Source organism: Microtus pennsylvanicus, chromosome 1 (genome assembly GCF_037038515.1).
Source record: "Microtus pennsylvanicus isolate mMicPen1 chromosome 1, mMicPen1.hap1, whole genome shotgun sequence".
Lineage (NCBI taxonomy): Eukaryota > Metazoa > Chordata > Mammalia > Rodentia > Cricetidae > Microtus > Microtus pennsylvanicus.
Window position 1 is genome coordinate 192,988,211 of NC_134579.1, and position 71,810 is coordinate 193,060,020.

Below are 71,810 nucleotides of genomic sequence, written 5' to 3' on the forward strand. Positions count from 1 at the left end.
TGCATATACCCAAATGATACTCCATCCTACTACAGAAACACTTGCTCAACCAATTTCATTGCTGCCCTATTCATAATAGCCAGACATTAGAAACAACCTAGATGTCCCACAACAGAAAAAAAAGACAAAGAAAATGTTATACACTTATTCAATGCCTTTAAAGTTGTGTATTACTCAGTATTACTGAGTATTACCCATCTGTTAAAAAATGAAATTAACAGATAAATGGATGGAACTAGAAAAAACTCATCCCGAGTGAGGTAATACAGACCCAGAAAGACAAATATGGTATGTACTCACTCATATGGGGATATCAGTTATTAAGTCAATGATAACCAAGCTACAATCCATAGAATCGCAGAGCTTAGGCATAGAGTAAGGGACTAGAGGGTCAGATAGCTCTCCCTAAGAAAGGGAAATAGAATATATAGTTATAGATGGGTGGTAAGGGATAGAACAGGAGGATCAAGTGAGATGGGTGAGAAGAGAGGGGGCAAGGGAAGGAATATAGCAAAAGACAGCTAAAACTAAGGGGCATTTGAGGGGTAGTGTGCAAACCTAGTACAGTAGAAGCTTCTTAAAATATAAACATATATAAGGGTTATCCAATGGAATAGCCAAATAAAGGAGAGATGTATCCCAAACTAGGCATCTCTTGTCACCGAGTGAAACTCTTGATACTGTGACTGGGTTACATCTAATTGAGTTGTTGGCCAAACAGGTCTTATGGGAAACCCCAAATAACTCAGGGTTTTGCCAAGTCTATAGCTTGCTTGTTGCAAGCTAATGGCCAGGCCCCATTGATGAAGACAGTAACTACACAACTCATTGAACATGGAGAAGTCAAGCCTTCACCTGCGTAGAGCCTTCACCCTTACGTGGCAGTGGCTTTGGTACAGGAAGGCACCCTGCACACTACCGAAGGTAAAATACAGACATCAAATCAGCTACAAACCATTTATTCTACAATTGTGTCCTGCATGTAAGATGTACTAAATAGGGCAATAGTGCACAAAACGTGTGGGTGTAACCAGCCAATATTTGATTTCACTTAAGGCCAACTCCATGACATGGAGCCCATACCTGACACTGATTGGGTGACCAAGGAGATTAGATAGCCCAGGGACCTAGGGTAAAGCCAAATGCTACTGTTCAAAAAAAAAAAAAACTCCTAATGGCATTCTTCTATACCCATAGATCAGTGCTTCGCTCAGCCATCATCAGAGAAGCTTCCTCCTGCAGCAGACGAGAGCAAATACAGAAATCCACAGCCAGACATTATATAGAGAGTAAGAGACTTTGGAACACTCATCTCTAAATGGGATCATCATAAAATCCCTCCCCACAGGGCTCAAGGAACCCAGAGGAAGAAGAGGAGAAAAAAATAAGGGCCAGAGGTGATGGAGGATGCCAAGTCAATAAGACCCTTTAAATAAATAGAATCAATACACTTATGAACTCATAGGGACAGAGGTAGTGTGCACAGGACTGCATAGGTCTGCACCAAGCAGAGTCCTAGAGCTGAAAGGAGAAATTGACGCATAGGTCCTATTCCTAATCCAGAATCAATCTTTAGTTGATAACCACATGCAAATGAAAATTCAGTTTTCTCCGAGGGAGTCTCACTGGGAATCAAATTGCTCTTAAGAGTAGGTCCCATGCCCAGCAGTAAATGACCAACAGAAAACGAACTCAACAGCATCTTTGAAGGTTCCTTATCTCACAGTGTCAGGGCTTTTTAAAAATTTTATCTTATTAATTTTTATTTATATATATAATTTATATATACATATACATACATACATACGTATTTTTTCACCCTGTGCCTTCTCTTGGAATATTTTCCTTCTGTTTTGTAAAATTCTGATGTGTTAGTTTTTATCTTATTATATATTAATTATGTATATTATTCCTTAGAAGCCTGTTTATTTTCTAATGAGAGTCAGAAAGGTTGGATCAAAATGGGAGATGAGGTGAGCAGGAACTGGAGGGGGATAGAGGGAGGGGAAACCATAGTCAGGATACATTATGTGAGGAAAAAAATCTATTTTCAATAAATGGGGAAGAAGAAAGTCAGTTGAATATCAAAGATAGTTGAACTTCAATATTGTTACATATATCTAAGCTTCCTATTAAAGGATCAATAATATTTAGATGAATATTCTGCCTATCTACTATCACTCTATGATGTGGGATTCCCATCTGTATGCTGTGAATACAATTGGTTAATGAATAAAGAAACTGGCTTGGCCTGATAGGGTAGAATAGAACTAGGTGGAGAAAACTAAACTGAATGCTGGGAGAAGGAAGGTGGAGTAAGAGAGAAGTCATGTAGCCCCGCTGGAGACAGATGCCAGAACTTTACCAGTAAGCCACAGCCACGTGGTGATACATAGATTAATAGAAATGGTTAAAATTAATATGTAAGAGTTAGCCAATAAGAAACTAGAGCTTGATTTAAATAATATAGTTTCTGAGTGATTATTTCGGGGCTGAGCAGTCAGGAACAAACAAGTGGCCTCCTACTACAACTCTGTAACATGTATTCCTCAGACCTCCTTTCTAATAGCTACTATTTATAATTACTAATAATTTTTTTGAAATAATGATTGCTGTTTATTGTGGAGACACAGAACTGGCTTAGCGTACAGGCTCCTCCTGGGACAGATGAGACGAACCTGGGAAACGGTTGCTTGGCAAACCAAGCATAGATGAAAGCAAACTTTCTCTGCCCATTTCTCAAACGTTCTGTCAGAATCTCTACCCTGGATAAGGAAGTGGCCTTTGAGCTCAGTTCTTCACGCTCTACCGGTTACAAAGCAGTGCTTTGCTTCTGTATACTTTTTGTCTTGTTTCTATGTACTTCTTTTCATCTTTATTACTGTTATTAATTGAGGTATTTTTTCTTGCAAGATGAGGCAAGAGTTTCTCATGATCATGTACGTGAGTAAAGGGGGGTTTCAGAGTTGAGGCGATGCTTTTTAGTCTGTATAAAAAGCCATACAAAATAGAGCTTGTTATGCCGTTGTTCACACTTTGCATCCTCTATGTCCTGATTTGGGCGAGACCCTTACCCAGGGACCCCAACACACTAGACGTTGACAGTTTATCTTGTTTTACATTGCAGTGATGGCATGCTCCCATTCCTGCTGTGGTTTCAGTTTTTAGTTTCTTTCTGATTTTAATTTGGTGAAGCTTTTCCTCCACTGAGGCCTTTGAATGGCTTTAAAAAATTGAAACAGCTTAACTGAGCTGGGTGGTGGTGGTTTCTCCACTTTATTTTTAAGAAGCTTTTGGTACTCTACAGTGTTCCATATCAAATAACTGTAGAGGAAAAACATTCAAATGCATTTTATTTTCCAGCAGAGTTCTGCAGAGAATGTCTCAGTTCTTCTTTTAGGGCCATTTAGTCATTGTTTGGATTTTTTTTTTTTACAAACAATAACATTGATTTAACAGCTGTGAATCAGCACACTTGTTCCTGTCTGAGTGGTTTGTAAAGTCAAATTTGATATGTGTTCCAGAAAGTATTGATATTTAAGCAGATGGTAATAGTTGGTTTAATCCCTAAAGTGTTTCAAAGAATTCCATTCCTGTTGACAGAGTTTGGTCTCATCTTAGGGTAATAAATTCTGACTATCATATATGTGATTGTAGGTAAAGACTGTGCATTCATTTTCCAGCCTCTCAGTCCTGAATAACAACATAGAAACTATATCCATTACAACATTGTTTGGCCTTTTCCGTGGCTGCCGGGGATCTGAACTGAGGTCCTCACACTGTGTGGCAGGCACAGAGAGCCACCCCATCCCTACCCCATCCCTACCCCATCCCCGGTTCTGCACTCTATTTTATTTCCAGACATAGGACAATACATGAGAGAAATGTTTCCCTGAGAGCTGGGTCAAGAGAACAGATGTTCTGAGTATGGTTTGTATGTGTCAACAACTGGATGTAGTACGCAAGATAAGTTCCATATACTTTTAATAATTCATAATTAGGTCAGTAGAATTGGAAATGAGACTAGTGTTATTGAGGCCATGAAGCTCGGAGCAGGGAGCTCACAGACTGAAAAAAATGTTTATGGAACTTTAATATATGAAGAAAACATGTTTTTAGTTGTTATTAATGGTTTAATGTTCAGTTATTAATCATTTTTAGCTTGTTAATCAAATGGCATTTTTAAAAAGGCAACATTTCCCTAAATAATTGCATATTCACACAGGTAATAAAAATCTTATCTTCAAACATTGAACATTTATTAAAATCTAATAAAAAGCCTTTCACAATGTAATTATTATAAAATCATAACTCATTAATTTTCTAAGTCTCACAAAATAAATGTAAAATAAAAAAATATTTTAAAGTCCACGAAACTAATTAAAGTTGTTAGGTCGAAGGATTACAGTAAAGATTAAACATTTCTCTTCATTCTTAGCCTTCACATTCCCAGAGTCACATCTTTTTATGTTAACATTTGCTTAGGTTTTTAGCAACCTTACTAAATCTAAAGGAACATGAACCTCACTTTGGGTGAACAGACTTCCCTGGTTCCTGGCTATAAATGACAGATCTTCAGACTGTGCCAGGAGTTCCAGGACAGCTAGGGCTGTTACACAAAGAAATCTTATTTCAAAATAAATAAATAAATAAATAAATAAATGAAATAAATGTTTTATTAATTCTTTGAGAATTTCATACAATATGTTTTCACTATATTCTTTCCCAGCTCCTCCTCCTCAACTTTGGTTCCTCCTTTTTAATAATTTATCATTTCTGGCTTATGCTAGCCATTGAAGCACGGTCAATTTACCAAGTGCAAAGCTTTAAAGAAAGTTGACTTCCTCTACCTCAGAAGCCATCGTCTCTTGTGTATCTCCTCAGTTAGGTGTTAGGGCTGACATTGAGCCTTGCGCACTGTGCCATACTGTTGACTGGCTTGATCTAGTACTTGTCTCATGCAGGTAACTCAGCTGCTGTGACTTCATGAGTATAGTGGTACTGTTGTGGGCAAAAGATGCTGTTTGACCCTGGCCCTCCCTGACCTCTGACTCTTACACATTCTCCACCCCTTTTTCCTAGGCGGTCCTTGAGCCTTGGGGAGGAGGTGTGATATAGTTGTCCCTCTTGGGGATGAGCTCTCCACAGCAGTCTGTTATCTGCACTTTCATGAATTGTGAGCTTCTGCAGTAACCACCATAAGTTGCACGGGTCTGAGGAGGACTGACAGCTGCTTCTTTACAACACCTTATTCTTAAAACAGTAGAGATGACAGCAAGAGGGGAGATTGTTGGAGGAGAAAGACATGGAGAGACAGACAGACAGAGACACAGAGACAGACAGACAGAGACAGAAATGAAGAGACACAAAGATAGAGACAGAGAGGCAGAGACAACATGCAAGAAACTATTTGACCAAGCCCTGAGGACATTATACATGAGATCCGTAAAAGTTTGTTTGCTAACACTGCCCTGGCCATGTCTCAGGATGCCAAAAATCATTTCTGGTATAAATTTAGAATATTAAGAAATCAACAGACTTGAGTTGGGCTTGTTTTCTTGTGCCTGCAATATCGGTCCTTGGGAGATGGAGGAAAGAGGATCATAAATTTGAGGCCAACCTAGGTTTTTATAGAGCAAGACCTTCTCTCAGTTTAAAAATAAAAGACATTTTGCTCCTGAAGATGATAGTCACAGAGAAAAAGAGAGCTCTTGGTCTTCGGTGTCGTAATTACACAGCCTGTGACCTCTGGAGACCACCACACACCCTGGACTCACTGTTCTAATGAGTGGAAATGAAAATGTGCTTGTATTTAGAGCCAAGAAGACTGAAATTTGAACCAAGTGGTAGAGTGAGCTGAGAATTTGCTGGAAATACAAACCCTTGATTGGAATCATTTCTGGAAAGCTCTGACCAGAATAAACACAAACACTCCTGTAGGGCAATGGACCAAAGATTACTTTGGCAAGTGTAGTACACAGCCTATACCACCTCCTTTGTGTCATCTCATTCATGGATATTGTGATTGAAAAGGACAGAAATTCAAGCCCAGTTAAAGCAGGAAGAAGAAGGAATTTATTTGTCCACTTAGAACCCTAAGTTTTGAAGTAGGGTTGGTTCTCAAATCAGCTGGATTATATTATCAAAGATCCTCTCTCCCCCATCTGCCCTGATGTCCTTGGGAACTTCCTTCTCTTCTGGGCTTTCTCCTTCTGCTGGGACCTTTGCCTTTGGAAGCTTCAGGCTCATCTGATGCCACAGTATGTGATTCCAGTGGTGACAACAGACCCTGTCCTACACTCCCAATATTAATGGCTGGAAAGAACCCTGACTGTCCTACTCAAGACAAGTCCCACCAGGTGATTACCCTGTGTGTATGCTAGGGATGGAAGTGTGGGATGGTCCCTCTGAGAAGATGACAAACAGGGATAGGGAAACAGAGGGAACACGTGAGCTAGACTTTGGGGGTGCCATGCAGGAGTCCTGGGCTTCCTGCTAAGACACAGGATGTGCATGAAAGAAGGGCAAATGTCTAAACCAATCAAATAGTCCATTTCAGGATTATCAGCCTCGGGTACAATATGATTTCAGATGCCGGACAGAAGGCATGTTTGCACCAAATACGTATTTTCATATTTTCAGTTGTACAATAATGATGGCGGGACATGCTCAATGAGTGCCTGAGGCTCACTCACAGGGCTCCTTTGTAGCTGTAGCTCCTGGAAACCCAAGATGACTAAGCAGGATTTCATCACACAGACTAACACCAAATAGCAAGGACGACGTCAATGTGCAAAGTCAGATTTATTGAAGTAATACGGCAATATGTTCTTAACATAATCATGTTATGTGAAAATTGCAATGTTTCTCAAAGCATTTCTCACTTGCATAAGCATAGCTGTGCTCAGGTATGAAGACAATCCCAAAGCAAAGCAAAATCAAAACCAAACTCTATGTTATCTGACAACATCCATGTGCCAACCATTGCTTTTCGTGCTGTGAGGCTCTAGATGACCGAGTTCACAGCCTAAATGCTGCCACCACACTGCACGCGCCTGAGCCCCACTGATGGTGCCCTTCTCAAGTCATCGCCCTTCCCCAGGTACAAAAGCACAAAAAAGGTACTAAGACACGAAGAGAAATAAAAATTGAATAGTTCAAAAATAGGAGTAAAAAAAAAACAATGTTTTCTGATCACACACAACAGCAGGGCCAGTGCTCCAGATGCTGCTTTACACATTTCTCCCACAGTCTGAAGGACCTGTGGCCGTTCATCATGGACAATAATTTTGGGAGTGAGATTCTGGAGCATCTTTCATGAAGATCACAGATGTTTTCTCATGCATGTCTCCTCGCTAGTAGATAACTTAAGTTCAAGGAGCTGCAGAAAGATTTAAACCAGGGGAAGCTGGCCAGTTTCTGAGCCTTAGGGCACCTGATCTTTGCTCAGGAGAGGCAGTAGAGTTTACAGGGGTTTGATTTTCATTATAATCCCTGAAACAATGTAAGCTTCCCCTGTGTGCCTTTAGCTTCAAACCAGGTTTCCTCCATGGACTTCAATTGTCTTCAATCAAGCTGTCATTCTAATAGAAAGAGATCCCTTTGTCTGAATGGCTGAGTTATCAGTGTGGCCTATGTTCTTCTTCTGTCTTTGTTGCTGATAAAGACATGCTTCATTTAGACAATACAGGTAAATTCTAAGGCAATATTAAAAACAAAACCAGAAAGGGTAATCTTACTAAGATTAAGTGTTAAGTGAAGAGAGATTGTATTATGGAGATTTCCTTCAATATTTATATGCTATTGTTGAAAAATCTTAATCTAGAGATTAATTCAGAGCCACGAGAGGCTATTTTGAAAGCATTGGTCACTAAGTAAAAATATCTCGTAAGAAATAAAACTATGAAAATATATTCATGTAAAATAGAAATGTACAGAAACATAGTCATTCATATAAAATACTAAATCAGTGTATCTGTGGTAAAGCAAAAAATTATTGAAGCAGGATTGTCTGTTTATAATGCATTAAAAATTATTACTATATTTTATTAAATGCCTGTTATTTCTTGATTCTTATTTTGCGGTTTTAACAGAAAAAAAGATTATTGTTAGGATTGCTATATTCAGAAATAAACTTCTGTGTTTTATAGAAAATCTTTATCTTACTATCCTATTTTATTGAGGCAGGGTCTCACTATGTAGCCCTGGTTAGCCTGTAACTCTCTAAGGAGACCAGGTTGGCCCCTAGTCAGAGATCTGCCTATCTCTGCCTCTCCTATGCTGGAATTAAAGACACAAGCTATCACGGCTCTCTAATCTCTTTCTCTTCTTTAAATTCTAATCTTTGAATCAGTTCAAATTTACCTTGTAACTAAAACAGAAAAGAAAGTATTGACAAAGAAACCCTTGAAAGGTGTGTGTGGGCATTGCGCTAAGAAAACAGAAACAGAAGTCAGCAAGCTGTTGCAGGCACAAGCCATCCCATCTTCAATACGTGTTTGGTTTCGGCACTGCACAGCGCCTCAGACCAGCTCATGGAATCTGCACACATCTTCGCTCACTTCTCGGGCTTTTTCTGCCTAACATGGGCCGATATATTTCCGCCACTATGCAGTAACCGGAGCGAGGAGTCAGGCCTTCAATTTGAACAGTTCTCTGAGTTCCTTCATAGGCCTTTTGCTCCTACACAGGAGAGAAACCAGAGAGTGAATGGTTTCCAGTGAGGTACCGATTTGCTTCTTCTTTGTTAAAATCAGTGATTTGTCTGTGATCGCTGGAGATCTTCAGGTAAAGCCTCCTTCCCCAAAGCCCTGGGCCATGACTGGAGAAAGCCACTTGTTAAGCGGTCAAGCCGCATGACTTCTCCTTGAAGGCGAAGGATGGTTGGAGCCATGGCCAGAGTCTCATTTTCAAGTATATGAGTTCTGAGTCAGGAAATGGCCTGGACTTGCAGGGGTTACTGCGCAGGCAAACTTGGTCAAAGAGGGGGAGGGAGTGCAGGGGGGAGGGAAGAAGAGAGAGAGAGAGAGAGACAAAGAGGGAATCTGCAGACTCAGCTCCCGTTTTACTTCTCTGATTCTTAGAAAGCCTGGCAGCACCTGTTTCCTGTTTCTGACTGTCATGGATGGCTTCTTGTGTCCTCCTGAACTAGCCCTCTTCTTCTGTAGTTGAATCAGTTTGAGTGTGTTTTTTTCCCCTTCCAACTAAATAAGCCCTGACTTAGATGGATACAAAAAAGGGCATCTGTTCATCATAGAACCTAGATAAAGGTGCTGATGGTGGGCGTTCTATTACAAACCACCACAGCAAGACTGCTAAACAAGGGTGGGGGTGGGGAGGGGAGGGACTGGCAGGAGAAGAGGGAGGAAAACTGTGACTGGGATGTAAAATCAATCAATCAATCAATCAATCAATCGATCGATCAATCAATCAATACCCCCAAAGAGACTACCCAACGAAACTGCAATTCAAAGGCTACTGAAATAAAGAGGGAGTAGAAAGCTAACAAAATAACATTAGCAACAGAAAAATGAATGAAATATTTACATTAACTTTTCGCTATGCAAGGAAGTCTAAGGAGGGAAGCTGACTATCTGAAAGGTTGCATGCACTACACACAGGAAGGCATGCACATAGAAATTCTGATGCGGATAGAGGCACTCACTCAGCTTCTCAGGGAAGATGAAAGAATAAAAAGACAGGGAAAGATCTGGAGACATAACATCAAAAAGACAGGCCGTGGGATAGAGTCAAAATGCTCGTTAAGCAAACGAAAGACCCAGACATCTAGTCATCTGAACTCACCTTTTCTACCAAATTGTCAATTAAGAAAACTCGGTATACCAAGTTATAGTAATTTTCCGTAGATGTATTGTTTCCCTTTCGGTTTCTGTACGGCAGCTCTGGGGCACGGAGGAGCACCAGCAAAGATCCGTTAACTGGGACCGTAGTCACGGCGGGAGGGTCCAGCTTTGCTGGAGAAAAAAAATCAGCAGTGTTGATAAAGCATTCTAAACATCGAACTGCTACAAATTGGCACTATGCACCACGCCAAATCACTGCTGTGTTCTGAAGTGTGTCAAAAATCATTACGAAGATAGTTTTCCTTCCATTTGTAAGAGACTGAATTTCAGTCTCTTTCAATATTGAGAGAATGTCTGCCAATCATTTTGTCAACACTATGATTTCGTCAGAAAACTTAAGTATAAAAGTTATGTAGAGGGGGGGCTTAGAACAAGAAAGATATGTTTATACTTTTTCTCCTAGAATTTTGATTCTGTATCTGCTAAATTTTCTTACTCTGTTTGCCATGCATCTTAGCGTCTTTTATTTTTTTATTTCTTCTTCAAAATAGCTTATTTGACTGTTTTTTTTTCAGACCTGTTTCTAGTCTGTGAGTTTCTTCTTCAGCTGTAGCTGACCTGAGCTTGAATCCACAATTTTTGTCTCAGAAATTTTTATATTTTGTAAGTTGACTGTGTTATCATTTTTTTCTTTTCAAACTTCTAAGTGTTTGGAAGAGCTCAGTTTTTAATATACACCCTCCCACCCTGGCTTCTTAATTTTGGACCAAAAGTAAACTGAGTTTTCAGTCATCTAGAATTTTTATCTGACTGCTTGCAGAGAAAGGAGTTTCCCTGGGTTGACATTTCACCCATCCAAGAGCCACAGGGTTCAGTCTTGCTTGTGCAGTTCATGCTCCGAATCCTCCTGAGCAGAGAGCCCTCAGCATCATGTGCGGATGTGGAGAACAGTCCTGTTTAGTGTCGGGGGACATTATGATAAGTGTTTCACTCTTCCTAGACAAGAATTTAACATTATTATCACGTTTAGCATCTCCAAACACCCTTTCTCTAGTGTGGCTCTGTATTTACAAAATGCTATTGTGCATTTTTTCCTCCCTGGAACATTTATACATGTTTGTCCCTTGAGGCCCAGGTAATATTTACAGAAATAGCCTCATAATCCGGAGCATCCAGGGCCTAGTTTTTTTTTAACATCTCAATTCACCATCTTAGATTCTTATTGTTTAATTCTATTGCTAATTTTAAAGACCAGTGTTCTTAACCTTTTGTGGAAGGGGGTACAGACTTAGAAATTTCTGCTGACTTGATTAAGGTTCTCTGGCAACTCTCCTGTTTTTGTTGTGCAGGGATAGAAAACAGGTACTTCTATGTTCTACATAAGCTAGGTCCCCAGCCCTGACACTCCTGTCCTGGAAACATTGTCTCCCTGTGGTGCTTGTGAACACACCGGATTGTTAATCTCCCTGTCTCATTGGGTATTTGTTACAAATCTTCTAAAATTCTTCCTGCTGGGTCATCTTTTGGTGAAATACCCTAATGTCTAGTCTCACAAAACAGTGCCTGTCTTTCAATAAACTTTTCCTATCCAAATTTATCGATGTCCATTACAGGATATGCAAATGACTCACAGATGTGTGTCTTTCACAGAAGTCATCCTTAGCTTTGAGGACTGGATCTGTGTAGACATTGTGTGGGGGTGGGTCCAGGCATCTTAAATTCAATGTGGTAAAAACTAAACTCATATTCGTGATTACCCAATATGCCACAAAGCTGCTCTTTTCTCATGAAATTGCATCCCAAAATAATCTCTGGTCTATGTTGCTGTACCAGAGATAGACACAGAGGCCATCTTTGATGCGTTCTCCCTCTCCAGTATATCCAACCGCTCACCCTGTTCATCCATCCAATGTTAGACTTTTGACAGTCCTTCTCATGAGCCTAATGCAGGCCACAGCTTGTTTCCTGTAGCCTGTTACCATAACCTAGCCTACCGCTTCCCTTTCCTGCATTCTGTATGTGTTCTTTATGTCTCTCCACCAACATAGTCAAACTGATCTTTACAAAACACAAGCCTGACAACGCGGTCTCCTGGGCAGTCTGATGACGGGATCAAAATTACATCTTGTGAAACTTGGGACCCTGCTTGGTGCTATAGTGCTTGCTTTGCTATTTCCTTTTCTGGAGGAAGCCATAACTCCTTAAAAGAAAAGCTCCCTTGACTTGCTCCCTTTCCACGCTGCCCCTCGGCATGCCTTGCTTCACTGCACCAACCGCTTTTTGGTCCCTAACATTGGTTCTGCTTCCTCCTGTAAGGGGGCTTTTGCAAATGCTGTTCCCTCTGCCTAGGATGCTCTCCCCCTCCTTCTGTTTGTTTAACACCTATTCATCTTGAGATCGGCTCAAGTGTTTTTTCCCAGAACCACTTCTCCAAACACCCCTGGCCAGGTCCCTTCTTGGCTAAGATCTCATAGAGCTCATTTTGTTTCTACAGCATCCATCATGGGTACCATTTTGTGGGTATGCTATTGCGTTCATATGAGTCTTCCCTACCAAACAGAAAACTCCGGGAAAAGACTTGTCTGCTTGCTCTGCTTGCCATATTCCCTCTGGACCAGACAAATGTGCAGTAAGTACCTTGTAGATAGTTGCTGTGTGAAAAGGGAGATGTCAGGTTTAAAGGAAACTCCATTTCCCCAAATATCAAAAGGCAAAAGGAACAAATACTATCTCTGTCGCCTATCAGTATGCCAAGGCTCATGCTGGCCTCAGGCCCCTCGGTATCACAAGTGCCTGTTATCCATTTTGTCATGCATAACTTTGCGTTGTGCCCTTCCTGTCTTCCTCCACCCCCTCTCGGCTCTCATCTCTCTCTCCTCTCCTCTCTGTTCTCTAGTCTCTTCTCTCTTCCTCCTTCCCTCCCTCCCTCCCTTCTTTCCTCCCTCCCCTTCCCTTCTTACCTCCTCCCTTCCTCCCTCCTCTACCTTCCTGCATCTCCCATGGCCAGGTCTAGTTTGCTGGCCATGTTTGGTCCACTACTCTCTCCTCACCTGCTCTGAACTCTTCTAGATGCCTCTGGTTGTTCTTTCTCTCATATCTACAATAAAAGCTTTCCCCTTAACAACATCCTGGAGGAGTTGCATTGTCAGTTTATAGAAGAGGCGAGATGATTTTTCATATGGCTATAGCCTATATCCAAAACATATATATATATATATATATATATATATATATATATATATATATATATATATATAATTCCAAAGAATCGTGGTAACGTGTAATTGAAGTCTTACCTGGCACCGGATGGCACTTAAGGTAACAATTTTCCTTATTAACTGATTTGTTTCTAGACAGACCTCAGGAGTCGGAGCTCCGTGAGCTGTGACAGAATGCTTCTCAGAGCTGGCCTTGGGAGTGCCAATGCATACAGGTGGCTCATTAACTGTCACACCAGGGTCTAGGAACATACTGTCCTCAGATCCTGAAAACCTGTTTTTCAACACAGGATGTTTGAACCGCCTCAGGAGTTGGGGGAGAAGAGGGCTAGGAGAGAGTGAAGAGTCAGAGGAGGAGGTGGGACTCCTCCCAAGGGCTTCAGGTAGCTCAGCTGAACTGTTTTAGATGCTGGGTGTCTCTTCTACTTGGGAAGCTACAAAAGAACCCTCCACACGCAAGGCTTTTTCTCTGTGAGGAGGAGGACTATAGAAATAACCTAAACCCTTGTTAACTAGGTGATACCATCCCTATCTAAGCAGGACAGCCAAAAGTCTCCACTGCTCTGAGCCGGTGTCTTGGGCTGTTCTTATCTGATGGGTCAGACGTTGATAAATACTTGAACTTGATCTGATTTCTAACCTTAAATATAACAAATGACCCACACGTCCCCTAAATGGTGCAAACCAGCTCAATCGTGCAGCTTCCTCCTTTACCTCAGAGAATTATTCATGGACTGACTTGAGTTTCAAGTCGTGCCCAGAAAAGATGCTAAAGAGTACAGGTGGGTTTGTTAATTTCTTTTGTTCATCTCCCAAGTAAAAAGCTCAAGATGATCAATAAATAAATAAATAAAGCAACCTTTCTCCTGAGTTCCATTGCATCTAGCATTTTGAACCTAAGTCACTAAGTTTAAGTCTAAGTGGACATTGTATCACTCAGAGGAGGTAGATAGATGAGTCCCAAGCTCTTCAGTCCAGGGGAGCCAAACCATCACTACAGATGTTAACCAGAAGGAAGTTCAGGTCTTGGGATATGTTCTCACAAATACTGCTAGCATGGTTGGCAAATGTCTTCCCGTCTTACAGTATTTGTACTTAGAACTAAGAACATTTATATGGGGCTGAAGAGATGACTCAGCAGTTAAGAGCACTGGCTGCTCTTCCAAAGGACCAGAGTTCTATTCCCAACAACTGCATGTGGCTCACAACCATCTATAGTGGGATCTGAGGCCCTCTTCTGGCATAAAATTGTACAAGCAGATAGAGCATTTATATGTAAAATAAATCTTTTTTTTTAAATTACAAATGTGGCAGGTGCTGGTGTCACAGGCCTTTAATCCCAGCACTCGAGGGCAGAGGCAGGTGGATCTCTGTGAGTTTGTGACCAGTCTGTTCCCCAGAGCAAGTTCCAGGACAGCCAGGACTGTTTGACAGAGAAACCCTGTGTTTTTACACGGACTGTAAATAAGAGGGACAGGATCTGTGAAGTGAGGAAGCGTTGGGATAAAGAGAGAAATGATTGTTGTTTCTGAGTGTTTGGGGGTTAATAGATGGAAAGGTTTCTGTGTAAGCAGGGTGCTGGAGCTTTGAAACTCTGACCCAGATTTCCAGGGTTATCAAACAGGTTATAAACACAAGTGCCTAGTGTAGGCCTGAGGATTCCATCAGGATGACAGTATGGGTCTCAGCAGAGCACAGGACCTGGCCAAGCACCCAGAGGTTGTTAAAAGGCAGAAAGGAAATGGCAAGCGAAACTCACTTTCCCACCACGGGGTGAAGCGGGGTGTCATGCTCCAGGCAGAGTAGCTCCCAGCCCGGGCTGTCATCACCCTTCCATAGTACGGCTCATACAGGTCTAAGGTTTCATTGGTCAGGTCACAGAAGAGCGCTGTGGTCCCCCAGCAGTCCGTTTTATTCTTCCATTGTCTCTGCCCATACCTACAGAAGGGAAATCACAAACGTGAGTTTCTTCTCTCCCTCCTGAGGATGCCAGTTTTTTCTAGTGTGTTGCTCTTTCTACAGATTGAATTTTTAGGCTATCTTCAAGAATCTATAAAAGTCCTTTCATGTCAGCCAGGGCATTGGCTTGCTGAACGCTAATTTGAACTTTGAAGCCTTCTGTGTTACTAACACAAGGGCTTATTTCCTTTGGTGTGCAGCGGTGTGCTTCTTCTGGTATGTGGACCGGCTTCCGTTTTCAGTACTCCGTCCACATTCTTCCCACTTCTGAAGCCTCAACCACTGCCGCATGCCTTCTCTGGGAATGCTTACCGAATGAACACACATAGCCCAGCTCTTGACAATTGAGTTGCTCTGAGGGTTCCTTAGAAAGCTTTGGACCTGGGAGAAAGAACGCTGCAAAAACAGGGTGAAGCAAAAGGCCAACCTGAGCCCACAGGGCGGCGTGACAACCAAACCTTCCTGCTGCTCACAAGAGAGAGAGGAAGACCACGGAGTGTGGCAAGCAGGAGGCTGAGGAGGAAGGGCTCTGGTTGAAGGACCGACTTTGTCCTTCCATGTAGTGAGCAATATTGCTGCTCCCTATCCTCTACACTCCACATAATTCCAGTAGCTTCATGGTGTCAGGATGAAGACAGAAGCAGCAACACAAACACGGCGCCATTGGATGAGCTTGGATCATCGTTTAGTGACGACCCATTGTCATTGCCACAGGAGCGCATCTGCTGTGACTGAGTTTTCCTGTTTCCTTTATGATAAGATTTTGTGTGTGTTCTATTCAAAATAGTTCGGGTGTGAATTAACTATAAGCCATGCAAACAAATGAAAGTTTTCAAAATTAGACATGTGTCTTGTGCTGTTGAAAATACGATAGGAACAGGAATCACCCCTCCGAGGTCTGAATTTTATGTAAACTTAAAGAATTACAGATTAAAGTTTCGTGGGGCCTCAGGTTGAATCTTAGCTTCATGGTGGAACAGTTTCAAATCCTCTTATTTCTTTGGCTACATTCAGGCTCATTTTGGACCTGTTTGTACTGTGTGCAGGGGACATGTGAATAGAGCACCGGTCCCTATTTCCCACCGACGCAACTACGGCCGCAAACTTCTCTAGCTGGGTCCAAACATTGTTTGGAAACAGAGAAGCTTTTACTGAAAATATTGCTTCATTTTACGGAGGGAAATTAAAAAAACAACCTGGAATATTGTTTTTTAAAATTAATTCAGAGGAAAATCTGAGCAAGGAGCTCTCCTCCCAGGCCACTCCAACTAAAGGGACCTGGATGGATTTATGGATTAAGAGGCATTATTCTGGCTCGTATCTACACCTGATTTCCTGGACTTTTTACTACAGACCATGAAAGCTAAGCTGCAATTGCTCTTGCCTTTTACTTAGCCAAGTTTCCAAACTATTCAGGAGGAGGAGAATCTCAAAACCCCTATGGAATGTGTAGGTTGGATACTTGTCACCCTCCAATCAGGAGCAACTATTTCTCAGCCTTGACAAAGGAAAGGAGTTGATTACATCTGAGTTTTGGCATTGAACCGGCAAAGCAAGCACGAAGATCCGACAAAGAGGAACATGCTGCTGCGTGTCCTAGTGTGTGTGCATGCTCACAGAAATCATTAATACTTACAGAGAATCTGGTAGACCGTAAACCTACCCAAAGACAAATTTACCAATTAATAATATCTTTTACATACTCCCATGTCTGCCTCAAGCTCAACCACCAGTAGCTTTGTCTTAATTGAGTGTTTGCTCTGGGCCGAGCGAGTGGCTGCCAACATCCATTTGACAACTTGAAGAGCCATCATGTGCTGTAAATGCCTGACGCCTAAGGACTCCTATCCCGAGCTCCCTGGAGCTGACTTACCTGTCTTAAAGACTGCACACATTATCATACCTTTGTGTCCCCGAACAACCTTCTGTCCCTACCTCCGCTTCTTCTAAACCCTCCTGTTTGGAACTCCTCAAAAAGCCAAATAAAGCAAAATCCAAAGGTGTTCAGACCCTCACACTCCATTGCAATCTAAAGCGTATCCCCTGGTAGCCCCTGCCAACTGAATCCACTTACATTTTGTATTGCACAAAGTAGACGCTGCCGTTGCTGGTGAGGAAGCTCCCTGGCTGCCATCGCAAAACGTTGTGGAAATTTCTGGACTGAAACTGGACGTTCCGAGGCTTCAGAGATCCATGGGCCGGCTGAGTTTCTAAAGTGACAAGAAGAACAGCGGTGGGCAAGGCTGTGACGACTGCTGCTCTGAGAGGCAGAAGGTTTTCATGAAATCTCTGCATCAGGAGGCCCCGGGGAGTCACTCGAAGGGAAGGCAGTGGTGGCAGGGTCAAAAATCAATATTTTTGACTTCTCAGTATAATGGTGAGAAGCCCCTCCCTTCTCCAGTTCTAGTGCATGAACTCAGGGCAAGTTCTCTGCTCCTGCGCTACACCTTTAGTCTAAGGTAAAATTGCAGAATGATGTCTTTCGTACTAGAAAAAAAGTTAATGATATCACCACCACCACCCTTCAGCACTCCCCAATGGGTAAAGAAAGTAAAACTCATGAAAAGAATAGAGAGCATAAACTCTAGTTTATGCCCAATTAGCAATGGGATGTAATGACTGCGAAAAAACAAACAAAAACCCATTGCCTGTCTACTTGCTATAAGTACCTACGTAGAGTTGTTCGGGTCCACTGGCCCACACTCAAGACCGTGGACTCTGGTGAGGGTGTGAAGTCATAGGCAGGAGAGGGCAAGACTTTGCTTGACAGGATTCTTGCATTTCCTTCTTCAAATCACATGACATGGGTGACCTAGCTTTACCTGCATTTAATCTTACAGAGGCTGGGGATCAATAACAAAATGTATTTCAGGGTTCAAAGTTTCCGACAAAGGAGAAAGGCTGTTTTCCTTGGATATTTCTTCTTACCCACTGAATGCTGTCATGGTGTTGACATTGCCAATTTTTTGTGTATATGTTTTGAAGGTCTCCTGCAATGCATGAATGTTGGTATGGACTTGGAAGATGTCTATTCCCATGCCTTATTTTGTGCGCCCAGATCACTACCTGCCTAATCCTAGTTAGTACATGACAGGCACAATTTCTTGAAGACCCACCCAGAGTTGACTTGCTAACCTGTAGATGGCTGGCTCCTTGCTCTGTCTCTTATGTCTTTGGACTCACCTTGGATTCTTCTAACAACTTCACTGTCCTTGCTGTTCTCAGTGACAGCTCACAGTGCACAAAGCACCAAGGGGCTTTTTCATCATCTGCTCATTGTACTTGCCCAACTCCTCCTTGATAAAGATACCGTCTGAGTCTTCCTCGTCTGGTCTAGAGACCCAGTCTTGGAGAAGTGAAGGGATCTGCCCAGGCTCAGGCGTTAAAGCTGATTTTGTACCCAGGCTGACTCTATAGCCTGCTTCTTACTACTGAAAACTGAAAATAAAGTTCCGGGCAAGAGGAGCTGGTGGTGGAGGCAGAGTAATGCAATAATTATAAGCCTTTGCCTCCTTCAATTCCTTCCTTCTTGACTCTTATTAGTGAACATATAGAAGTATCCATCAGAAGCTGTGATCATTCTTTTCAAAGTATCCACGGACAACTGCATAAGAGATACTATTACTGCTGCCTTAGCAGGTGTGGATACAGGCTCAGCAAAGTTACACATCACGCCATGCCCCGGGTTACAGGTGCGGTACAGTAGGGAAGCAGGGTCATTTTACCAGCCCTTGAATTCCTGCTAAGTGTGTCCTTGCTACCAAGGACAAGAGGAATAGCCTACTCTAGTTCCCTTATTTCTGTCAGATAGGACTGGGGTCGCTTTAATGCAGAGTCATAGAACAACTCCATAATTGTGGACGCTTACCTAAGCCACTTACCTAAGTCCCATCTACCGACTCGGGACTCTGGGGGCCTTTCTGAGAGGTTTGTCTTGATAAAACATTCTTGAAGAATTCTCTGTAGGCACCATTTGTTTGTGGCCTCTGTTCTGTGGGGGAGGCTGCTTTAAATACTCAGCCTTTACACTAACTCTAAGGCTCCCCAGTAACCTATGAATCTTCATTCCACAGACAAGAAAAGCCTCGAATAGGGTGTTAGGTAAAATACCTGTTTTTCTAGGTAACAAATGGCAGGTGAAATCTAGGTTCTGTCTATGTGGTTTAGGGTCTTGGGTCTTGTGCTCTCAATCACTTGATATTAGGATGAAGGGAAGGGGGAAGGGGGGGAGAGAGAAAGAGAGAGAGAGAGAGAGAGAGAGAGAGAGAGAGAGGTTGAGACTATGATCTGTTTTCTACCATGAAAGTGGTCCCTCTGCCATGAACTCAGGTACCCGCTATTCATTCAGGATGCAGAGAGCAACTGTCTCCTGGGACCATTTAGTGACCTTACAGAGTCCAGAAAACCATTCAAGCCATTCCTAAACTTTTCTTGATCAGACTCAAAACCAGCCAGTTAAAAGAAAGTAGTAAAGTACTTACCTATTCCAATGGTCAGGAGGGACTTGATGAGGAAGCCTACAAAGTAAAGCTTCAGCATCATGGTTGCAAGTGTGCCTGTCTGGAGACCAGTGTTCCTTTCAGTGAGGAGACAGCTGAGAAGAGGGAACTGTAAAAATCCACACATGGACCGTCACTTCCGTGGGCTCAACCAATGGCAAATGTTTCCTTAAAAGAAATTTATTTTGTTACATTATTTTTCTTACACTAAAAATTAGGAATCTCTTAACACATATTTACATATATAAGTATACACACACATATGTATCTGTTCTGACTATGTGACTTAGGGTTTTGTGTCTTGTTGCCTATAATCGCTTGATGACACTGAGAGAGAGAGAGAGATTGAATCTCTGAACTGTTCATATATACACACACAGCTGAATGTTTATCTGGCAGTTTGATAGCAAATCCTGAGGACAGGGTGGGACAGGAATTATACAAGGTGAGTTGAATGAATCTTGAGGGAATTTGGCTCTAAGAGGCCGGATGTGTTTGAGGGACCAGGAGGACTTCAAAATAATGTGCTTGGCAATTGTAGCAGCCTCAGTCCCTGGCAGCTGTTCAAAGGGTTGTAGGCAGTGCTTTTTGGATAGCTTCTCTCCCTGATATTTATGCCTAAGGCCCCTTGGCACTCCTAACTCTCCTGAGAGCTCCCTGCTATACTGTTAACTTTTTCTTCTCCAAGGTGGCCTTGAACCCCTTTCAATAGATACCCCTCCTTTCCCAATTCCACCCCACAGTTTCCAGCAATTAATCTCAAGGAAGATCTTCAAAGTTGCCATAGTAAACGATGACGGAAGAGGGTAACTGTGGAGGGCCATCAGTCTGAGCTGCATCAAATCCGGTTCACAGCTCCGTGAAGTCAGATTGAACCAACTCATGGGCTCTTTGTCAGAGCTCCATTACATTGCTTTACCAACAAATTCCCCCTGTGCTTTTGGAGGCACTAAACATTATGCATATAAGCACAGTGAAGTCATGGGGATTTTGTTTCTTTGTTTTGCTTTTTTATGCTTTGAAGAGGCTCTTGAGGTCAAAAGAGGAAACACACTCTGGCTTCTTTTTCATTGTATATGGATGAAAAAAAGAAAGAAATGAGAAGGAAGGAACATGGCTGCTCCTAGCAATGGTGGAAGAGAAATTTAATTATAGACATGTGGGTGAGCTGAGTCAGAGGCAGGGACATCAGGGAGAGTCCAGAGTGGACATGACCCTGAGCCATGTGAGGAGAGGGGAAGGAAAGAAGAGGGGAGAGATGCGAACCAGGTTCAGCAGCCAGGATGCCCAAAGTCACAAAGAGAGAGGGTACTAAAATGGTTGGATTATATGGCAAGGGCAGCCCAGCCTTCGGGGATGGAGAGTTCAGGTAGTGGTGGGGTGTGCCAGCCAGGAGGGCCCTGCAACAGGCTTGGATTGAGGAATGACAGGGAGAACCAGGCAGCCACATTGATGTGTTACATAGGCACCCCAGCCATTTGTCCTGGGTTTGAAACCTAACTGCTTTTGTTGATAATAAGTAAATAAAGGGCAAAGTGCTCTTCTCTATGAGTATTTCCTGCTGACATTGGGGCATTGATGCTGGGGTGGGTAGGGGTGGGGCAGAAAAGCCAGAAGGCTGGCCAAGAGAAGGCTCTTTCACTCTGTGTCCACGCTTTGCGGGACATCCTAAGGCTAGGGACATGCAGGCAGGATTTTGAAGCACTTTGTGGGACTGGACCATCTGGGGAGAGCAAGTTGTTGGAGAATTCTGTAGCTGGTTTAAAATCGGCTGAGTCAGATAGACTAAAGAAAGAGCAAAAGTTAAGGAATTTAGGGAAAATTTTTTTTACCAGGGTGTACATTCGAAACTTTTAGACCCATAGAGCCATAGTTCTGGTAGTTTGGGGAGGCAAGTCTCAAGATCAGGGAAATGGGGGAAAGGCCACCCTCAGGAATAGGCAGTAGGCAGGAAAACTTAGGCTGCTGATTGACAGGAGTTATGTGAAATCTATCTGACATTGAAAGATGGATCCAAGTAGATTCCCTGAAGCTTACAAGAACTGTTTTGTTAAGTTTACAAATAGAGACAAAAGTTTTAGATAGGTTAGCATTACCACTGTTTATAATCTGCATTAAAATCCACATTGTAGAAAGGGCAGTAGACTTTTGAACTGTAGTACAAGCATAGGGACACAAAAATTATTTGGGGTTAAAAATATGAATACTCTTCCCTCTCTCCAGACGGTGTATACAGGCTGAACAGACGATTTTTAGCATGAGAAGCACTTATTCTAAGAAGACAACCAAAGGAAATTTAAAATCTTGAGCTTGTGACTATAATAGTGTTTGCCAGAGCTAGATTAAGAGCTTGTCAGACTTCTGTTGACTAATGCCAAAACTCTGAACTTTTGAAGTCTTAGCTTAACAATAGCATAGCGATGGAAACATTGTTTTTCATTTTTATAGACTTTGAATCACTTTTTTACACTTTTATAATGTGCATAGACTTTAAACATTTTTAGTCCAGTTATTTACCGTGAGACATGGGTGGTTGGTAACTGAGAGCCCGCACTGTAAAGCAAGTTCCTTTAAATAAAGGAACAGTAAAAAGTCACTTGGAAACCTGTTTTGTGAGTTAATCTCTTTTCAGAGTCTGGTAGCAAGATAAACTGTTTGTCTTTCTCAGCTGGGGGCTTAGAAGCTCCAGGTGATTAAGGCCTGATTTTTCTATGTCAGGAGAACTGAGGAGGTAGCTGAAACCTGGGGGGGTGGGGCGGTGGTGGAGTTGGGTACTTGCAGACATTAAATTGACAAAGATACGACAGTTAGTCAATGTCATCAGAGATCCGAGAAGGATAAATTATAGCCGGAAGTATAATCTCAATGGTCTATGTATCAATTAAAACAATCGCGATCCATTACCTAGACAGGTTACCCTAGGCTCCCAGGATTCTTTGGGGGCAGAAGTAGTTGAGCTTTGTAATATGTTTTCTGCCTCCCCCACAAATAAGAGTCTCCACTGATGCAGTAAGATCAAGGTGAATTGAAAAAGTAGAATAACAGGCGTATTTGAGCAGTCCGGTCCATATTGGGTCATGGTCTGAGTGGATGAGGATAGCTCACCAGGTCTCTTCCTCTTAGTGTGGTAGCCTTGAGCCGACCAGCTGGACCTCTTTCCAACCACATACTAAATTCCCCGGGTTTCTAGAGGACATAACTGGTCGTTTCCAGTCTCGTTATCAAGGAGGCAGCTACCACATAAAGGAAGACTGCGGGGAGGAACAACTGGAGAACCGCCACACACGCTGCCCACGCATGCTTAAGAAGCATTGCTGGGGTAGAAACGATGATGATGATGATGATGATGATTGATGATGCTGATGATGTTTGAGCAGAGCAACTCCCAGGCAAATTCTCCAATCCCAGAGATCAAGGCCAGAGAAGTTACACCCCATGCATTGGAGGCAAAGGGTGATGGCATGCCTGCCACAAGCTGGGTTTGTGCCCAAGTGTGGTCGAAAATGGAGCACTAAGGTAGGGACTTGGTCAGCTGGAAACTTCAGGGGAGGGAGCTGCAGTAGCCGTCAGGAATTGGACTTTTGGGGGCTTTCTTCTGTTCAGAGACTCTCTGAACAGGAAGTATTTGGAAAGAGAGAGAGAGAGAGAGAGAGAGAGAGAGAGAGAGAGAGAGAGAGAGAGAGAGAGAGAGAGAAAGAGAGAGAGAGAGAGAGGACTTTTTTGGATCATGCAGGGACTAGCTGGAGGTACCAACGCAACACTCTGGATGTCATACAGGGTAGCAGAGGCCTTTGGTTGTCCAGACCCAGGTCTCAGAAATTTTTCCTGTAAAGGAACTTGGGAATGCTGAACTTTTACTGGACAAAATAGGGCAGACAATAAAAAAAAATTGTCCAGTTTGTGGAGCGTGCTGGTGGCAGGCAGGGCACGAAGAGGTTTCAGGCAGGGTTAGCCTCACCACAATCCAGGTGGAGTCATCATGTCCCATATGTCTTCCTTGGAGACCGTAAGGGTTCCCGCTAGGAGAGGGCAGTATAGCCTTTGGTGGGAAGCTTAAACATTAAAAATGCATGTTCAACAGATCTCTTAAGAGTTTGAGGACCATCTATCTATTAAGCATATCTTTTTTTTAACTTGGAAAACACATAAGAGGCCAAATAAAGATTGTCATTAAGTGAACAGTTTACAAGTTAGTAGATTGACAAAATCGCCAAAGACAAAGGAACTAGACAAATATGACTGTGAACCTAAGTAGACCTTAGGAATTTATAAACCTTATTTATCAAATATACTTTATTTACTAAACATATGTGGTTACTTATCTAAATTTTTTAGCAGCATGGTGTTGAACAGTTAGCAAAGACATAAGTAGTTAGAAATACATTATAAATCAGCTTTTGTTAGTCTGACCTTTATAACCTTAAAATTTTGTCACCACGCAAAAGTCCAGACCAATCCAAAATATTTTAGAGACCTGTTGTTGCTTCCTTAGTCTAAAAGGGGACCCGATGAGAAACTAAGGGCTCAATAGGACTGAGAAGTTCTATCGTTGTTGTTTTAAACCGTGCAGTCATCTTAAGATGGTGGAGTCATAGTGCGTGTATCCTTTAACCTTAGTAAAGATGGCTGCCGGTTATGTGGCTGCTTCCATCTTGATGATTCATCAACCAATATTGAGGAGAGCCACAGGGCCGCTATTTAAAAACACCAATTTTCCTATATAAGAGTCAAATCTAAGTTACCTATATAATAGATTCTAAACCAGAGTTGAATCACATATGTCGTATGTTGCGGCAAATTAGAATTCCGATGCATAGTGTTTAATTATAAGCCTTTTGTGATAAGCTTTAAGGAAAATTTTTTGTGGCAGATTTTACATATTTTAAACCATACCCAATGAATTTATAAATCCTGAGACAGAGTTTATAGCATAGTCTTAAGAGTTTTCTTTTTCCTTAGCAGAGCACAGAAAAATCATAGAGATGATATTTTTAAGAATGAGAAGATGTGGAACCTTAGAGAGAAGAGACTTTGGGGTCGTTTACTTTTGTGGTAGCAGAAGTTGTTACAATCTGTGAGAATTTGAAAATCAACTGTGCCGATTTCAGGCCCTTGTTCTGTACTGAGGCCATTCTGTGATAATAAAGTATGAGCCTGTAGATGACAAAGATAGTCACAAAGTGGAACATTGTGTGCCAGGGACGAGTGTTTTTGTAAGTTCCAGGAGGGGGCTGAGAAATGAAGCTCTGGGAACGCAGGAGCTGACAGGAGGCTTAGTGGGGCTGCAGGCAGGAGGTGACAGATGGCTTAGTGGGACTGCAGGCAGGACTGACAGGTGACTTAGTGGGACTGCAGGCAGGCCGTAGTTCCTCAAGGAAGGCTAGAGCAAGCTAAGAGGGAGCAGGGAAAGGGGATCCAGTAGTAGAGATCCAGACAGGTGTAGCAAGCCAGAGCCCAGAGCCAGCTGAGATGGATAAAGTGTCATGACAAGAATTTTTTTTTTTGTTTTGGTTTTTTTGGTTTTTCGAGACAGGGTTTCTCTGTGGCTTTGGAGCCTGTCCTGGAACTAGCTCTTGTAGACCAGGCTGGTCTCGAACTCACAGAGATCCGCCCGCCTCTGCCTCCCGAGTGCTGGGATTAAAGGCGTGTGCCACCACTGCCCGGCAAGAATTTCCATCTAAGACATCCCTAAGAAGAAAGAGAAACTTGTCAGAGAGAAAAATGTTCCAAGTCACAGAAGAAAGGCATCTCTTGTCCTTGTAATTGGAGCCCAGTGAGGATGGGAGGGCCTTCCTGGAACACCTGTGTGACTTTTGTAGCCACAGTAAACAGAGCAGGCAGCTGGTGGTGACACATATCCAGGAGAGAAGGAGAAGGGAGCATAGGAGAGAAGGAGATGTTTGTGTGGGTGAAGCAGGCCGGAGGCCAGAGAGTAGCAGTTAGAAAGTAGAGAGAGGGAGGCGGCAGCTGAAGACTCAGACTCCAGAATTTGTAATCAGGTTTTGTGGCTGGCAGAAGCCAACAGAAACACATGATCCATACATTAGAAAAGTCAGATTAGCAGCTTGGCTCAGATCCGCTGAGTTTCCCAGAAGGGAGCTCATTTTTGCCATTCCCAGATTTCCATGCACAAATGAATGAAAAAAAGAAATAAGAAAGGGAAAGGGAACATGATTGGTCTCAGATTTTAGCACTGAATGAATGAAAAAAAGGAAGGAAGGAAGGAAGGAAGGAAGGAAGGAAGGAAGGAAGGAAGGAAGGAAGGAAGGAAGGAAGGGGGAGGGGAAGGGAAGAGAAGAAAAAGGAAAGGAACGTGACTGGTCCTGGGTTTGCTGGAGGAGAAACTTAATCATAGACATGTGGAAGAGCACAGCCAGAGGCAGGGACATCAGGGAGAGTCCACAGTGGGCATGACCCAGAGCCATGTGAGGAGAGGGGAGGGAAAAAAGAGAGGAGAGATGGGGACCAGGTGCAGAAGCCAGGAAGCCCAAAGTCACAAAGAGAGAGGGTACCAACATGGTTAGATTATACGGTAAGTGCATCCCAGCCCTCGGGGATGGAGAGTTCAGGAAGGGAACAGGGTATGTCAGCCAGGAAGACCCTGTAACAGGTAGGGATTGAGGGAATATGGGAGAACCTGGCAGCCAGGTCTATTTGATATGTTAAATAGGCACCCCAGCCATTTGTCCTGGGTTTGAAACCTAACAGTACACCTGTAGACTCATTCCGATTCTTAGAAGAGCTCCTTTGGTGATGGCTGCTGGGTAGGAGTCATTGGTCATTCATTCGTTCATGCATCCATTCATTTATTCATGCATCCATTCATTCATGCATTCATTCACTCATTCATTCATGCATCCATTCATTTATTCATGCATCCATTCATTCAAGCATTCATTCATCCACTCTCTCATTCCTACTTGGCAAATACGTGCTGCCCTACCACAGAGCAAGCGTTGCTCTAAGCAGCAGATAAGACAGAGATGCCCCTTAAGTTCCGATGCTGAATTCCAGAGGGGTCAGGGATGTAGATAGCACTGAGCCAACGTTGGGCTGTGACTTTCTACCCATGTCTACTCTCTCTTTCCATCTTAAATGAGAAAGAAAAGGTTTCAGGAGGCGCTGGGAGATATGTCTTCCCCTATTCTTCACCACAGATTAGCTAGAGCTGAAGGGAGCTGGGGGAGGGAAGGCAGCAGAATACAGGAAGGAGGGTGCTGCGGACAGACAACAGGGTGCTTGAGGATAGACGTCACGCGTGCATTATAAAAACACTGTATGGAGATGTGTGACGACAACCCCAGGTCTGTCGCCTCCCTGTGATCCAGGCCTCCCCCCTTCTGGGAGTGAAGCTGCCATTGGTTGAAAGGTTGCCTCTTTGAAGTAGAGTCCTGCAGCGTAGGCTATGTCCCCTTGCCATGATTTTGGCATTCCAAGTTCCCTAGCGTCATCCTTCCTCCTTTGCTGGCATTGCCCGCTGGATTTTAAACTTTGCACCGGCCCTGATTATTACATGGTAGGTGATCGTCTGGATTTGAATGCATGTGATGGTCAATGTCTTCACCACCAATGAATCTTATTTTGAAGCAATTAAATGGCTCCTGGTTCCAGTTCAAGGGGAAGGGGAAATGCCTGAGTTTACAGTATTATGTTGAGCAGCGGCGAGTGAGATTAGGGTTTTTGCACGGAGCTACTGATTCTGTAAAACAAATAAGAAGTTGGGAGGAAGGGGAAAGTTATGTAGAAGTTCTTAGGAAGTGAACTCTGGCTGGGACTGTAGTGCAGTGCCAAGCATGTTCTCCACCCTGGTTTCAATCCTTAGCATCCAAAGCATAGAAAGAAAAAAATGTCTCTGAGGACTAAATTCTCTCAATAACCCGAGCTTTCGTCACGTCACACTTTAGAAACCAAACCCATCTTGCCGCCGCCATTCCACGAGCTGTCTCAGTGACAACCTGTGTAAATGACAACCGTGAAAGGCAACATCTCTAACCGTTCATTAAGTTGACAAAAAGACGAATTATATTTTCCCCATTAACCTGGCAGCCAGTGAACATGTACAGGATTGTTGCAAATGAAGTTTGAAGTAGTCTTGTGTGAAAAGAACATTAATCAGTTAATGGGGGCCTCTGTTCTCCTTCCTTCAGTCATGAAATGCTAGCTTTAGACACGTTTTCTGCCGTTTCCTTTCTACCTTCCACTGCTCAGGAGGGAGAGTCTATGTGGCTACGACAACAGGTGTCCCCATTGTGCTGTCGGGAGAACGTGCCCAAGCCCCTAACTTGGCCAAACTTGAGTCTCTTCTTTCTTCCTTCTTTCTTCTGTGGCTTCTAGAAGATCAATAGTTTTTCTAAGGAAAAAACTTATTTTTAGATGTGATATGGGGTGCTACTCTTTTTGCTGCTGTTGTTCTTTTCTAGAGGTACGTATTGAAGTATGGCAGCTTCAAATGGCATGATCTGTTTCAAAATAGAAGGGCCGTGGAAAGGCAAGAATAACACTCGTTAATCATGGGGCACTGTTAAGGGTTTTGTGTGCGTTACCTTATTTAAAACTACCCCTTAGCCTAGGGGGTTGGTATTATTATCTTGACATTTCAGATGAAGAAACTGAGGCATGGAGAAACTGCGAGTACTTGGTCAAAGTTCTGGAATGAGGAGCAAAATCAGATCTGGATGAATCCACAATGTGAAGATGATTATAAAATTGCCACTGTCATTCTTTATTTGGAATATTCATCCCTTAAAGGGGCAGGAAGATGTCAAAGAAGAAGGCAATACTCACACAAACAAGAAAATAATCCCTTTTAGCCTGTTAAATGCAGGCACTGTTCTAGGCCTGAGTTGGCAAAAATGAACTCAACAGCAGATCCAGCAGTGATAGGGTCGAGATAATCTTTTGCAGCGAGGTGGCCCTGTATGTGTCCCTTTTTCTCCTTCAGAGTGGGGTTTAAAACCAGATGCTCAGGGTGACTTTGATGGTGTCCATCCACAGTGACAGAGATGGCGTTTGCCTCTGGTTTCTTCTCCAGACCCTTCACTCATTCTGTCCTCACAATTCCAGCACCAGAGCTGGGACGCCTGTTGCCTTTTCTTACTTACCAGACCCTCATAACTTCCCCAAGGAAGGCCTATGACCTTCAAGCAGCTCTGAATCCTGGAAGAATTGGTTTGCAATTCAAAACTGTTTTCAGAGGAGAATTCAGAAAAGAAGGAATCTTGCTATGCAAATACAATCAATAAGCACGCTGTGCAACCTAAGTTTAATTTTGGTCATTTGGACCTTCAACAACAATATATGACAGGTTAAACATCCATGCTCTGAATATACGAAAGAACTCTAACCTGTTCCACGGTGGAACGTTTGGAGTGCTGAGATGCTCCAGGCTCACGCCATGGAGAATGGTCGAAGGCAGCTGCTCTGCAAACACCAGCCCGAGCCCTCCAGGCTCTGTGTACAAACTGAGACAGAAATAAAACATAAACCAAGTGTGTGTTTAGACTCCGACTCCACTCCTAAGGTATTCATGTATATGCAAACATTCTAAAATATAGGACATTTCCAAAAGCTGAAGGAATTCCAGTCCTAAGCATTTCCGATAAAGGCCACTTGATTTGTGTGACATCTGAAAGTCTCCTTTCACAAAACTTAATAAGATGTCATGAAATTAACACTATCTGTTCTTTATATATATTTTTCTGGACAAGAGAGACTATTGATTTTGTTTTGACTGCTTTTTTTTTCAAAGAATGTCATGTCTCTGTGGTCTGCTTCATGTATGTGTATATTCTCAGAGCTGACCATTGGCACGTTCCTCTCTGAGGAAGACTGTTTCTTGGCCTCCTGGTCTTCCTTAGTCTTTGTCTAGGGTTGAGGCCTTCCATGTCTTCTACTATCCACATTAACGTGTTTATTGTTGCCATCCTTGTTCCGGTCCTATTTAGGGAGCCTATTTTGATTGTTTTTGATCAAGGTCATTCAGTGACCTTGGAAACCATTAAGTCCTTTCCTAAGGCCTTCAAGTGTTTGGGGACCCTGGAAGAGCTTTCATTGGAATCTGAATGGCACTGGGCATTCCTTCCTCCATCTTGACCGTCAGGTCCCTGCTATCATGATGTTTTGGCAGAGCTGTGGCCATGACCTCCTGACCAGCCTTCCTGTTACTACTGTCCTGTGTACCAAGTGGAGTGTTCCTTTTAAACATGAAATGAGAACATGCCAACCTTCCCATCTCAATCAGAATGAAAACCAAACATTTGTTTCTCGGACCTTCCGGGAGCTGACTCCATCAACTAACTCTTAAATTCATGCCCTGCACACTCTCCACTTTCTCTAGAGCTCTCCAGACTTCACAACCTTCCTGACATTCCTTTGCCACGCCAAGCGCATTCCCTCCCACTCTCTTGAATGCATTCCTGAGAGGTACAAGCTCATTGCTTTACCTCCTTCGTGCCTGCTTAAATGTTGCCTTAATGGTGACTTTCCAGCTGCTCACCCCAAAGCCCAGTCCCACTCCCTCCCAGATGGCTGTCTTTGTCATACCCTTCAGTTTCCCGCACTGCCCAGGATACATTTCAGGTTATTCTCACTATGTGAAAATCTTCCTTGTCCAGCCATGAGTTTGAACATTTGGTGCCTGGCATATGCAAAGGAAATTTCATTCCCCAACTTCTGGTGGTTAGACAAGAGTAAGCATTCCTCAGGAACTCCGGAAGCTAGTTCCCCTCCACCAAAGGAACCACTTTCCCTATCACTGGCAGAAGGGACAAATGGCTATCCGAAGTCCTTATCAGCACACCAAGGCACAGGCTGGCTTCCAGACTCCTCAGTATCACAAGTACTTGTGGCAGAGTCCATGCCTTTCTCAGTTCTTCTGGCCTGTCTATCCTCCTACCTTAAGCTTCCCCGGGCCTGGGAGCTTCCCTCCCCCAGCTACTACTTTCTCGCGATGTCTCTTGGCCCCTTCTTGGTCCTTTTTTCTCTGCTTCCAGATGCCCCTGGCTGTTTTCCCCCTTATATCTACAATAAAACCTTCCCTTGAACTGTATCTTGGTGTGGTCATGTCTTTGGTTCATACAGCACCCAGCCGGTGTCACTTTTCTTGGAAGGTTGTATAATTTTAGGAGGTGGAAGGTCACTGGAGGAAGTGTGTCACTGGAGGCTTTTAAATTGCCCCTCCCCCTTCTACTAACTCTGCTTCCCAACTGCTGTACACCGCGACTTCTAGGGTTCCTGCTCTTCCCGCTGAGTTTTCCATGCTGCGATGGGCTGGAGCCCTTCAGCCTGTAAGCCAGAACAAACTTTCTACCTATATTGCTTCTTGTGAGGTTTTGGGTCACATGAACACAAAGTAATTAATACAGGAAGTTGGCACTGAGCGTGGTAAGAGCACTGGCAGAATCCAGGGCTGGGCTTCTGGTACCTTCCTCATGTTCTCCAGCTTACCTATTAGATAGCCTTCCCTGGACCTGATGCTCAGTTTCCAGCGAGGCTGGCTGGTAGGTGAGGCCTGTTTTGGGGCTACAGGCAGGTGCAGTCACACCCAGCTTTTTATATGTTGTTGAGGATCTAGACTCAGGCCCCCATGACTGTCCTGAAATATAGCAGGGGCTATAATTCTACTGTCTTAGTGATCGCAATAATTCCTCTAAGACCAATACTGCTGGCACCCACGTGTTAAGCATTCTCTCTGTACAACACTCGTCTCAAGGTTTCCTCCTTCACTGCACAGGGAAAGCGTCCTTGACCCCTGCTCTCCAGTGAGACCTGCTTTTCTTTCGGAACTACTTGGAACAGGCTATTCCTCACTGGCTACTTACTATAGAAATGTCCCATTCTGTAAGGTTTTTTTTTTTAATGTGTGAATGTTTTGCCTGTATGTATGCTTGTATACCATATTTGTGCCTGGTGCCAACAGGGTCAGAAGCAGGTGCTGGATCTCCTGGAAAACTGGAGTTATGGATGTTTGTGAACCACCGTGTGGGTACTGGAAATTGAACCCCAGCCCTCTGCAGCAAGATCAGCAAATGCTCTTAACAACTGAGCAGCCCTCCACTCCCCACCCATTTTAAAGGAAGAGATTACTTTTAGAATTACTTTGTAGCTTAGATATATAAACTAGAAAATAATTCTATAGCATTAATGAGTAGCAACAAGTAATGTATAAAACACATCAACTAACTACAAAAGATTGTCCTCATGCTTCGATAAATGAATACCCAAATAAGTTTTGGTTTCAAAACATTTTACTTAAAAATAACAAGTAATGCTCCATAAAAAAAAAAAAACATGTACAAACTTCCACTGAGATGCTCTATCAAATTCTGTCAGCTTGAAGTAAACTTTAAAGTCCAACTTTGAGGAGCTTTCAGCTTTCCCATCAAAGTGAAACTTTAAACATACTATATACATGAACTTACAATTGTGAAGGCATATGAAAAAAAATTGCCCAACATGTCCCTTGAGGTGCTAAGGACGGAGAAGCAGCAACTGCAGGAAGCAAAGTTAACAGAGGAAAATTCACCGCTGGTAACGCACCCAGAAAGGAGCTCATAAGCAATGATACGGTCCTTTAAAAAGTCTCCAAGTTTTCAGAGTAAACTCCGCAGTGTCCACAGGCTCCTTACACATGGATCTAAATCAAGACGTTCCATGCCGTTAGTATCAGCTAAGGTACAACTCCTTTTCACGAAATCAAAGCAGAAAAACCACGGAGGAAAATCCGATCCTTCGCCGTCGGCTGGACTCAGGTGGTCTCAGGATGGCTCCTTGACATCTGTTGGGAGTCTATACCCAATCAAAGACTCCTTCCCATCGCCGCCATCCACGAGCACATCCACGAGCACGTGCGGTTTATCATAACCAAAGGAGGTGGGGGCCTTCCTCACCGGCTCGGGCTCTTGTTCTGGTGTCTTTGTTTCCGGGTTACTGTGCAGGAGGAATTCGGAGTCGGCTATGGAGCTGCCGGATCCCACGAGGCCACTGTCGGAGCCGCTTCTGGAGTGGTAGGGCGTGAGGCTACAGGGCTCCGACTGGTTACTACTCAAAAGGGAAGAACTGCCTCTCTGTATTGGCGTTGGAGGGCTGTCGGGGGCCACAGCAGTGCTTCCTTCGGGGATCATAGGCTCTGCTTCGCTAGAAAGTTTTTCGTGTTCTGTTGTTCCTGGGTCTCCTGGAAGGGCCACCGTGGACAGGCGCTCTTCACAGACCACGGTCTCATTCTCCAGCACAGTTGGCTGGCACGATGTGACAAGTGAGGTATACTTGGATTCAGGTTTTGTCTCTGAGGTGGCATTTTTTACAACAGAGAGCTAAATTGAAAGAAAGCGAGTAAAGATAGAAAATTATTGAGCTTAAATGCCTATTAAAAAAGAAAAGGCTTAAAAAGCAAATGACTTATTTCATTAAACATGATTAAAATAAGATCACTACATTCTTTTTCTTGATCTTTTTGTTTGTTTGAGACAAGGTCTCATGTAGCCTAGGCTGGTCTTGAAGACACTATGTAGCAGAGGGTGACCCTGAACTTTGTGACATGCCTGCTTTTACCTCCCAAGGGCTAGGACATAAAATGTGTGTCACCAAGTGCCTTGACTTTTCTATTTATTTCTTTAGAGACAAAGTCTTACTACATAGCTCTTGTTGGCTTGGAACGCAGGCTGGCCTTAAACTCACGGAGATTTACCTGCCTCTGTCTTCCAAGTGCTGGGATTAAATGGGAGCCACCACACCCAGGTGGCCTTTTCTCTTTTAAAAATGATTTTTAAAGGATTTATTTATTTTATGTATACGGTGCTCTATCTCCATGTACACCTGCAGGCCAGAAGAGAGCATCAGATCCCAAAATAGATGGCTGTGAGCCACCATGTGGCTGCTGGGAATTGAACTCAGGACCTCTGGAAGAACTGCCAGTGCTCTTAAGCACTGAGCCATTTCTCTAGCCCTTGTCTTTCCTTTTTAATAGAACTTATTTAAGACTAAAAATATGACGTCATTAGGCATCTCATAAATGTACGTTGCCTTTTGCACACCATCTTCTATGTGTCTGTGCAATGCAAATTTCATGCCAGTGACTTGGCATTTCTTTGATGTTTTCTTTAAAAGGCACAGAACATTTAGAATCTTTCACACATTCTTATTTATGAAATTATTTCCTCAGCATAAACGATTGGAAGGATTATGTAAAAGGCTGCCACGCCGGCAGCTTCCTGGCAAGGGGCATACAGTTAATCTTTGCCGCCCCTGCTGCAGGGTCAGGTTCGTTTTCCTGCTCCAGTGAGGAGGGTGTGGCTTAAAACATGGTGGTCTCTTGCTTACCTACTAGTGAGGAGGACGTATAGGGGACATATATGCACTGTCTCCTCACTGTTGATAGTTCTCTGCCATCTTAGAGACGGCTTTGCTGCAGCCAATTCCACCGTGCCCTCTGCACATCACAGATGTTATTCTTGTTATCTCTGAATCAACGTGTCATCATTTTATTCCCTTCCGCATTCTTTAAACCATGTCGGGAGGCTAGAGTGTGCCTACACTTCAATGTCAAGTGTGATGGTTTCACTTTGGGCCATCTTGCCTTCTACATGCCGGCTGCGATGAAATATTTGCATGTTTGCAGCTCTTCAGAAGCTAAGTTTTGGGGGCTGTAGGCTGGCTCTCCCATATGCTGCTCCTGAGGGCTAACGTATCATTGCCTCTTGAAGAGTCATAACCAACCCCCATCCACCAAGTGGGCAAGCTCTTCACTGGCTCACGCACAAGCCTCTGTGCACTGTGCACTTACACAGATTGTACTACTGTTCCTTCTGGACCTTTAGCTCCTTACCAAATGTGTCAGTTTCCATCCTGGAAATTATACAAAAATTTCACTGGTGCACAGTGAAATATATATGGCTTTGGGTGGATGGCAGATCAAAAGATTCGTTTTTAGTGAAGAGTACTATAATAAGATTAAACAGAATACTATTCATCAGTGCACATACAGCATTTTTCTGAATGATACTTAGTATCGGAGGGACTGCTAAAGAAGATTCAAATTAATGTTAGCGTGTATAATTAAATAAATAATTAAATATATTACCAAGGACTTAGGTAGCGTTATGCTTTTTCTTTTACATGGATTCTTCTTCATCTGCCAATATGCAAATACCAGGAAAACAATTACAAAGAGGGTTAGAGGAGCAACAACCAGAATCCAAATCGGATCTAAAAAGAAAGAAAGAAAGAAACAAATAGAATACTTCTATTCTGCATCAAAGAAGTCTTAGCGCCATTCTTCAGCAGATGCACATGTTCATATCAGCAGTACTTGAAAGAACACTGGACAGAACTGGGCAATGAGCACACAGCGCTGTACATCCTAGCTAGACGTCAGGCTCCTCCCGGGGCTGCCGTTCTGAAGCACCCTAGGACTACACTGCCTCACAGCAGGGTGTGACCAAGGGATGCTTTCCCCTCACTTAACAAGGCATTTTTAAAATGCCCCGCCTTAGGAGAAATAAATTCCAGCAACACTGCTGGTAACTCTTAAAACAATTCAGCCATGTTCCTTCCTCACCACTTAAACATCTGAAGACTCCTGTGCCTGTGACAACACAGCGGCGCCGAGCACACACACGCTCAGGCCCACAAAGGCGCAGGCACAGCAGTGATGATTGTGTGTGCACACATAGCCTTTGTGTAGTTTGTTCTTACTCCGCTTTCTTATTCTCAAAAAGTCATCATCAGCATTTCCCAGAGTCCTCTCTTCTAAAAAATACACAGTCGTCTAGATATTGTGACAGTGTGTATTTCCTTAACAGCATCCCATGACTCTAACTCTGCTCTACAGCTGCTTCTCTGGAATAATAATTACATGTTACTGCTTAACGAACGCTTATACCATGTCTACTATGGGCCGTGGTTAAACAAATATATCATTATTTGTTTATGTATATCATTTATAGAAATCATTATAATATTACATCATTACAATAGCAATAAATAAAAAAAACAAAAAAACCCACAAAATAATGATTATGAGTGTTGCATCAGAAGTCCCACTGAAATCCCACTGGGCTGAGGAAACAGCATGTACGACCTACATGTGATAAGGGACAAAACAATAGCTAAGTTGCTGCCACCATGTGACCACTAAATCCTTTTTTTTGTTTGTTTTTAAATTTAGACTTTTTACAAAATTGGATTTGGGATAAGTGCATCAATTTTGTATATAAAGTAGGATTTTGTTTTCCAAATAGCTTAACGCACATTAGCACAAAACGCACTGCACTGTTTTAAGTCATATTTAAAGTTTTCATAGAATGGCCTAAAAGTTATTAATATTAAATTTTACACATATGGTCTAAAATTTTAGCCTAGATTTTCATCATCCAAAAAAGACATCTATTGGGCTTAAGGAATAGCTCAGTGATTAAGAGTACTGGCTACTCTTTTTTTTTAAAATTTATTTATTTATTAAGGATTTCTGCCTCTTTCCCGCCACCACCTCCCATTTCCCTCCCCCTCCCCCGATCAAGTCCCCCTCCCTCATCAGCTCGATGAGCAATCAGGGTTCCCTGACCTGTGGGAAGCCCAAGGATCGCCCACCTCTATCCAGGTCTAGTAAGGTGAGCATCCAAGGTGAATCCAAAGACAAACACATAGGCATCCTCCTGAATATTAACCTTCATCATGCGATGAAAGGAGACAAAGAGAGAGACCCACATTGGAGCACCAGACAGAAATCTCAAGGTCCCAATCAGGAGCAGAAGGAGAGAGAGCACGAGCAAGGAACTCAGGGCCGCGAGGGGTGCACCCACACACTGAGACAATGGGGATGTTCTATCTGGCTACTCTTTTAGAGTTAAATTCCCAGCACCCACAAGGCAGCTTACAATCATAGAGTCCCAGGGGATCTAATGCCCTCTTCTGGCCTTCTCAGGAACTGCATACACGTGGCCCATAAAACAAACACAAAGACACAGCACCCATATATATAAAATAAAATTTAAAAAAATGATAAATGAATACAGAAAAGGTACAGGATACAAAATCAACAGCATCAATATTAAATTTGGTGAAAAGAAATAATTGAGGATAACAACCAATACAACAGATCCTGAGATTTCTGCAGATAATAAGCTATTAGGTCAGTGCTTCCTGTGTTGCCATAAAGTCAGTTCATGATACCTATCACCTGCTAAATTTTGCTGATAAGGTAATTATACTCATATTATTTAATGGCCCCAAACTAAGTTGAGCATAAGGACTATAATGGTCTGCTCTATCCCTTTAAGAGACAAGCCATGCCCACTCCCTCCCCTGTCTGCCCAGGCAAACTGATCTTCAGCTTCTAGCCTGAGTCCCCTCTCTTTTCCATCTCTCCCCACAAGAGCCTTCTGTCTCACTCCATTCTCCCCTTTCCCCCCCACTCTCTGTTTCTCTCTGCTCTTCCCCCTTCTCCCCTTATCCCTTTCTCCCCTTCCCTTCCATAACCCACTAAATAAATATCCAACCTCACTCTGCATGGCGTGCCTATCCATGTCTCTGTCTCTCACCTGCTGCATGGCTCTCTGCCTGGGACCAGCCGCTTTCAGAGACCTGCAGTGTGGTCTTGTGGCATGCCCATCTATCTATCTCTCCTTGTGAGACTCACTGCCCCTCGTGGCCCACTGCAGCCACTTGGGGAACTGTGCCATCCCTGCTTGGGACTGGCTGCTCTCGGGACCTGCTGCCCACTGCTGCCGCTTGGGGACCTGCAGCATTTCTGCCGCTGCAGCCACTTAGGGATCCATGGCATTTTTACTTAATCCATTACAAGGACAGCATTCTTAGTGGCTATGTGAACATGGAAACATTCTTTTATCACTGTATCTATCTACTGTTTTCTGATGGCTAGCATGTAAATGGGAAGCATATTGGCAATGTTTTACATTAAGGGATTACTGACATAATCTCAGCAGAAGGGTTAAATCTTGTCATAAAACATTTATTAAGTTAGCAAAAGTTATACATATATAGGGCCATGATAAATGGTCAGTGTTCAGATAGGTTTAGTTTACACATGTCATTGGTATTCTAGTAAACTGTAAGGAGTTTTGTTTGGGTTTTAATTAGTGATTTTTTTTCTATTAATGTATTATTGGCAAATTGGTATGGTCCTGGATTCTATAAGAAAGCAGGGCAAGCAAGCCATGAGGAGCAAGCCAGTAAGCAGCACCCCTCCATGGCCTCTGCATCAGCTCCTGCCTCCCGGTTCCTGTCCTGTTTGACTTCCTTCAGTGATGGACTATGATGTGGCAATGTAAGCAAAACAACTGGTTTCTTTTCCTCCTCAAGGTGCTTTAGCCATGGTGTTTTTTTTTTTTGTTTTTGTTTTAAATATTTATTTATTTATTATGCATACAATATTGTCTTGTGTATATGCCTGAAGGCCAGAAGAGGGTACCAGACCTCATTACAGATGGTTGTGAGCCACCATGTGGTTGCTGGGAATTGAACTCAGGACCTTTGGAAGAGCAGGCAATGCTCTTAACCTCTGAGCCATCTCTCCAGCCCCTAGCCGTGGTGTTTTATCACAGCAACAGAAAGCCTAGCTACAAAGACAGACTCTGAGCAGCATTTCAGGGCACTGTCACAGGAGAAGCCGCGCTCAGAAGAGTACGTCACCTTCGGTCAGAAATGTGAAGTACTACCTGTGGCATTTTTTTTCCCCATTTTTACTATTGTTGACATAAAAACCAGAGCTTTCACCTTAAAGAGAACAAGAGACAGTTTATTCTTGAGTTACTATGAGTGACCACAGACCAGGAACACAGATTTACTTCATTCAAAATTCCATGTTCCAATGTGGAAGCAGCTTCAGGGGGTTTTGAGAGTTTTACAGAAGAAAGTCGTAAGTCCAGGTAAGTTTTAAATATGCTGGTGGGTGCACCAGAGAGGCAGGCACATGGAGATGGGGGAACTATCTTACAGGCCCACGATGCTGACAACAGTCCTAGCTCTTGGACTGGTGGAAGCTAGTGTTCTAAGTAAATAGCTTCTGAGATTTTTACTTATTTTCACAAGGTGTTAGTTCAGATTCAGAGTGGGGCAAGGCATGGCTGTTGCAGAGGTGAAAACCAGCCCAAGATAAAGTAATCTGCTGCCAACTCTCCTGAACTCCAGTCTCTCCAAGGTACAGTTCTCAGGGACTATTCGAAGGACAGACACCTGTGTGCATGATTTTATAAATTTGTTATGTATCTTTCCTTTCCCGGGTCACTCATCTGGTGGCTCCCTGATTTGGTTGCTGTAGTATATCTCAATGCCAGAGAAACTGTCTTGTTTTTAATTAGGAGCTTCTCTGGGGAAAGGATGTTGGATGTTTTTAAAAGAAAAGGTGCGTGTAAGTTGTAAAGCATCTCGTTTCTTGCACACCGCCGCACTTGAGTTAGCACTCTGTCTTCAGCTGGGGGAAGGCAAGCGCTTACCCTTTCTGCTGTTATGGACAAGGGAAACACAGACGTCCTCCGATTTATTTGTCATAATGTCCCAGTATTCTGAGTGTCCGTTTACTGAAACACAGTATCTGGAATCCAGTGCGGACACTGAGATGTTGAACTGGCACCCATCTTCATCGCAATCGTCCATATCGATCTGATGATTTGTATACAGGACCTACGTAGAAAAACAACAGGAAAGTGTATGACTTCTTTAATCTCAGGGGCACAATCATTGCACTATCCTAGGTAAACACTGAAGGAAAACATGCAGAGAATGAACATGAACTTCGAATCAGCTTTGATATTAAATAATAAGTCAACCAGTGATATCAACACAGCATGAGGAGATACATCTGTTAAAATGTTCTCCATGGGAACAGGTATTGTTTGAGACTTGGAGATTCTAAGGGTTCAGGGGCTGTGGAACTAGCCAATGCTTGCTTATCCAGTTCTTAGAGCACTAGAAACATCTGGGGAAGGAAAGCATTTTACAGAAAGCGTAAGGAAGTAGCTACATGAAGCTGCAGGGTCACTGTGTGGTAAGTGCGTCATAATGCCCCCAGGGATCCTTTGTGCACTCACAGTTCGTTCATTCCACTAGTGACAGCACATGGTCACCCGCGATAGGGCCTGAACACACAAAAGCGGGATTGGAGCTTGGCTAGATATCCCGTGTGACTCGTGTATTAAAGGGCTAGTCTCGGACTGAGGGTATACCTGGCCGAGACCTCTATGAGACAAGCCCCATGGGTTAAGCTTTGTGTATAAAATGTCCCTCACCGGCTTATATAATAAGGCCTAGGTCTTCAGTTGGTAGCGATATTATGGGAAGTTCTGGAAAGTTTTAGAAGTGGAGTCTAAGTGGAGTAAGTGGGTCATTTGGGGTTTAGCCCCCGAGGGCGCCTTGTCCTGGCCACTCCTGCCTCATGCTTCAACACGTCCTGTCCAGGCATATGAAGCCAGGTGACCATGGACTGAATCCTCAGAACCTGAGAGCCCAAATGAACCTTTACATCTTCAGGTTATTTCTGTCAGATCTGTGGTCACGGTGATGAGAAAATAGTGAATACAGACGTCCTAGCTCACAGGGGCATGTTCTTAAAGTGGATTGGGAGTCATGCCCTGTGTCCCGACCCTGCCATGGCCTCCATGCTTCTGCTCTGGTTTGAGGTGAAATCTCTTGTGATCGTGGTATATAGTGTGGTGCATGCCGTATGTGTATGAGGTCATGGGTTTGGTTCTCAGCATGAGGAGACAGGGAGAAAGAGTGGTCATCACTTGTACACACGCCGCAGTGATGTGCTCCGACTGCTGCCCTTACCAGAGCTGAGTGGACGCAAACATCACCCTTCGTGTCTCCTAAAACTAAGCTGAATAAACTTTCCCATTTTGCAAGCTGGCTGGCTTGGGTGTTTGGTCAGGTGACTAATACATGTGTATTACAGTGCTGGTTTAATATGCCTTTGTTTAATAATTGTTTAATAACAATTCGGTGAGGATAAGAGCTAAGAAAGTCAGAAAAGTCAGGAGCACTGTAAGATGAATCCTATAAGGAACAAGGGAAAACCAACCAGATCACCCAAAATGAAATAACCTGCTGAGTATGGAAAGAATGCAAAGAGGAGATAGCAACCCCTGAACCCAAAGAGTAAGCAGGAATGTGTCAGATGGGAATGGTGAAGGGCATTATGGGAAAGTGTATGGAGCTTCCAATGAGCCATGGGGCAAGCAGCATCTTACTCAAGAGAAAAGAACAAGTCAACCTGTCCAATGCCTGCTGTTTCCACATGCCCCCTGTACCCCTCCCCCAAGATCATTGGCCCCTGGTGCTGTCCCCACATGCCAACTGTGCTCTGCTGAGATCTCTGCCTTTCTTACATCCTATGTTTCAAATGATGTCCCCACATATAGCTGCAGGGACCAGCTTTCAAACCTAGCACTGACTCCAGCCATCTCCTTTCCCAGGAGGGTTCTCTGACCCCTCCACTGAAAGCCACTATCCCATCCCTGCAGACTGCCCACGTCCTCCTCTGCTGCACTGGGATTATCCCGAGATTTGTCTGTGCGGTTCACTTGTGTAGTTCTGTGTCCTTAGACGGCACACAGTATGGTTTCGATGACTAAACGACAACACTGTGCAGAAAGGAAGGAGAACAGTTTGAATCAATTAGGGACTCTACAACAGTGCCAGAGTAAAGTAATTATATCACTGTAGTTACACTGTTAGCTTACCTTTCAGAAATAAATCATAGCTATAAACTATTTTATACACTGCATATTATCAGTAAGGAAGAAAGAAAAAAAATCCTCGGATGGTCTCCGTCTTATGAGTGGAGAAACAGATCCATAGAGAAGAGGACATCCTAGAGAGGAGAGGAGAAGACTGCACCGTCCGGCCAGTGCTGGCGACTAACTCCATACTGGCTCCTCCAATAGCATCTACGTAGGTTTTCTTTTCTTACCAGCAATCTATGCCCTACACATCTTATCACATACACGTGAGCAGTGCACCTGCATTACAGTTTATGACAACAACTCGCACAAGCAATAGAATGATTCCTATCTTTACAAAAGATAAAAGAGAAACACACACCTCCCCATTTATAAATTTTCGCACATATAGGGTGTAGGAGAACGTGTGGCAGGCGCTTTCATCCCCATACATGACCCCATACTTTTCTCCATTTATAACCACCGCAGGGTGGAACACATTGACCACGAGCTGGTCTCCCTTCACGCTGATGTCCAGGGCTGGTGCTCCAACTTTTCCTGGGAAGAAAGGGAAAGTGTCATTCCTTCCAGCATAGCTACTACATTTACCCAAATCAAAGGACACATGGGAACAACTCTGCAAAGATCTAGAAGAAAGTCTAAGAATACAGTGTTTAATAAATCTCAGACAGGAAGCTCTTGCCTAAAGCCTGCTTTGCTGATTTCATTTCACCTCTGACTTAGTCTTTAGGAAGGTACACTTTGTCATAAACGTGGGTTTTCAGAAGATGAAAAGGCTGGGCTGGTGGTACTCGCCTGTACTGCCTACCATTTAGCAGGGTAGAGCAGGAAGACCATTAAACTCAACAGCTATGAGTGTCAAAATAAAAAGCAGAAACAGCAGGCTGGAGATGTGGCTTGAAGGTAGAGCACTTGCCTAGCAACGTAAGGCCCAGAGTGCATTCCCCAGCATGCCGCCCCCACATAAACACACAAAATAGAAACTCAAGCAAATACCTTCTCTTTTATATTTATTTTGTAGCTTAAGGACCCTGTTTTCTAAAAATTGATTCTGAAAAGGCCCTTATTTGTTTGTTCGTTTGTTTATTTAATGTATGTGAGTATTTTGCCCGCATGTGAGTCTACACGTCACACACATGCCTGGTGTCTGTGGAGCTTAGAAGAGTCCCAGGGTCCCCTGGAACTGAAGTTACAGGTAGGTGTGAGCTGCCAGGTAGGTGCTGGAATTTGAGCCAGGTCCTCTGGAAGAACAGCCAGTGTTCTTAACCATAGGGCCACATGTTCACCTCCCGGAAAGTTCTTTAGCTATCTTCCTAACTGAACCCAGCGTCTTTAACATTCGTGGGGGTCTGGAAGATGGTTCTTAAAAAGCCTGCTAATGGTTCAGTTCTTACCATGAAAATCAGAACCAGGCACTCAAGTAGTCTTTGCACAACCTCTGTGTTTCTGGTGTACGGGGCTTGTGTGGTGAACATGTACCTGTGCTTTCCACACGTACCACACGCATACTGTCTTCCACCCAGGTCTGGTGTGGACTCTCCAGTATTTCAGGCATACTTTCTGGGACATGGTAGGTCCTTGATAAATCTGTGGCAGACAAATCTGACCTAAAGATGGCGTGTACTAGATGAACTCGGAGAATAGGAATACCTAAAGTAAGCAAAGGGGGGGGGGGCTGCTAGGAAAGCCTTGGGTATACCCAGAAAGCTGGAGCAGAATCAAGGCAAGTGGGCGCCACAGGCATGATGGCATGGACATAACCAGGCACAGGGGGTGAGCTAGGAAGGAAGGGAAGTTGGAAAGGATGTCATGGGGGTGAGTGGACTAGGGCACAGGCTAAGGTGGGATGCCCCAGAGATGAGACCTGACTCCAAACATTCTGGAATTGCAGTGAGAGCCGAGACCAGTGAACCATAGGGTAAGATGCTGGCATGGCAAAAAGCTGAAAACCGTAGGCTCAGACACATGAAAGAACTCTGAACTTCTGTTTCTTTGGGACAGGAAGGCTTCAAATTCTTCACTAACCCTTGATCTTCCTGCCTGAGTCTCCTGCCTGCTGGATGACAGGTATGGGCCACCATAGCCAGCTTGAAACTCTAATGTACTAACGTATTATGTCAATATATTATTATGTTGGTATTTATGTTTCAAGGACTTAAGGGAGGTAGCAGGAATGAACCCAGTGGCCAAGTCCTCTGTGATCTAACTTTGAAATAAATTCTACATTAGTCAGGGAGGGAAAGGCTGATGGCTAACCATGCTGAACTGCATTGATCAGGATTTGAAAGGACTGGATGCTAAATGGTTTTTAAAATGGCAAAGGAAAGGCCAGTTGAGTGCTGTTTTGTGGGGCCTGGAAGGCAAAGACATTGGCTCCTTAAATTCTGTCATGTGTTTACTAGACACTTGTGGCAACTGTCAATAAAGCAAACATACATAGAAGTGTAAGAACTTCCCAATTAAAATGTATCCATGTAGGGCTAGCGATATGGTTCAGTGTTTAAGAGCACTGGCTACTTTCCCAGAGGACCCAGGTTTGGTTTCCAGTACCTAGATGGTAGTTAGCAAACACCTATAATGGCAGTAGCAGGGGGATCCAACGCCCTCTTCAGGCTTCTGAGAGTACTGCATAAATGTGGTGCACAGACATACATGCAGACAGACAGAAATCTTAAGGAGTTAAGATGCACACAATCTACTTACCGTGTAGATAGACAGACAGACAGATAGATTAGATATCTTAAGGAATTATCTGTATACACAAACTACTTACCGTGTCGGCACAAAACAAACTCTTCTGACTCTGCATAGGCAGATTCTTTCTGCCCAAGATTGGCTTTAACTCTGGCCCAAACAGATGCTTCTGGGTCTTTAATTTGTTCGTAGATATTACAACAATGACCCGAAACGTTGGTGCAGGAGTCAATCCATCCTTCCCTAAAATGAAGAGAGACACACGATGAACCTTATCACCACACAAACTTCAGTTATCCCTCTGTATTCTGCTTTGATTCCTGGCATGTGCTTGGAAGAGCTGAAATAGAACAAGATAGAGAAGCCAAATGAAAGAAACCCTTACTCTTGAATTGGATGTGCAAGCCCAGCACCCTTAATCCAAAAAACCCTGGAAATCCAAATGACTCTAAAGTCCAAGCCTTTTGAGCAGCCATCTGAGGTCACAGAGAAAAGATGCTACACCATTCAAAGCTGTTTGTTTCCCGCATGAAATTCGTTATTCAAAATATCGTATAGACTAAGGGAGCAGCTGAGTGACAGAAAGTTTGTGGGACATGCATTAAGCTCTGTCTTCAATCCAAATTCAAGCCTCAGAACCTACATTAAACAAAACAAAAAATAAACAAGGAATGACATTTGAAGTTGTCCCCCCCCTCCACATGTATGTGTGCATACATGCACACACTCTTGCATACATACACACACACACACATACACACATACAAACTTGCACTCATGCATACAACAAACACAAATGCAGCATGGGAGATGGCGGGGCAGTGCAGTGGTAGACAGCTTACCTAGCATGTGTAGAGCCTTGGGTTTGATCTCCAGCACCACAAAAAACAAACAAACAAAAAAAGTGCCAAGGTACGCATAGTAAGGTTTGTCAGATAAAAGTTCTTTCCCCAGAGCCAGATCTATTTACATTCATATTAATTATTATTAGGGTTTCAGTCTCCCCAAGTTTTCAAACAGAATGTTTTCAGAGTTTAATGTTTCTGTCAATTTACTAAGCGACTGTGTTGGAGAGTTTTATGTTAATTTGACACAAGCTAAAAATCACTTGAGAGAGAGAACCTTGACTAAGAAAATGCCTCCATAAAAGGAGCCTGGACACAGCCTGTGGGGTATTTTCTTAGTGATTGATGGGGGAGGCCCGGTCTACTGTGGGTGGGAACACTCCTGGGCTGGTGGTACTGGACTGAGCAAGCCAAGGGGAACAAGCCAGTAAGCAGAACCCCTCCACTGCCTCTACATCAGCTCTTGCCTCCAGGATCCTGCCCTGTTTGAGTTCCTGTCCTGACCTCCCTTCAGTGACGAACAGTGTTATGGAAGTGTAAGCCAAATAAACCCTTTCCTCCCAAGTTGCTTTCATCACGGTGCTTCACTGCAGTAACAGAAACCCTAACTAGACCGAGTTATAGTAACGAACAGCTCCTGAAATATCTGTGGCCTTGTGCTGAGCAGGATACTCATGCCTTCATGCGGTTTTGCTCCACAGGTTACTTAAAAGAACACACTCAGGATAGACCTTTGTGCTAGTGCTAACACCTTTATCAAATTACCAGTTTGCATGATACCAAGCCTGGGAGAAGGATTCACTGTGATCTGAAGGGCAGATACAAAGGTTGCCTTTGTAGCATGCCTATCAAGTGGTTAACCTCCATTCCTTATTAAATGATGAGGCGACAGATCCACACTGAAGTCTTGTTTTCCCAGACTTGACTTGTGAGTATTTATTCCGAAAGACTGGTAAGCCGCTGTCCAGGTGGTGTTGGCCCTCCCTGACCTTAACTGCACTGCATGTGGCTAGTCCTTGCTAACAGCTAACAAACCTAGTTTACTCAGAGACTAGAGAGAAATCCTGGACGGCCGCAGTGCTTCTCTGCTTGACCACCGAGTAGGGCTAATCTGGATCCTTAGCATTTCGTGACATCTGCAGACAGCCGATAAAAGTTTGGTGAGGGATTCTGGAGGACCACAGAGATGCATGGACCATGAAAGGATCCGGCTTAAAACCAAACAGAAATAATAACTGAGCAATACTCACCCATAGTTTTTTATCTGCGCAGTAAAAGTGGGAGCCTGTGGCATATCCTGGTATTTCCAGCACAGGACAGGGTTCAAGTTATAAGACGTAATCAGAACATTCGTTGGTGCAGGCACTGTAAGAGATTCAAAACCAAAAGGGGTCACAGTAAGAAACTAACATCGGCAACAGAAAGCCTTTATGCAACGGCATGTTAGTCCAACATGCACACGGAAGTGGAGGCAGTGCAGCAGCTACTGAAGCCATTTCAATCAGAGCGAACTCATAGGACATGTTCTATTGAAAATGTGCAGACGACTTCTGATTCACTTTAGGCTATGCAAACATCACCACGACATAAGCCGTGATGGTTAATCCTCGATGTGCCCTTGAATATATTTAGTCACCCACTAGAGAAACCTCGGCAGGTCTCTGTGACAGCAGTTTCTGGAGAAGTTAGCTGAGGAGAGAAGACCCACCCTGGATGTGGGAGGCATCATTCTAAGACAGTGGTCCTCAACCCCTGGGTTGATTCCCCTATGGCAACTTTCTATCTAAAAAAAAAATACACTGTGATTCATAACAGTAGCAAAATTATAGTTATGAAGTAGCAATGAAAATAATTCTATGGTTGGTGGGGTCACCACAACACGAGGAACTGTATTAAAGGGTCATAGCATTAGGAAGGTTGAGACCACTGTTCTAAGGGGTCCCAGACTGAACAAAAAGAGAAAGGTGGGGGAAGAAGTAGGGATCGTCATCATCTCTCTTCCTGACTGGGTTCAGTGTGACTGAGTTGACTTCTACCCTCTGCTGCCACCTCTCCTCCCGAGGACAAACTGCAGCCCTCAGACTGTGAGTCAAAACAGTTGCTTCTGTTGGGTATTTTGAAACAGCAGTGGGAACATGAACTAGTATATATGGGAAACACAAACACAGCCTAAGACAACTCCCACAACATCTGAACGGCTCCCATAAACAAACACACTGCCTACCATAATAACAATCATTTATTCGCTTCACTGTGATCACAGAGTTCTCAGTGGTTGCCAGCGCAGACTGCTCTCAGTGTCTACAGAAGAACTGGCCACACTCTTACTCGAGAATGCCACCAGGCTCTCAACACTGCCTCCTGGGGGGAAGGTGTGCTGTTCTTTTCTAAACAGCACACGGAAATCTGCCTAGCAACACGGAAGCAGACACTGGTCATCCAGTGTCATCAACACTGCTTCCTGGGCTGTGCCTTTTCTCCCTTTAAACCACTCCTGCAAGATTTGTGGGGAGGACTCCCAAGAGTCACAGGGAGAGGGCTGGTGGATGACCACAAATGTAAAGATGGTGATGGGACCCCAAATTTAAGATCGTTCCATCTTACCTGGACATTAAGCATGACTGACTTAAAAAGCTAAAGCACATCAACGCATGAGGATGTGCGCAGGTAAGGGGGCTCCCTTGCACACCTGGCCATCTTCCGCGAGTGCTCTAAGAGCACCCAAGCCCATGCTTATATATTTTTTCAATATAATGATACAAATTATGCTTACTTAAGATTGTTCTAATCAAGAATTACACCCCAGGCCAAATCATTAAGAAACCCAGGTCTTTTCCAAGTTATCTGTTAGATCGCTCTTTTGGACTTTGTCTTCTGTTGAATGAGACATTGTGATAATTTTAATTATCCCACTTGACACAGCCTAGACATTATCTGGGCAGAGAGTCTCAGTGAAGGATTGCATAGATCAGGTTGCTGTGTGGACGTGAAGAAACCTAAAAGTGGGTTGTACAATTCCTGGATTTGGAAGCTGAGCAATTAGTATGCACACATTAATTCCCTTCTCTGTGCTTTGAGAGTGGATATGATGTGGCTAGCTGCTTCGTGTTCCCTGTGCCTGGACTTCCCCTTGATGACAGACAGTAATCTGGAATTGTGAGCCCAAATAAACCCTCTTCCTTTTGGCTGTTTTTGCCAGGGAGTTTTCATCACAGTAAGGGAAATGAAAGTAGAACACCTACTAGTTTACATATGTAAAATACCTGCTTGGAAACACCTACCAGATGTTTTCACCTATAATAAACATTTTTAATATTTAAGACCAGACTGCTCCGCTGTTTTAATTCATAATTGTTTAACACACGCATTATCTTTCTATCTAGGGGACTGTAGGTCGGTGAAAGAGTGGTTGCCTAGCATGAGGAAGGCTGCAGGCTAATATTCCAGTGCCCTCACCCCATGCCACATCATTAAAGGTCACAAATGCTACTGCCATTTCCCCCTAGTATTTCTTCTTTTGTAAGTTGTGACTTACAAAAACACATGATTTTTGTCCCCAAGGGGACAGTATGCAATGTCTGTAGACATTTTTGGTCCTGATAACTTGGACTCTAGAGTTGGGAAAGGGTCCACCACAGGCATCCGAAGGGCAAAGGTCAGAGAGGCTGCTGAGGATCCAACAATGCTATGGACAGAGGAGCACCATGGCAACGAATATCCAGCTCCAAAGGTCAAGAGCATAACAGTTGGAGAAACGCGCTATGTATGTTTATAATTTTAAGTAGCTCTTTACTGTTTGGAGGGGGAAATGCTTTTATTCTAAAATGCTTTATGATTACTGTATTTCATTCTCTCCCAGTACATTTGTTTTGAAAATATATCTAGTTTCTATATTATTTATCAACATAGGGTAAAGCTTATGACAAAGACAGATTATAAAGAAGGGGAGTGGGGTGGCTGTCTCCAGATCCAGGCACTCAGCAGGACTTGCTTGGTCTTTTTGTGGCCATTAGCCAGACAACTGCAAACTTTCTACTATGCTTCCAGAAACACCACAGATGCATGCTGGGACATCAGTACCTATAAGCTTTGGTTTTCTAAGCAGCTTCCTTGAGGGCAAGCCTAAACACACTGCTCTTGCCTGGCTCCTTCCTTTCCTGATTTCTTGAAGACTGCCACAGCCACTCACAGTATGGAAACCTGGGGCTCCCTTAAGAGGTGTTCTTTCAGAGAGTGTGTCTGGACTTCTGCCTTCCCAAACAGCCTAGGTTCCAGTTAAAAAACCATGGTTTAAGAATAAATAAAAGCTTCTGCTCCCCCTCTTAAAAACAATTCAACATTAATACCAAATAACCAGCCCACAATGACTACAGTTTGAGCGCGCGCGTGTGCGCACACACACACACACACACACACACACACCTCAAACGAAACCAACACACTAAGTGAACCGGGTGTGGTGGGGCACACCTATAATGCCAGCATTTAAGTGGCATTTGAATGGGAGTGTTTAGAATTCCAAGATCAGCCTGTGAGATAAAAAAAAAAGATTAAAAAAACAAAAAACAGGTCAGGTGGAGGTGGGTGTTCATGATGAATCCGAACTACTTTCAGAGTCATTTTCTCGGTTTCGGCACCGGCGGCCTCTACAGAGCTGGAAAACAGCAAAGCATCAGTTCTCTCTCGCTCTCCGTACTCTTTCTGTGAGAATTGCATACATGCACATGATGCTTTGATCAAATTTATCCCCCACTCCCTCCATCCATATCCCTTATCACCCTGTGTCCCGCTAAACTTCTGGACTGTTTTGTTGTTTGTTTGTTTTTTTTAAGAGCTCTAAGTCCCTTAAGGCTGCCTGTCTGTGCCTGGCTGTAGGGCCTTGTGCTGGGAACGTGTACAGCCTGAGGGGGCTGGGTGAGATCTCTGAATTTAACTGGCGCTCTCCTTCCCCCAGTAGCTGTCAACTGCTCCTTAGTGAGAGGAGGTCTTCATGATCCCTTCTCCCAACCAGGATGGGATTTTGAATTGTTTGACATTTATCCTAAAAAACAAACAAAACAATTTATCTTGGAATAAACCTAACCAAGGAAGTAAAAGACCTGTACAATGAAAACTTTAAAACAATGAAGAAATAAATCAGATGTCAGAAGACGAAAGACCTTCCGTGCACATAGATTTGTAGGGTTAATATTCTGAAAATGGCCATCCTACCAAAAGCAATGCACAGCTTCAATGTAATTTTCATCAAAATTCCAAAGCAATTCTTCACAGAAACTGAAAATGATCTTAAAATTCATATGGAAGCGCCGGGCGGTGGTGGCGCACGCCTTTAATTCCAGCACTTGGGAGGCAGAAGCAGGCGGATCTCTGTGAGTTCGAGACCAGCCTGGTCTACAAGAGCTAGTTCCATGACAGGTTCCAAAAACCACAGAGAAACCCTGTCTCGAAAAACCAAAAAAAAAAAAACAAAAAAAAACCCCTCAAAATTCATATGGAAGCACAAAAGACACAGGGAAGCCCAAAGAATCATAAGCAATAGAAACACTGCTAGAGGGATCTCATTCCCTGAGTTCTGACTATACTACACAACTATTGCAATAAAAATAGCATACTTCCTGCATAAAAACAGAGACATTAATCAACTGAGTAGCACTGAGGATCCAAATGTAAGCCCATGCTTCTATAGTCACCTGAGTTTTGACAAAGAGGCCAAAAAACACATTGAGGAAGAGACAGCGTTTTCAGCAAACGGTGCTGGACAAAGCGGACAGCTGCATGCAGAAGAATGAAGCTGGACCCTCATCCCTCACCCTGCACAACACTGCAAATGGATCAGGAACCTCAGCAAAAGATCTGCTATCCTGATTTCCTTTAAACCACTTTTCCATAGTTAACCTGCCAGCGTTCACATTTTGACAAGAAATGAGCAAAGACCAGGTGGTGCCTTCCACTCCTTGCTTGGGAGCCTCCTGGGCTGATCACACAGGACTAGGAGCACACTTTCTACTTGCACATCATGAAAGCTGCTAAGCCTCCTCCTCCATGGCACAAGGATGCCCCTTCCTCCAACTTCTAACAGCGAGCTCTTCCTTTTAAAACCGCTTAAGTTTTTTTAAGATTTATTTTTATGTGCATGAGTGTTTGCCTGCATGTGTAGGTGCACATCCCAGGAGTACCTGGTGCCCGTGGAGGCCTGATCCATGGGAGGTGGAGTTACACATGGTTACATATGGGTGCTGGGAACAAAACTTGAATCTTCTGCAAGAGCAGCGAGCATCTTTAACCCCTGAACCATCTCTCTACTACTTAAGATCCTCTTTTTAACTATTCCCAATAGAAGTAGGTTTCTAACTGTACATATACAATATGAAATCCCTGCCTTGAGGAAAAGGCACATAGAAGCCACTCTGAATACTTTCAACATTATCAAAGTTCATTTATATTTAGGAAGAAGCCACTGAGTTATACAACCTAAAACCGCAAGCAATAACAATCTTGTACAGCATTGGGTGCTTTGTTGTTGATTGATTGATTGGTTGGTTTTTTTTTTGAGACGGGATCACACTGTAGATGTAATGAGCATAGTAAAAAAACAAACATCTTTTAGACATATAAAAACAGCTTAGTCAGGATCACCACTATACCCAAGGCTGCACCTGACAGCCAGAATCCAGAGACATCACTCACTCAAGAAAACAGACACATGACTAGTACTCCAAAACTCATACTGGGCAACATATAAACAGAGACCAAGAGCAATGCCCTGCTCTGCACATTGGGAGAGATGCCAGCTTGATCTACCCTGTGACAGGAGGGAGAGACTCTCCCAGAATCCTGACCCTTAAATCAGAGACTGCTAAGAGACTGGACTTGACCTTCAGCTAAGATATGTCGCCCAGGAGAGCAGCCTTGCGGAGATAGGCTTACAACCATAGTGAAGAATTTAGAGTGTGAATCGTGTGTGATGACCCTCATCATAATAAAATACTATCTACGCGTGTCGACCTGCTTGCTTGAGACAGTAGCCCAGGCCGGCCTCCAAATCACTATATATCCCACATCAAGCAAACAGGCGGTAGGAAGAAGTGTCAACGGATTATAGCATGACTTACTACTAAAGAGACACTTTTGGTTATTATACCAAATGACATCACCTGTGGTTTACTACAACCAGAAGAGAAACCATGTGGTTAGGCTACTAGACACCACTTTTGTCTTTGCCAAACTTACACGACAACTGCCACACTCGTCAGTAAGTTTCAGATTTTATCACCTGACCTCTACATTGCAGTGCAGAGTGGTTGAAGTAACCAAGGTTCATAGCAAGCTTCTATTCGGGATATATTTACACTGTCTAAGTAAAAATACGCACGGAGGAAGCAAAGAGGCATTATTATCTCTGGAATTTAAGATGACGCTAGAATAGTTTCACAGACTAAAACAACCTTACCGATTCTGTGGTCTCTTGAAAACAGACGTTTTCTGGAACTTGTTTTCAGAAAAGGGGCTCTGAATTATTTAATTCCCAGACTCCTTCAACTCAAAACCAAAGGTCATGATGAAATCAAACATCCGGGCCCTATTCCAAATGGCTGGCCTTTAGAGCAAAGGTCTACAGGGCTGCAGATAGGAAGAGCTGCACGGAGACACCTCTGTTTTCACAAGGGTGATGCCTTATTGCAAACTGAGAACTGGAATGAGGAATCTACATAAGTAGAAAATACCAAGGTTTTGTTATTTCTGTCAAAATAAATTTATGACTACCTTCTCCCACTGGAATGGGCCATTCCCAATCTGTGGGAAGAGCTGTTTTTCTTCATGCACTTCAGCTTCTGTTTGGGGAGGCGGCAGCAGGTCATGGGTTAAGCTGAATAGGGTATCTTCAGACTCCCTTACCGCTTTCTTTATTCAGTCACTGAACCCAGGGTCTTGTGGATGCCAGGCATGTGTTCTGTCACTGAACTATAGTTGAAGTCCCTGGGCTAATTTATTCTTAAAGTGAAAAATAGAAAAAAAAATGGGAACTGGAAAAAAAAAAGCAAACTGCCCTTTTCTGCTAAAAACAAAATAAAAAACAAGTGAAAGCTAGAAAAATGAGTTTCACTCCTGAGCAAATTTTAAATTTCTTATATTGATCTTGATGATTTTTGTTTAAAAAAAGGCCAATACAGATCTTCATACATAACTAAAATAATTTAACATTAACTATTATCTGTTGAAGTAATGTTACACACTCTAAGTGATAGTGATTCCTGTATACCAGACTCTACAGGGCACAGCTCAGGTGTTCTCCAAGCCATCCCATGAAGGGCAGGATTATGGGACAGACTTTATGAAGGAGAAAACAAAACTTTGGGGAAAAGTAAGTAAAGATAACACCGCACAGTGCCTTGTTCATTTTCACTAAACGTCCTTGTGACTGCTTGCTAAAACAAGGGCTATTGCCTCCACATATAAAGGCGGAGTGGAGATGATTGCTTTCTGATAACTTCACAAGAATCTGCCTCACGCAATCGTGCTGTGTTATGGCTCACCGCGAAACCTGAACAACGCATTACAGCAAGTCCCTTCCATAACTCAGACAGGACTAACATGGGTATTTTGTATTTTGATTATGAATCCCCAGGGTATCTAGAATAAAGATGTCACTTGAATAAGAAAATTACAAATGAGCCAATTCCTTTCTCTCTTGAAGTCACTTCATACTAACCAAAATCTCGTTCTGATTACCTGCACAATTAAAACAAAACCATCTACACTATTTCTGCGTGTTGCTAAATTTTGCATGTTAACTTTTAAATTTATATTATAAAATTAATATATAATATAAAATAATATATTAAAAATTAGTATAAAATGCTAGGGTCCAGAGCAGAAGGGAGCAGAACTTATCACAGAGGGCAGGATTTGAAGACTTGAAACCACGAAGTCACAGAGAGGAACCTCAGCAGAAGGAAGTGCCTGGCACTCCATTTAAGGCGATGCCCCAGCAGGCAGCTGGATCATTCTCTCTGCCCACAGCCAGAGTCCAATGGACTCTGCCTTCTCAGTATTCCTTCAAAGGTCGCCTCCCCTCCATTACACAGACACGCCTCAAGGAATCCCTCTGCCGCCTTGAGCTCTGGTCTCCTAATGGGTTTTCTTCCTCAGACTACTTTATATGATGCCTGGCTTTTCTTATTAGCATTATCTAAACCTGCACGAGGTCACCCATCACACCAGGAATAGGGGGCACATTATTTTCTTGGCGCAGGCCCTTCACTTCTGTCGGGAACATTATGCTTCTATTTTTGAAAATCCCATACCACACCTTCCAACAATGTCCTTCCTACACCAGTTGGCCTCCAGTCAAGCTAGGGAAATCAGAGCCTTCCTTGTGGGATGTTGCTTGGATAGAAGTTGCAATATTTTAAAACCCAAAGGCTACCAGCACTTACCACTATTGCCAAATAGGTAATCTGTCCATAGCCAGGCCTCTAGAAATAAGAAACAGTAAGCTGCAGCCTTCCTGTGTTCCAAGTGCTAGCTTCCTGAAACCAAGGTGATCGCTCTCATTTTCTGCTTAACTTGGATTCTCTGAGCCAATAAACTTCTCAGCTAAAGCCACATTTCCATCCCTTTCTGTTACACACAAGACTTTCAATTGCTCCGTTCTGCGGTCCTGACACACAGTCTATGATAAGACACTTAGTATCCCTCTAGCTTAACATGGCACTTCCCATCTCTGTAAATGCGATTCTCTCTAGACCTCTGGGGCTAAGCTTGGGCTAACTTTCTCTGTGAAATCTTCCCAGAGTCCCCTAGGTTAGGACTCTTATCTTAGTTCCCAGCAGACTTTAAGTAAGTTCAAGTTCTTATCGCGGTGTGCTGCTATCGCCCACGGGGACAGGCAGCTTGCCCTGGGTAATGGCTGTTGGCAGGGTGGTTAAGAACGTGATCTCTACCACTTGGGCAGCCCTGTGTGCCTCATTGTAGATGGAGATACCACCGCCACTACATTAGAGGTGACGGGGAAAACAGACCTGTTATGCCTTCTGCTAAGACAGTTGCCAGCACCCAGTAAGTCCTAACCAAACTTGTCTTCCTAGCCCTTGGCACTATGCCTATCCTAAGGGATGACTAACGATTTGTTTGCTTGACATTTTCTTGAATAACTGACTGTATTCTCTGTTTAATTAAAAATGTTAAAGCACCAAAGTAATAGATTTTCACACAGCATTTTCATACAGACTACATACATGTCATCATGCTTTCTAATTTGTCCCCCAGTTGCTCCTGCCTCTGTTTCTGGTCGCCTCCCTCCCCCAAGAACCCTCCCTTTTGCATTCATGTCTCATCCATGTGTTTTATTACCCTGTTTTTATTGTTTTATTTCTCCTCTCTCTCATGGTCTCCTTGACGCACGCACGTACGCACTCGTGCACACACACACGCACACACACACACGTACGCACGCACTCCTGCACACATACACACACACACACACGTATGCACGCACTCGTGCACACACACACACAAGCACACACAAACACCACACACACTTAAAATCTAGGTCTACATATGGTAAGAAAACATAGTATTTGTTTTCTGAATTTTCTCAACCTGGCTTATTTCACTTAACACAACTAACACTTTTTCTGATTCTATTTTTCCGCAATTATTATTTCCTGTTTCCTTATACCTGAATGGAATTTCATTTTGTATATGTACCTCATTTTCTTTATCTGTTCTTCTGCCGACTGACATCTAGGTGGCTATTTCCTATCTATTGTCATTAGTTTTGCTTAGTCTTTGAAGATGAAGTCAAGGCAGGGCTGAATGGGAATGTTGCACACCTAACTGGAGCGCCTGGGAGTTGAAGGGGGTTGGGTATCTCCAGGCCTTCCAGCAGCTGCTAGCTGAAAACATCTGGGGCACTTAAGACTAGCGACTGGGAGGGAGCGGATGCCAAGTTTCATCGCTCTCTCTAGAGCTCTATTCACGGAAAACTATCCCCAGCATGTATTCCCTGGTGGTTAATGTGATTAGCAGCGGGTGAAATCAAAGGTTCTGAGGAATTGCTCTATAGGAAGAATCCCTAAATCCCTACAGTTTCATACTTAAAAACCAGACTAGCAAACCAGAATCACTATCAATCAGCACATCTTTCTTCTCTCCTACACAAAGAATTTGGACAACACCCGGAAAATAAGTCTGTAAACAGTGAGTTGTATTTACAATGCCAAACGCTGCCCTGGAAACTAACTATAACAGCTTAAACTTTAGCTACTAAAGGTTTGCGTTATTGCGTTGGCAAAGAAGAAGAGGCAAGAGTGGCGTGTAAACCGCGGTGAGTCGCGTGCTCCTATGGTCCCGGGATCCGGGACAGCCTTGCTCAGAGCGACACAGCCCGATTAGAAGGGACTTCCCGGCCTCCCGCCTGACCTCCAGTCCCAATCCTGCCCGCAGAAGCTCGGAGTCATTACCCGAGGGCGTCTCTGGATCCTCGGTGCTAGTCACGGCTCTGCTCGCGGCCTCCGCAGACAGCATCAGGACCACCAGCAGAATCATGCTGCTGGTTGCGACCAGCGGGTCCATTCCTGAGCAAGTGGCAGGACTGACAAGGTCCCCGTGCAGCCCACGGCTCGGGCCTGGCGTCACGTCCGCCCAGCGCAGCGCTTATACCCGTAGGGGGCGTGTCTGGAGGGATGGGCGGGACCAAAGTCGAAGACTCCAGCCCCTGAGGGGCGTGACTTTAGAGGGAGGCGGAGCCTTGGCAGGACGAAGAGTAGAGGCAAAGGTAGAGATGGCCCATCGGAGGCGGAGTCAGGGCGGGGTCTGGGCAGAGGTACGAGAACAATGTGCGATTTGTAAGCATTGACTGGAGCGTGGGGAAGGGGGCGGGGTCTCCAGGAGAAGGCGGGTCTTAGGCGGGTTTTAGATGGGTCAAAAGTGAACTGGGACGCCGGGAAAGGGCGAGGTCTGGCTCACGGAGCAGGGCGTGAACGGAAAAATTAGGCGAGTTGGAGGAGTGGACTAGCCCGAGGCTGGAAGCTCTACGCGCCTTCTCTCTATTCAGGACCTGGCCTCTGGGATCCTGGGGAACTCTGCTCCAAAAGTTACCATTTTCTTTCAACTTGACACAACCGTCTGCAATTCCTCTTTCTGTGTTTGTTGCAGAGCTTTGTCTTGGTCCACAACCCAGACACCATGTTTATCTCATCCATCTACCATCTAGGCGTCTCGGAGCCTGAGGTTTCAGAAGAATTCAAAAAAAGCCTTCTCCAATTCCTGCCAGTTTTGTCTGTGGAACTTGAACCCCTGGTTTTTGTTTGTGCAGACACCCAAAAGGCAAACCCAAGCACTTCGTTCTTAGAAAAAGCAAGCAACTACCACACACAAAAAAAGTTCATGTCCATTTTAATAAATAACTGTTAAATGGCAAATCATCACGTAGTCTCTTATCAGGAGATCAGCCTCTTTGCGTCTCTCACGTCCACTTAGTGTCCTTACCCTTAATATAGACACTACTTAAGACTTGTCCTCAAACAAGCTGCCTCACGCGCTTCTGTCCTCTACGTATCACCGTCTTTGCAAAGATTTTAGACTGCAACCCACTCTCCCATTCTCTTTATCCTACCCTATTTTCAATGACTCCTTTCCACCCTCCCACACACACTGCAATATACACACTGATTGGTTTTCTCTGCTTCTTAGAATGCAAGCTCTACAAGGCTGAAATCTCTGCATGACATTCAGTCAGTCTTTGCTGAACGAAAGTCCTGTCTTTAAGCAAACTGCAGACTAGGAATTACCAAGTAAAGCATGCTATCTATGTTAGTCTCACAGCCTAGTGTTTCTTAGATTTTAATGTCAGTATAGATATGAGTGATATTTCCGCATTTCTGGAAAAGGTACACAGCAAAGACCACGCTCCTTGGAATAGGAAGGCTTTATACCATCTGCAAGCCGATTTCCTTTGGTTTGCTTATGATCTACATTGCATTTCTAGGCAATGCGTGGGTGGGAGGGGAAATTACTGCACTTTGCTGTTTAGCAGGGTAGAGTAGGCTAGACCACGCTACGTGATTTTCAGACTTTGTTGTAGTAGATACAGGAATTGGAAAGCAAGGTGCAGAACATCTCTTAGGTGCTGCTGCTGGGATAAACCCCTGTAAAAGGGAGGTTGGAAGAAGCAGCACAAGAACTGCTGTGTGAGGACATCCCAACCTCACGAGCTGCACCTGGAGTTGGGGTGACCTAGTAGGGGTGTCCTAGATGGGTGTGAGAAGTAAAACCATGCCTTACCAGTCCTGAACACAAGCCAAAAGAGGACACGATTTGGGGCTTCCCACGACTTTAGCTGAAGCACCTCCCCAAAAAAGACTGCAGCTGAGGTGATCCCTAGCAGCCCTCCTGGTGGCAGGTGGGGGATGGGACGAAGTCTTCCATTTCTGAGGAAGGGTTTGGACAAAGGTTCACAAGCACACCACACACGCACAAAGAAGAACATCCTTTTGGAAACACTGTTGCTGTCCCTCAGAAATGGAAGATGCTTATTCATCCACTGAATGTTGTCGAGTGCTTCTGTGACTACCCAAGATAGCTATGAGCTTAAATACAGACCTGAACAAAGCAGACATGGCACCTACCCCCATGGAGCTTGTGTCCACCCAGGGACATGCATTGAAAGGGCAGTACCACAACCTAGCCAGTTCTCAAGGAGAACAATGAGATTAAAGTATCCTAAGTATGTGTGGTGGGGGATGGAGGGTGGGGTTGGGGGTGGCTGAGTCTAGATTTTAATTTTGAGAGGATGTTTATTTGTTTGTTTGGTTGGCTGGTTGGTTGAGTTAGGGCCTCATGTATCTCAGTCTGGCTACATACTCACTAGTAGCCTTAAGCTTCCAATCATCCTGTCTTCTTGATCTTCCCACCTCCTGGGTGTTGGGATTATAGGTATGCATCGTCACGCCAGGTTTCTGCAATGTTGGGGTGCAATCCCAGGGTTCCGTGCATGCTTCCCAAGTACTCTACCAACTGGGCTGTACCTATAGTCCAGGAAATCTTTTCTTAAATACATTACAATGCTGTAGCCTGCTAAATTAGGAGGTTGGGGTGGGACAAGGGGTAAGTTCTACAAGTTAATAAGATTAGAAGAAAAATAAATAAACTATATACTTTAAAAATCCAATTATACAAATTTTGTGAAGCCAATACAGAAAGGAATAACTAATCAGTGCTTTGGCTTCTTTGGCAATTTCTAATGCCTAATCATTGGGGAATATCCAACTATATGATGGTCCCCTTTGTAGCCTCAGGTAGATTTTTAAACTAAGAAAACAAATTTGAGGTGAGGGTGGATCATCCAAAGCTAAATGGACATGGAACTGCTGCTCAGGATGGGAGCTACGGTTTGACAGCCACACTTAGCATGGCTTAGAAAAAAAAATCAATAAGCCAAATAAAATAAGCTAAAAGCTTAGAAATAAAGCATGAGCCAGCGAGAACAATGAGCAATACACACTGTGCCTAGGCGCTGGCATTTCCTTCCCCTTTAGCAGGGCAGGCGTGTTTGCCTGCTTCCCTTTAAAGCAGAGTGCTTGAGAGCCTGTAGCTAGGGCACAGAGTTTCACATTCTCTTCCCCAGTCTATAAATTAGAGCCAATACCGTTAACCCCACACGCTTCCCCAGGCCTCTGCACACTGCTTCTTATCTAACTTTCTGTTTGATGTTGACTTTATCACCATCTGGAGAGCTTGCTACAAATTATATACACCCAAAGTACGTGTGTTGTATATACCCTATGTTTTTTTTTACAAATTTTATAAATATAGGTGACACTGTCGCCACAAATAGTTATTGAAATTGTGTTTATAATTACCAGAGAATGCAGCAGGATTATAGGAAGACAAAAAGGGATTTTATATGAAATGTAAGAAATGCATAGGTGGGTAAATGTGTAACATACACACACACACACACACACACACACACACACACACACACTTCTTTAACTTGTCTGTCTTTATTAGAAAGCTAAACTTTTGACTGAAAGTTACTAGGAATTTTACCAGAAAGACAAACTCCTTCTTTCCCTCACTGCCACTTCTCTTACCCCTGGACAAGTATCTAACAGCACATTAATCTTTATCAAATAAACAAAAGAAGAAAAAAAACCCCAAGAGATAGAGGGTGGAATTATATTTAATTTAATTTATAGTTGGCTAGAATATAACTGGGTCACTGGTGGGAGTTCCAAGTGTTTACACATCATACTGATGCTAAGAAAAGCATTATTTATTTTTGGTACTCATACTTCTCTCATTTGTCACACTGTTATCTGATCCCCTGCCTTAAAGTCAGTTATTTGTGGGACAGGCAAGTCACCCACTGAATGAAAATGAGGACATGACCATCCCTAGATATGGTTGAGGAGAAGTGTTTTATTGTAGATATGAGGGAGAGCACAGCCAGGGGCATCTGGTAGGGGTCCATGCTGAAACGGACCATAAGAGGAGAAAGAAGTGGGGAGATCGGGGGAGGAAGAGAAGAGATGGGGGAGAGGACAAGCAGACCAAGAAAGGAGCCTCGAACCAAGAGGCCAAGGGAGCCAAAGGTCAAAAGTGAGCCAGTCAGGAGCCAAGAGACCGAGGGAGAGAAGAACAGAGAGGACTAAGAGAGCAGTGGCCCAAATGGCTGATTTACGTAGGAAGGAGAAGCTGAGGGTGGGCAGGAAAGCCCAGCCCCAGGGATGGAGAGCTTTGGGGTTGGGGTGAGATAAGAGGTGCTGGGAGGAGCCCCAGGTACTGAGTGTGACTTGCCCTGGGTTTCTTTTGGAAACTGACACCTACCACATGGTTTCTCTTAGAGGGCTACATGAAAAGTTGCTGTGTGCCTTGTGGCACCTGTCAGGCATATCTCATTAAGTCATTTCAATCTCCTGTCCTCACAGCTTTCTTGCTACTGTGGCTCTAAATAGGTCAATGTTACTTTTCCAACCTTAGGGATAGGAAAATATAGTCCTATGACTTCATTTTGATCAATGATCTGTAAGCAAGAGTCTGTATTGCATGACTGGAGAGCTTTATAAGAACAGATGCAACAAGAGAACATACTAGCTTGATCCACACAGTCATATCTACTGGGCAGTGGCAATGGGCGACCCTCCTGCAGTAAGTCTGAGGAGAAAACAAATCCACAGCTAAAATGGAAGTGCAACTGGGTTGATGGCTTAGTTGGTAAAGTGTCTGCCACATAAGCGTGAGGGCCTGATTCAGATCTGCAGCACCCATGTTTTGCAGTCAGCAAATTGTCTGTAGCATCAGTGATGGAGCAGATTCTTGGAGTTCATTGGCTAGTCATTCTAGCCAAACTGATGAGCTCCAGATTTAATGGGAAACACTGTCTCAAAAGATATCATGGAGAATAATTGATGAAGACTTTACAATCTACCTCTGGCTTCCTTATGCCAGTGAACACCATGCATGCTCACTTGCACACCCAAATGAGCATATACATGTGTAATGGTCTGCTCTGTCCCTTTAAGAGACAAGCCATGCCCACCCCTCACCCCCGTCCACTGAGGCAAGCTGATCTTCAGCTTCCAGCCTGAGTCCCTTCCTTTTCAGTTTCCCTCTCCAAGAGGCAGCTTTTGTCTTTCCCTTCTCCCCACTTCTCTCCTCCCCACCCCCATCTTTCTTTGCTTTTCCCCCTTCTCCCCTTTCCTTCGATTCCCCACTAAATAAATATCGAACCTCACTCTGCATGGCATGACTATCCATGTCTCTGTCTCTTGCCAGCTATACGGCTCTCTGCCTGGAACCAGCTGCCTTTGGAGACCATGGTCTTGTGGCATGCTCATCCATCTGTCTCTCCTTGTGGATGACCCGGCTGCCCCATCAAGGTCTGTCACCCACCACGCGGCCCCTGTCTGGGACTCGTGGCCCCCTGCCACCGCTTCAGGGACCTGCTGCGTGGTCTCAGGGCTCACTGCCAGCGGCAGTCACTTGGGAATCCACAGCATTTTACTTTTACCATTGCAACATTCATGCACTTATGTACCTTTAACCCCCCCCCCCCCACACACACAGCATGTACAGAAATAGAAGACTGTGGATACTGGAAGCCTGAGTCATCAGTGTTAGTATTGAGCGTTGTGTCAATGTCTATGACCATTCACATATGCACATTTGCCATGCCATGGAGAAGAAAATAAATGTTTCTACCCCAAACAAAGTCTAAGGAGCCAACTAAGTTCCTACTCCCTTAAGGAGATAACAATGGATTCTACCCAGGGAGTGGTTTACCTACAGAATGTTTTGGTCTAGGGTGTGAGCATGACTTGCTTTGTTACAGCAACAGATGTTCATTTCCTTGTATCATGTTAACACAGTTTTTTATTATGCTCCTACCTTTTGGGGTCAGGGGTATTTTAAGCAAATGAAAATTAAACATGGGCGATTTCAGTACTCACTGGAACTCCCGGTACTATCCTATGTTTTCTGTTTTATTATTTCCGCTCTTGTCTTCATACCCTTTACTAACTTTTCTAATCCCCAGGCCCCTACCCTGGTAAGTGGTATACTTGTCAAAGCTGGTCTCTGACAAACAAATGTTTATTGGTTGAAGCCATTGTCAAGCTGATTTTCCACTCATTGTGCCAAATTTTTTCTCACTCCATTTCAGGCCATCCTAAGTAAATTCTCTTTCAGAGAAAGAGTTGGGATATAAACCACATTGCAGAAAAAGAAAATACAGAAGCAGAAGCTACCACTCAAGCACAGAGGGTAGAAAATTAGCAAGCAAAGAAGATCCCTAGTTTGGGTGGAATGTGGGGCGGGGGCTGGGGGGCAAGAACAAGGCCTTGTCAAGGTGTCCTAGCTGCGGTAGGCTGGAAGGCTTGGTGAACCTGCTGTGTACTCTGAACTCCCTGAGACTAGTTCTCTGGTTACTTTTTCTTCTGGCTTTCCCTTATGTTTTTGTAACATTCCCGGGCACCTGGAGTGTTGGAGCTTCGCAGTTTTAAGAGCGCTGTGAGCATGATTTGCAGCCCTGTGGTCAGTCTTCCAAAAGGATAGCTCCCATGCGCTTCGAGACTCTTCCCTGCATGGGTCAAAATAGTGGGTTGAAAAAAAGTGTTGTGACAAAGAACTGAGTGACCTAAAGAAGCAAACAGTCTGTCCCCTGTGTCCCATTACTTCCTGTTTTAGTGCACATCACCCCCAACCCCCCATCCCCTCTCCACTCCAGAAAGGGAACTCAGCACTCCTGTGCCTGCCGTTGTTCTCTTTCTCTCACTGCTTGCAGACAAAGAGCCTCCTCTAGCTAGAGCTGCTCTGATATGCAAAGCTTTAAAATTTCTCTCCACTCTTCCCTTTCACCTACATCTAGGCAGATTTTTTTAAAACATGGCTTTGGGGCATGATTAAACAAATTAGTTTACGGACATCAGTATTTGATCAGTTTGGGACTAGCACTCCAAATAAATGTGTTGACCCTAAAATAGTTCTTAATCAACTGCAATATGAATTTTCAGAAATGGTGCTGTCCAGTGGGAGTCTTAAAAAGAAAGCAGAAATTAATTTATTTTTCCCTGAGCAAAGGAATCTTTGAACTGTCACCAATGATGTGGTCGCTCATTGTTCAAAAGAGGGGTGTGCCTTTTCTTACATTAGCAGTTTGGTGATTGGATTCAAGTAAGAGGCTTGTTTTATTCGGTCAATAGAGAGAAAGAGGGCATGCATTCCTGTTCAGTGTTTAATAGCTGTATTATTACTATTGTAGTGACCGTCAGTGATGGTCTCTAAAGGAGATTATTTCTTATTTATAGCAAATAAAAGACTTCTTGTCCTTTGCTTGGTTGTTATCGAAACAAAGTCTGTCATTAACCTGGACTAGCCTCAAACTCTTAATCCTCCTGTCTCAGCTTAGGATGCAAATGTGTATGACTAGGCCTGACTCCTCTTGTTTAAATTCCTACCCCAAGTGTCAGTCACCCTGGATCTACTGGTGCCTATAGCAGGCAAGGGCACCTTCCAAAGTCAGCCTGGGCATTTACACCTAAAGAAGGAGGTACCCACGTTCTTTGAAACATAAAGAGAAATCTTGTCTTCCTAGTATAGACAATTCTCCTTGGAAATACAAAAAAGACCTGGCTGCTTATGATCAGGCTTATAAACCGATTTCTTTACAAAGACTGGAGCTCCAAACTTTATACCCATCGGCCATCTCTGTGGTCCTGAGCCTTCCCCACCCCACCCCTGACCCTTGATAGGAAAATGCATGTACCTTTGGAGAGGAGATAAATGTCTCTGGAATTTTCCTTTAGTAATCATTCCTAACTTTGAGTCTTGTTCGTCTAGCTCAGGTCCCATATATCAGGCAACTTTTCTCAAAAAACCTTAATTGTGCAGAAATATACGAATATTTCTCTGTTTCCTGTAATTCTGCAGATGAGCCATATCTCCATCTCGTCATTTCACACACCTCTTGATTTAGGTTACTTTCTTGGTTTTTATTTTAGGCATTTGCCACTGGTTGGGTTCAGGACATGCAGAATGTGGTGTTTAACAGTTGAGGAAAGAGGAAGGACCTGTCTGTGACTTCCTGCCCTTCTCTTTCGGCATAGACCATGAACGTTTTCTCTGACCTGCTGGAGCTGTAAGACCCTCATTCTAGAGGTCGATGTTTGCTGTCTGCTGGAAAAGACTCTGCTTGAGTCTGCAGGCACAGGGACAAATGACCAGACATTGTTATGTCCCTCCCATTTTATTCCTCTTACAACCCTGCTATCCAACCACCCATGTCAGCAAACAGCATAAGAACACCCAGGCTCCAGTTTCCATAGTTTATTCTTTCCTAATGAGGGTTCTTATGAGACAAATGATGGGCAGGAAAAGACACCCCCCCCCCATACACAGTACTACCACCACACCAACCTCTAAGTTTCTAGAAGATCTGAGAATGTGTATGTATCAACACATAGACCTTTACGAGAAAATTAGTACATTGAGTGTGTGTGAACCTATATTTCTTACATAACTTTTGACCCAAAATCAGAGGGCAGTGAGAAGGCCATGTCTATACGATGCTAAAAGCATTTGTTTCATGGACACATATCGTGTGGGAAAAGGACATTAACATGGTCATGGCAATTCTGGCTGTCATTCAAGAGACTACAAGACAGTCTTTGAGGAGGGGCTATTTATAAAGAGTAAGATTTGCTGCAACTTTATGAATTACAGTAGACACTGCCCGCACCTCTGGTGAGATCTCTACAGGGTAATGTCAGTTCTAATACAGTGGGCTGGGAGCAGTCAGGAAATCCTTTGCATAGGAAGGGACCTTTGAACTTAATCTTGAAACTAGTTTCTCCTCTCACCTTGCAACTGCCAAACCGTGGCAGAGAAGACGGGGTCTTTTTAACTGTGCGCTTCCTTTATTTGCAAAGCATGCTTGCCGCTCAACATTTCGGTTTACTGCAAGTGACAAGGCGCCAGCAGGATATGCTTTCTGCTTCTGTCTTTCGCAACTCCTGTATTGGCTCACCCAACAAGCACCGTCCCTCCACCGAGCTCCTCAGTCATTTGTTTCGGGATGGAATACATTCACAGTTTGGTAAAAGACTACAGAAACATCTTCCTGCAACCTAAATACTCCTTAGAGTTGGGTGTGGTGATGTTGACTTCAAGCTGGTCCAGAGGCTGAGATTGGAAGAGTCCAAGAATTCATACTTAGCCAGAATAACAAAGTCCTCTCTCAAAATAAAGCAAAATGCGCATGGGGCATGTGCGTGCGTGCGTGCATGTGTGCATGTGTGTGTGTGTGTGTGTGTGTGTGTGTGTGCTTGAGTTCTCTCTTTTTAGGCCAAAAGAAAAAAAATATGGAGGAACAATTTAAATGCGATCATAGCATTTAAAAACAACTGCAACAACAACCCTACACAAAAAGAAAAGGAGTGATTTGGATTTTTCTCTTTTTATTTTTTAAGTGCAAAAAAATGTATCATTTGGGGATGCAAAAATGCCCACTGTGTCTCTAAAAAGTCCAAGATAAGGGGTGTCATTTCCTAATGAGGTATTTGCGTAGTTTCTTTGCCACAGAACACAGGCGTTAACCAATAGTGAGGGAAACGTTATCTGGATTCCAATCACAGGCCCACCATTTGACGACTGTGTGGCCTTGGTCCACCTCTGTGAGCCTCCTGCTCAGTCGCTGTGCTCTGCCTTGGTAGATCAGAAAAATATGAGAGTCCGTCTGGGAGAGAGAAAGTGCTGAAAAATCACGGCCACTACATCGGCTGGTCATAGCTTCAGTCGCTTTCTTCCAGCCCTAGGTCCCAGTAGACTTTCTCTATAGCCCCCTCCTTTGTTGTCTGCCCATTCTGAACATTCATCATTCAAAATGAGATTCTGACGAGTGCTATTGGGCAAAGCCACCTGCTACAGAAAGGAATGAAGACCTCTGTGACAGGCCAAGGCCAAGACCTGGTAATAGAGCATTTCCTGCCTACCATAAACAGGTCAGGAGACTTAAAGAAGCTCTGAGTCATAAGCCCAAAGCCCCAATCACTGGGGCACCCCTTGAAACCAACAGCTCTGTCTGAACGTGGAACGTATTATGGAAACTGATAAGGTTTACAGCAGGGAGGAGCAAAGGCCTCTGAGATCCACCTAGTGATCGCCAGAGAAGTAACAAAGAGGGCAAAGTCTGCAGGCAGCCTACCCTTAGGTGAAGACTGGGCTGTCTATTGCTGAGAGCGAGTGGTTCTACCATACGAGATGGAAGGCGCTGACGGGCCACTGGTAGGCCACTAACTCGGCTGCATTCCCACGTCAGCAGCCTCTGCTGTGACCGATTAGATGTGAACGGCGGTACCGTTCATGATGGAAAATCCGCCTCTGGATGTACCTTGACTCTCCTTCAATTTTGCTTGATGAAGGTGGAATTAAGATAAACAGATACTGTATTTCCAAGACTCCCCTGTGTTCGGTGTCCTGGCAAGTGCCTCGGTTTCTTGATAGGTGCCAAACTTAGTGGAGACGGCTGCCTGTACCATCTGTGCCAGCTGCGGGAAAACTGAAAAGGTGACGGCAAAGGCGTGGTTCATGAGCCCTGCACCCTGGTGCACAATCGTGATGTGGGTAACTGTGGATCTTGCCACAGCTGCTCTGGTATCTGTGAAATCCCACAGTCTCTGATTCACCATTCAGGGGAAGGAGAGAGGCTTGTCAATTTGGGGAAACCTAAGACAGATCTGTTCTATAAACGCAATCTCTTCCCCTTCAACTTGCTGAAGCCACCAAAATAGATACCTACTGTAATGATATTTCATTTGTATTTTAATAAATAAAGCTTGCCTGATGGTCAGAAAAACAAAACAGCCAGCCACTGACTCTTAGCTCTACCCTAGTCTGAATTGGCAGTCCCGCCTCTAGGAATCTTAGAAGGAGACTGTGTGTGTGAGAGCTGTCTCCTCCTGTCTATATTCGTCTCTAGGGCTGGGGTTAAAGGCATGCACCTGTGGAATTAAAGGCATGCACCACCCAGTTTCTACGGTGGCAAACTAGTGTGGCTACTGGGATAAAAGGTGTGTGTCACCCCTGCCTCGTCTGTAAGGCCGACCAGTGTAGCTGGTCTCTGAACATCAGGCAAGCCGCTGATCTTCAGGTTGAACCCCAATTTCTGTCTCTGGGTTTTTATTGATCATGCTACAACCTATTGCTCAGGCGGAAAGAGCATGAAGGAGCCCCAGAGTGTCACCAGGACCATATGTTAGTGTTCTACCCTCTTGTTAGCCTTTCTTTCCTTCACCAGGAGGGTAGGGATGAGAAAAATGGTTCTCTATAGAGCACCCAGGCAGACTATGGAAGAAATAGTCCTAGATTAATTCATAATTGTGGTTGTTTTTTTTCTTTTGTTGTTTTAAATTGGAGAAACGAGGTTCTGCCCTTACCTTGATATGTTCTTTCTGCAGCAAAGGCTTCAAAACACAACTTGCATACTCTCGGTCTTCAGGCTGAGGCCTTGACAATGAAGCTGCCCCCAGTGAAAAACCTGGCTTCTCTGTATTCCTGGTGGTAGTTGTCCTTGATTGACCTTTAGTGTTGCCTGGAGCCATCAGAACAGTAATGTGACATATTCTTGTGACAATTTCCAGGTGGCCCTGGCTGCATGTTAGTTTCCTTCTGAGAAATTGGAAACTTTGGGTTGCTATTGTTCTAATAGAGTTAGTGTATTTCCTGGTTTAAAAAAAAAGAAAGGAAGAAAAGGAGGAAAGAAGAAGGGATGAAGAGAAGAAGGGAAAGAAAAGAAAGAAAGAAGGAAGGAAGGAAGGAAAGAAAGGAAGGAAGGAGGGAAGGAAGAAAAAAGAAAGGAAGGAAGGAAGAAAGGAAGGAAGGAGGGAAGGAAGAAAAAAGAAAGGAGGGAAGGAAGGAAAAGTTGGTAAGTTGTAGAAAAATTGCAATTCTGTTGATTAACAGTGGTGGTCCAGATCATGTGATCACCATCGTTTTCTTCCTCCTTCAACAACGTACCACCACCTCTCTTTAAAGGTCTCCCAGGTTTAGACCTGCACAGTCTCACATCTCACTGCCCAAAGTGTTGCACTAACAATGTAGTGGGTCTTCAGCTCGAAAAGCCAGACAGAATGTTAGGGGTAGGGCTGAAATCTGCTGCAGAGTTGGCTTTCGAGGGAAATAAGAACGCTGGCAGGTGCCAGGGAAATTACCCATGGCAAAGCAGTATCTCCAGTTCTAGGAATCTATCTCACGTGCTGTCCGGTAGGCAATAGCACGACGTCAGGGGCCGGAGAGTGGGAGTGGAGGGATTCTGTTGCCTTTGCTGTTGACCAGGCCAGTCAGGGTTTGAAACCACCCTGCTCAGTGTCCACTGTGTCGGACAGTGCTCTAGTTCTGGCAAGACGTGAGAGGACGGAAGTTTGGGGGTAGGTAACACTGGCTGCAGAGAATTCTGTAAAGGCTATCACTCAGTAAGACAGTGGTGTCAGGCTGCAAAGCAAAGGGCACAGTAAGACTTAGTCTGTGTTGAGACACACCACTCCTTGGAAAGAACTGATGGACATTAGACAGGATTTGCTCCAGGGATTTGCTATAAGGAATAAGGACGTTCCTGTTCACAGATATTTACGTGCTTTTCCCATGCTTCTCCATCCTTCCTCGTCTTAAGGCTGACTTCCCCATGATCACAAGTTGGGTTGCTGAAGCAACAGAGCCATGAGACTTCCCCTTCCTGCTGCCATCAAAAGATGGGCATTATTCACAAAAATTTCAACCTCTTTTCCTGAGGATGGAAACTGAGGGAAAGCACCCGCTTTCATGTGAATTACCATCATTGTTCCCCTTGGTGTGAAGGTTGTAACCTCCTGAGGGCCACGCAGCAGGGGAAGGCCAACCAACCTGTTCAGAAGAGATTTCTGAGGTTTAGGGAAATATTAATAGTAGCTAAGTCCATGAAATCGCCAATTTTCTAAATTTGTGATGTATTAAGCATATTTGGATATGCCAGGGATCTTCAGGGAAACAGAGCTAATGGGATGTTTGTGTGGATTTGGGTATATGTGGAGAGAGGAGTGGGGGGCATACTTCAATATCAAAACACTTGCTTAGTGTGTGGGGAACAGGAAGAGAGGGGAGAGGAAATGGCAGGGAAGGAGAGGGGAGGGGAGGGAGGGAGGGAAGAGAAAGAGGGGAGAGGAGAGGGGAGGAGAGGAGAGGAGAGGAAAGGAGGGGACAGGAGAGGACAGGAGAGGAGAGGAGAGAAAGGAATTAACTGACATGATTATGGTCTTTGCCAAGGTCAAATCTGCAGGACTTAACAGCAGGCTGGAGAACTAGGAAAGAAAGGGTGCTTCAGTTCAAGGCTAAACTGCTCCAGAATCCTGCTGCATCTTGGTATTGCAGTTTTGGGGGACACACCTCTGAGTGAGCTAAGGAAGGAACTGGGTGTTGGCCCACAGGCCAGGTTTCTAGAAGCAGACTCGGTGGCACACGCCTGACTACCCAGTTGCATGGTTAAACTTGTAACGATGGTCCTGAAAAGGGTGAATTAGCAGGAAATTTGTGTGTCACATGTGTTTTTGACATATGTTCTAGGCATGCCAGCTTACAAAGATTAGAAGTCTGAGAGGCAAGCAGTGAGTTATGGAAGTTGAGGAAAGGAGGGAGTTGTGTCCTGATCTGGCTTTGCAGGACCATGTCTGAACATGAGGACAGATATGAACCCTAGCTGCAGACAGTGCTGTCTGTGTTCTATCTCTTCTCACTGCCTAGAAAATGACTTGTTACAAAATGGTTGTGGTGATGATGACTATATTAAACTTAAGTTTTATAGTTCTTTCAGAAATATAATAAACAGAATTATGGAACTAATAATATTAGGATGGTAGAATTGGTTGTTTTCCCTCTGTCAAACCTTATGGGGGACTTAGTACTAGTCTAGAAGTTTAAATACCAACATCAAAGAGTTTGCTTTTTAGAAGGTGCTAAGTTTTAATCATCCCTTACTATTACTTAAAAAGATTTGTTTTTTGTTTCTGTGGTTTGAAATATGTGCGTCAGTTTGTCGGTAGAGGTTGGTGAGCTATAACTGTGGTTTTCTTGGAACAAACATTCACTGTATTGCTTCAGATCAAGTTTACAGGAATAGGCTCATCTCTAAGTGGAAGATTTTAAAACAAAAAGTAGATTGGACATTGTGATCGTTAGTTTCAATTGTCAGCTCGACACAACCTGGAATTACTTGGGAAGAAAGTTTTAAAAGGATTATGTAGACCAGGTTTGCCTGAGGGTGTATTTATAAATACAAGGATTATATGAATTAATTAGCTCTGAGCAGATAACAGTTCAGCTATGCATTAGCTTAGGTTGTAAATGTTGATTAAACAGGAAATCCAAGACCGGTAAGGTTGATGATTTCATTGTTCTCATAAGACAGTGGTTCTCAACCTTCCTAATGCTGCAACCCTTTAAAATACAGCCTCTCATGTTGTGATGACCCCCAAGCATAAAATAATTTTTGTTCCTACTTCATAATTGTATTTTTGCAACTGTTATGAATCATAATGTGAATATCTGATATGCGACCCTTGTGAAGGCATCGTTCAGCGGCAATGGGGTCGTGGCCCACAGGTTGAGAATCACTGTCTTACACGAAGTGGGAATAAACAGGCTGGGTGCACAGGAGGATAGCAGTCTCAAATCTTCAGAGACCTCAAGGTGTGTTATTAACTCTAGTGTGAGGTCCAGCAAAAGTTACACTTCCTTAGAAGGTAAGAAATCTTTTCATAATATTGCATCACCACATTTATTGGGAATTACACTGATACATTAATTGATATGGGAAATCCACTCAGTGTGGGTGGTACTGTTTCGTGGTCGGGTGTTCCTGAACTGCATAAGAATGAAGACAATGCGAGGAGCGGGTGTGTTCCTGACTTCACTCTCTCTCCCCTTGACTGTGGGTATACCAGGGCTGTTTCTCTCTGTCTCCTGCTGTTACACTTCCCTGCTGTGATGGACCACAGCCTGGGAATTGTGAGTCAAAATGAGGCCTTTCTTATTAAGTTGCTTTTATTGAGGTGATTCTTTTCCCTTTTCATTATGATTTACAATTTACCTACTTATTTTCCCTTTTATCTTGGCTTTTAAAATTACTTATTTACTTCTTATTATTCATAACCGTTTTTAAATTTAAATATATTTGGATATTATTCTTCCCCTCCCCCAAGTCCTCTCAGATACCCACCCAACTTCAAGTTCTTTCTCAAACAAACCCCACAAAACTCTGAATGCAACAAGAAAATCAAGAAAACAAAATTACACCCAAAAAGAAAAAAAAACTACCAAACTATAACCAAATAAAAGCACACACACAAAACTGTGGATTCCATTATATGTTGGTCAACAACCCCTGAAAGTGAGGCCCGCCCTGAGGTAATTGGTAGAACCAGTGTCACTCCACTGGAGAAAACTGATTTTCTCTCTTCCAAGAAGGTATAAATGACGGTTCAGTTGTTAACATTTATCCCGGTGGCTTGATTTTCATTCATTCATTCATTCATTTTTTTAAAAAAATCACAAAATAGAATATAATAAGATA

General features: G+C 43.7%; 2 protein-coding genes across 2 annotated transcripts; both read right to left on the minus strand.

The window, feature by feature from the left end:
* Positions 1-6,785: 6,785 nt before the first annotated feature.
* On the minus strand, positions 6,786-19,561 carry Il22ra2 (interleukin 22 receptor subunit alpha 2). Its single transcript, XM_075959283.1, has 5 exons — positions 19,462-19,561; positions 17,055-17,190; positions 14,781-14,959; positions 9,805-9,974; positions 6,786-8,682 (listed from the first exon to the last, which is right to left on the minus strand). Exons 1-5 carry the CDS (start codon positions 19,520-19,522, stop codon positions 8,533-8,535), a joined length of 696 nt encoding a protein of 231 aa, XP_075815398.1. The 5' UTR covers positions 19,523-19,561; the 3' UTR covers positions 6,786-8,532.
* A 12,145-nt stretch (positions 19,562-31,706) lies between these two features.
* Ifngr1 (interferon gamma receptor 1) lies at positions 31,707-56,361 on the minus strand. The gene is made up of 7 exons (XM_075948161.1): positions 56,176-56,361; positions 45,961-46,075; positions 43,945-44,108; positions 41,533-41,708; positions 38,928-39,114; positions 34,556-34,680; positions 31,707-32,789 (listed from the first exon to the last, which is right to left on the minus strand). The coding sequence occupies exons 1-7, from the start codon at positions 56,285-56,287 to the stop codon at positions 32,235-32,237; spliced, it is 1,434 nt and encodes a 477-aa protein (XP_075804276.1). The 5' UTR covers positions 56,288-56,361; the 3' UTR covers positions 31,707-32,234.
* Positions 56,362-71,810: the final 15,449 nt, after the last annotated feature.

Excerpts from the sequence above, each read along its gene's own strand:
- Il22ra2 (XM_075959283.1), bottom strand. The coding sequence starts at position 19,522 with ATGATGCTGAAGCTTTACTTTGTAGGCTTCCTCATCAAGTCCCTCCTG. Across the intron at positions 14,960-17,054 it reads TACTTTGTGCAATACAAAAT|GTATGGGCAGAGACAATGGA; the intron begins GTAAGTGGATTC and ends TCCCTTCTGTAG. Across the intron at positions 8,683-9,804 it reads TTGACAATTTGGTAGAAAAG|GAGCAAAAGGCCTATGAAGG; the intron begins GTGAGTTCAGAT and ends TCTCCTGTGTAG.
- Ifngr1 (XM_075948161.1), bottom strand. The coding sequence starts at position 56,287 with ATGGACCCGCTGGTCGCAACCAGCAGCATGATTCTGCTGGTGGTCCTG. Across the intron at positions 44,109-45,960 it reads GCGCAGATAAAAAACTATGG|GGAAGGATGGATTGACTCCT; the intron begins GTGAGTATTGCT and ends TCTTCATTTTAG. Across the intron at positions 39,115-41,532 it reads GAAAATTTATAAATGGGGAG|GTCCTGTATACAAATCATCA; the intron begins GTGTGTGTTTCT and ends TTTTCTACGTAG.